Source organism: Natator depressus, chromosome 23 (assembly GCF_965152275.1).
Source record: "Natator depressus isolate rNatDep1 chromosome 23, rNatDep2.hap1, whole genome shotgun sequence".
NCBI classification, from domain to species: Eukaryota; Metazoa; Chordata; order Testudines; family Cheloniidae; genus Natator; species Natator depressus.
In genome coordinates, this window is record NC_134256.1 from 18,589,545 (window position 1) to 18,650,492 (window position 60,948).

The following is a 60,948-nucleotide window of genomic DNA, read 5'->3' on the forward strand; positions in this document are numbered from 1 at the left end:
CAGGAGTCCTGCCCTGCCCCCGGCAGTCACAGGAGGTTTCCACTGGCTGGTGGCCCGAGCGGTTATAAATAGAGCGGCAGAGCCAGGGCTTTGGAATTAATCTGCTTCCTCCGCCCAGGGCGCTGAGAACCGGGCAACAGGGATCAGGAGATTAACGAGGCCGGTGGGTGTATAACGGTCTGCGGGTAATTACCAGTCCCCTGGGCCAGGCTGTCCCCACCCTTGGGCCGGATGGGAGCTGGCGCCCCCTAGAGGGGACAAGCCCCATGCCCCATTCCCTGCTCCCTTGAGCCAGCCAGTCCTCACTCTGGGGCTGGATCAGGGCCAGCGCCCCCTAGAGGGAGTATCACTGACTCGGCTCCTGTTTGCGATTCCCAGAGGCGTCCGTGGGACCCGGTGGTGATGGAGTGCTATGGCACTGATCTGCCTGAGGGACTGGGCACCGGCTGGGCAGAGGAGCCCGGGCAGCTCCCTGGCCGGGCACCTGGCACCATCGAGCGCATGGTGCCATGCTCGGACCCAGAGGACGGCCCCGACGGGCCAGCGCCAACCCCGCTGACAGACAACGGGGCGGGCGCCCGGGTGCCCTTCCACTGCTCCGAGTGCGACAAGAGCTTCCGGTACCGCTCGGACCTGCGGCGCCACTTTGCCCGGCACACGGAGCTCAAACCCTTCCAGTGCCCGCACTGCAGCAAGAGCTTCAAGCATTCCTTCAACCTGGTCAACCACATCCGCAGCCACACCGGCGAACGCCCCTACCGCTGCACCGTCTGCCCCAAGGGCTTCCGCGACTCCACCGGCCTGCTCCACCACCAGGTGGTGCACACGGGCGAGAAACCGTACTGCTGCCACGTCTGCGAGCTCCGCTTCTCCTCCCGCAGCAGTCTGGGCCGCCACCTCAAGCGCCAGCACCGCCCACCCCCCGGAGGGGGCGCCCCCGAGCCGCCCAGCACCACCCGCTGCCTGGAGCGCCTGTGCGGCCAGGGGCGGGCGGCCCCCTATGGCTGCGGGGCCTGTGGGCGTCGCTTCCGGCTGGCGCCCGAGCTGGGGAAGCACTGGCTGGCTCACACCGACATCAAACCCTTCAAGTGCCCCGACTGCGAGCGGGACTTTAATGCCCCCTCCCTGCTGGAGCGCCACAAACTCACCCATGCCAAGGACCGGCCGCTGCTCTTGCCATGCCAAGGCTGTGCGGGCAAGGTGGTGCCGGGGCAGCAGGAGCTGCAGGGGCCGGGCTGCCCAGCCTGCAAGCCCCAGGACACCCGCCCCCTGGACAGCCTGTACCAGTGCGAGTGTGGCACTTTCTTTGCCAACGCTGGCGCCCTGGCCGCCCACCTGGCGGCCCACACGGGTGAGGCCTCCTTTGCCTGCGGCATCTGTGGCATGAGCTTTGGGGCCCTGCCGCCCCTGGAGGCCCACCAACTGAGCCACGCCATGCTGCTGCCCCCGGAGGGCGCCCCCCAGCCGGTGGCGGCAGGGCCTGTGCCACCAACAGGCGGGGAGCTGGAGCGCCACCTGCTGCCGCGGCTGGAGCTGCGGGCTTTCCCCGCCCGGCCTGGCAAGAAGCTCTACAAGTGCACGGAGTGCGAGAAGTTCTTCCGCAGCCCGCGGGACCTGGACCGGCACGTGCTGGTGCACACGGGCGAGAAACCCTACCAGTGCACCGAGTGTGGCAAGTTCTTCCGGCACGAGTGCTACCTGAAACGGCACCGGCTGCTCCACAGCGGGGAGCGCCCCTTCCAGTGCAGCGTCTGCCACAAGGGTTTCATCACCTTCAGCAACCTCTCCCGCCACCTCAAACTGCACCGCGGTATTGACTAGCCGGGTGGGACCCTTGGCAGCCCCAGCCGGCCTGCGCGTCCTGCCTCCCACCTCCGGCTCTCCCTGCTGGCTTGGCCACGGGCCGGTGTGTTCTGCTCGTGTGCCCTCTTGGTGCTGGGCTCTGCACACCGGTTTGTTTTTGTAGGGTCTCTGGCATGTGTCGGTTTATTATTTAGGGTCACTCATGAGCGCTGGGCTGCACAGATCGGTCTGTTATTGCAGGGTCTCTCAGCACGTGCCAGTTTGTTTTTGTAGGGTCTAATTACAAATGGCAATCTATTGCTGTAGACAGGTTTCAGAGTAGCAGCCGTGTTAGTCTGTATTCGCAAAAAGAAAAGGAGGACTTGTGGCACCTTAGAGACTAACCAATTTATTTGAGCATAAGCTTTCGTGAGCTACAGCTCACTTCATCGGATGCATACTGTGGAAAGTACAGTGGGGAGATTTATATCCATAGAGAACATGAAACAATGGGTGTTACCATACACACTGTAACGAGAGTGATCACTTAAGGTGAGCTATTACCAGCAGGAGGGGGGGAACCTTTTGTAGTGATAATCAAGGTGGGCCATTTCCAGCAGTTGACAAGAACGGCTGAGGAACAATGGGGCGTGGAGGGGGGGAATAAACATGGGGAAATAGTTTACTTTGTGTAATGACCCATCTACTGCCAGTCTCTATTCAAGACTAAGTTAATTGTATCCAGTTTGCAAACATGGGGAAGTAAACTATTTCCCCATGTTTATTCCCCCCTTCCACCCCCCACTGCTCCTCAGAAGTTCTTGTCAACTGCTGGAAATGGCCCACCTTGATTATCACTACAAAAGGTTCCCCCCCCTCCTGCTGGTAATAGCTCACCTTAAGTGATCACTCTCATTACAGTTTTCAGAGTAACAGCCATGTTAGTCTGTATTCGCAAAAAGAAAAGGAGTACTTGTGGCACCTTAGAGACTAACCAATTTATTTGAGCATGAGCTTTCGTGAGCGACAGCTCACTTCATCGGATGCATACTGTGGAAAATACAGAAGATGTTTGTTTTTATACACACAAATCATGAAAAAATGGGTGTTTATCATTACAAAAGTTTTTCTCTCCCCCCACCCCACTCTCCTGCTGGTAATAGCTTATGTAAAGTGATCACTCTCCTTACAATAAGAAAAGGAGTACTTGTGGCACCTTAGAGACTAACCAATTTATTTGAGCATAAGCTTTCGTGAGCTACAGCTGACTTCATCGGATGCATACTGTGGAAAGTGTAGAAGATCTTTTTATACACACAAAGCATGTGTGTATAAAAAGATCTTCTACACTTTCCACAGTATGCATCCGATGAAGTGAGCTGTAGCTCACGAAAGCTTATGCTCAAATAAATTGTTTAGTCTCTAAGGTGCCAAAAGTACTCCTTTTCTTTTTGCGAATACAGACTAACACGGCTGTTACTCTGAAACCTCTCCTTACAATGTGTATGATAATCAAGGTGGGCCATTTCCAGCACAAATCCAGGTTTCCCCCCCCTTGCATACCCCCCCCTCAAACAAACCCACTCTCCTGTTGATAATAGCTTATCTAAAGTGATCACTCTCCTTACAGTGTGAATGATAATCAAGGTGGGCCATTTCCAGCACAAATCCAGGGTTTAACAAGAATGTCTGGGGGGGGCGGGTTAGGAAAACAAGGGGAAATAGGTTACCTTGCATAATGACTTAGCCACTCCCAGTCTCTATTCAAGCCTAAGTTAATTGTATCCAATTTGCAAATGAATTCCAATTCAGCAGTCTCTCGCTGGAGTCTGGATTTGAAGTTTTTCTGTTGTAATATTGCAACTTTCATGTCTGTAATCGCGTGACCATACAGTGTGTATGGTAACACCCATTGTTTCATGTTCTCTATGGATATAAATCTCCCCACTGTATTTTCCACTGAATGCATCCGATGAAGTGAGCTGTAGCTCATGAAAGCTTATGCGCAGATAAATTTGTTAGTCTCTAAGGTGCCACAAGTCCTCCTTTTCTTATTGCTGTAGAGTTACTCATGAGCGCAAGCCAGTTTGTTACTGCAGGATCACTCATTAGTGCTGGGTTGTACACAGTGGTTTGTTATTTTAGGGTCTCATTGTACACGCTGGTTTGTTGTTGTAGGGTCTCACTACATATGCTGGCTCGTCATTGTCCGGTCCCTCATAAGCTTGGCACTGCGCAGAGAATTGCTGTTAGAGGGCGCTGGGACTGTGCGGGCCAGTCTGTTATTGCGGGGTCTTTTGAAAGTGCTCAGCCAGCTGTGCGCCCTAGGCTAGTTATCAGGGGGTTGGCTTCAGCCCTGCCCTCGCCTCCAAGGGACAGAAGACCCAGCCGTCACTTAGACTGAATATACCTAGGGATTCTGCACTGAGACTACTGACTCCCCCGGCCTGCACTGCCTGGCATCCCCACTAGGGGTCTCTAGGCCCAGAGGGACCCTGGCACTGCCCCAGCCTGCGCCTCCCGGCATCCCCACTAGGGGTCTCTGTACATCCAGGGCCATAGGGTCTCCTGGACACTATCCCTTCCTGCATTGCTCTGCTCAGGGTTTTGTCCCGTGTGCCCCCATCTTTCCCCTGTGACCCCCTGTCAGGGACCATCTCTCATCAGTTCACACCAGCTGGGGGTCTGGCCCCATGGACTCAGTGGAGCTATGGCCATTGACCACAGCTGGGGGTCTGGCCCCATTGACTCAATGGAGCTACGTCCAATTTATTCCAGTTTATGAATCTATCGTCTAGGGAGAGCAGAATATTGGGGAATTTTAGGGCCGTGGCTGAAGGCTGCCCCAGAGACTAGGCTGGGCCTTTACAATACAGACTCAGACCCAGTTGGACCAGAAGGAACCTCCAGATTCTTCCCTGCACCGCAGTCCGTGCGACACTGACCCAGGCAGCCTGAGCTGCCACGCTGCCATCCAGCCTGTGTGGAGGCATCGGCTTGGATCCCACCTCTAATCCCAAATCCTGAGTGATGGCCAAGATCCCTTCACATGCATGCACATCCTGGTCCACGCTGGCGACTGGAGAACCAGCAAGCCTGTGAGCTTGGCTCTAGCCCTGCTCGTCTCTTCTAAGCCTTGAGCGCAGATGCGCTAGTAATTGAAATGGTACCAGAAACCACTGCAGGATGTGGGGGTGTCACTCGGGTACCCCTCCCCCAACCTTCCACACGCCCTCTCACCCAGCTACATCCTCGAAAAGATGCTTCTCTCCCATTGCACGCTGGTGTGTTATTGTAGGGTCTCTCGGTTGTGTGCTCCACACCCTTCGGTTATTGTAGGGTCTCTAAGAAATTCCCAAGGTCACGCTTGTTATTATAGATTGTATCAGGAGTGCTGGGGCTGCACACACCCCTTTGTTATTGTAGGGGCTCTCAAAAACACATGGTTACCCACACTGGTTTGCAGTTGTGAGATCTCTGCTGGACACTAGGCTGCAGCCGCTAGGGCTTGTTATTGTAGGGTCTCCTCAACACTGGGCTACACACATCAGCTTGTTATTGTGGGGTCTCCCAGGAATGGAGATCTGTGGACGCTTTCCTCAGCTGCAGAAGGAACACGGCGCTGGTTTTGAGGGGAGGGGAGACAGACGCCGGAGCCAGAGGTGGGAAGAGAGTGAATCTCAGATTTTGGATTGACTGGGCCTCCCCTATCCCGTGGCTGAACAGGGAATCCCTGCATGTGATATCCTGCCGTGGCGCCAACTCTAATTCCCAAGAGCCAGATCCCCATTTTAAAGAATCTTTTTTTGGTTTAAAATAGTTTAGCGTTGTTTTATTCTCTCCCTTTGTTTGTAAAAAATCCCCCGGACTTCCCTGCTGAGAAGCTCGACGCTGAAAAACCAGGAAATAAAAAAACCTTTTTCCCCCTCCTGACCAAGTCCTGGCTTTTATTTCTTCCGGACGCCAAAAACTGGGTGGGAGGGTGTGGGGGACACGTACAGGCCCCCAGATTGGGCAGGACTCCCTGGGACGTCTGCTCCTTGTTCTTCGGGTCAGCAAATCCAGTCAGCTCACCCCTTGTCAGATCACACCCTTCAGAAACTGAGCAAAACCCATCTTCAAACCAGAGAGGCTGTTTGCCCCCTGCTTCTCCCATGGGAAGGCTGCTCCAGAACCTCACTCAGTTCCTGGTTAAAAACTGCCTTTGAAATTTACCCACAGCCCATTTGCTTTGGGCCTACGCTGTCCTGCAGCTTCGCATGCTCTTCTCCCTGCCCGGTGGCGAAGTCCAGCAGTTTAGGCTAAACACGCCGAGCTCTTTCAGTCTCTGCTGCTAAGATCAGCTCTCCTGTCACCCAATCAGTGTGTGGGTTTTCCGAACAAACCCAACTTCAGTTGGAACAGCAGCTCCTCAGCTGAAATCGCAGCGGTTAAATACAACATTTGATATACGTTTTTTTTTTACCCTTGATTATGATCGAGTTGTGGGTCCACCAGCCATCTTGTTGGTTAGCTTACCGAAAAGAAGATCGAGTGGTGATTTGGTTACGGTTACTTTCTGAGAGGAAAAAATACTCGTGTAACGGGGTGGTGTGTGCCCTTTAAAGGGATCTGGGGCTCAGCCAACCCCTGTTCCATGGCATGGCTGAAGAAATTTTGATTCCTTACCCCTTTTGGACCTGAGCTGCTGGTCAAAGTTCAGGGCGTAGGGCACATTCCTGTGGAAGTAGAAATTGATGGAGTTTGCTGCCATCTTGTTTATTTACAAAGTCCTGCTTCTCTGAACCCAGGGAGGACCACGAACAAGAGTGGTTTCTAAGCGTGCTGCCCCATGCCAACAGAGCCCACAGCGCGCTCTCTAGCTTTTCCCACGTCCTGCGCCGTGCTCAAGGGCAGCTGCTTGGCTGTCTCGCTTTTCCGCCTCCAAAGCCTCTCTGTTGTCAGGGTCCGTGGCCACGTCTACGCTACAGGCTTTGGCCAACGCTCCCGGTCCAGCAGCGTACAGCCAATGGTTGCATACTGCTCGGGCGCTCGGCTGCTGGCGTCAGTGCTGAGGGTATGCACCAGGAGCCCAAGCCTAGTGCAATGCACCGTGGAGAGGTGGCACGGGGGTGCCGCACGCTGCCATCTGGCTCAGTGTTTCTTGGGAACATTTTGCAGCGGGATTGACCTGCCCAGAGATCTCAACTTTCTCCGTCTCACAGTAACAATATAGGCAAGGGTCTAGGACAGGGGGAAAGGAAGCAGTGTCAAAAGGAGGCCGGGGGGGGCCCTGATCTCAGCCCAGAAAACCCCAAAGACACCCCATTAGGAGGGCTAGAACTGAGGGGCTAAAGAAGAGTTTTGAGCTCTGTAAAAGACCCAGTAAATGAGGATCTTGTTCTCAGTTCTCAAGCCAGGGAGGAAATTATTGCAAGAACCAGAGAGAGCTGGGGGAGTGTTTTGGGGAAGAACACATAAGTTATTGGTCTCAGAAGCCAACTGGGTGATATTTAATGCTTTGTGCTATACAGGAGGTGTGACGGATGGTCCCTTCTTGCTTTAAACTATGAATCTCTTATCTGCCTTCATCTGTCTATACATATTCCTGTTCTGCGTTTGGAAAGAAGCTGGATGACAAATTCACATGTGACAGTGCTAGGGAAATGTTTGCTATTCCCTCAGTAACTAGGATGTTAAATGACAACTAGTAAAGTCAACCCATTTGCAATTAGCAGGCCCAGACAACTTGCACCCAAGAGTGTGCAAAGAATTGGCCAAGGTGCTCTCTGAACCATTAACAAACCTGCGGAAGTCCCTGAGGACTGGGAACAAGCAAATGTTGTGCCAATGTTTGACATGGAGTGAATGGAATGAACCGGGTACTTGTAGGCTGGTTAGCTTGATATTGATCCTGGGCAAAATCATGGGGAGGCCAATATGGGACATGGTCAGCAGAGAGACGCTAAGAGCCTAGCTCGTGTAGAGCACTTTCCAATCAGCAGATCTCAAAGCGCTTAACCAAGGAGGTCAGCGTTATCATCTCCATTTTACAGATGGGGAAACTGAGGCAGAGTGAGGGGGATCGTGACCTGGCCAAGGTCACCCAGCCAGCCAGTGGCAGAGCCGAGATCTGCTGAGTCCCAATCCAGCGTCTCGTCTGCTAGGCCACATTGCCTGCCCTAATTGATGTCAGCCACAGTGGGTTTAGGGAAGTCGTGAATCCAGTTCCCCGAGAAGCGGTAGCGCTGTCTACATGGGGGTTGACATGCCCCAGCCACAAGTGTTAAACGAGGTTTGGTAGCCAGAGCCCTCAGCCCTGGCCAACACCCCGTTCAAAATCCTTTTACCCTTTGATTGAAAGCACCAGGAACGAAGAAGAGACAGATTGAAATGTCAAGCGTTAAACGAGGCTTCCATCTGCACAACCTCCTTCGTTCCTTGTGGCCAGACAGAGCCTGGAGAAGGAGAAGCCGCCTCGTCTGACTGTGGTAACAGCCTTTTGCGGGGAAAGAGAAGTGAGCTCAGCTGGGCTTGCTAAAGTCCAACCCTGTTTCATCCCAGGCGGGGTTGGGGGTTCAGCTGGAACTGGTGGAGACGTCGGCTGGATTTCTCTCTCTCTGGCCTGGTTCAGTCGGGACAGCTCTCAGGATCAAGCCGAAGAAGGTCTGGGGTCCCAGGAGTCCGGGGGGGTTGAGTGGGGTCAGCCATAATGGTGAAGCTTGCTCCAGTTGCCAATTTTTCTTCCCCATCCCCAATTTCTTTCTATAAGGACCCCAAATGGGAGTGATGGCTGGAACAGCCCATCCCCATAGTATTTTGTCCACCGGTTAGGCCTTGTTCCTGACACACCACTGATTTCTCATCCCACACTTCCGTTTGCCAAGCATGATGTTAACACAGTCCCTGAGTTATAGCAGGTGGCCTTTTGGTTTGAACTAATTCTGTCTTTCCCTTCCCTTTCCTACCTTTCCCCATCTGCCTTCGTTAGTAGAGGTTATTGTGGCATCTAGTGAACCGTCGCAGACTCTTCACAGCTGAGCTCTCAATGAGGGGAAATCTGTAGGCCCAGGTATTCCAAAATAATACAGGTTTGGTTGGAAAAGTAGCAGTGCGGATGTAATACACTTAGGCAGCTGTCCGGTTTAATACTATCTGCCGCGCTGCTTAACAACCAGTGAGCGCGGTCTGAAATCAACACCAAATGGGTTAAAAACTGGTTAACTGATAGATCTCAAAGAAGACGAGCTCTGAGAGCTCGAAAGCTCGTCTCTCTCGCCAACAGAAGTTGGTCCAATGCAAGATCGGAACTCACCCACCTTCTCTCGTCAATATCCTGGGACCCAGCCAGCTTGAACAACGCTGCCCGGGTTGGACAGGGTTCAGAAATGAGCTTCAAGAAGGACTGAAGGTCTGGGAAACCTGCCTTCGAAAGAATGACTTACAGAGCGCAATCTATTTAGATTCAAAGGTACTAAGGACCGAGGGACTGGTCCGACGGCTGGTAGAATGAGCCTGGGTGGAATTTGATTTTTATTTTTTTTATAATTTTGGTGGAAAGCATCACTGTCTATTTTGAAGCCGTTTTTATTTTATTTTTACTGATTTCTACATGTTCACAGTTGCAGGAACTTATGGGGGCGGGTCAGGCTCTAATTACTTAATGCCAGACGACGTTGAGAGTCGTCACGTTAAAACTTTAGAACCGTTAAAACACAAATGGTCAACTGCACCTGTGAAAATATACAAACCAAACAGCCTTAAATCAAGCCGTGTATTTAGGGCCCTGCCAAATTCATGGCCACGAAACACGCGTCATGGACCATGCAATCTGGTCTCTGTCCTGTGAAATCTGGTCTTTTGTGTGCTTTTACCCTGTACTGTACAGATTTCATGGGGGAAACCAGTGTTTCTCAAATTGGGGGTCCTGACCCACATGGGAGTTGCAGGGGGGTCACAAGGTTATTGTAGGGGGTCGCAGGATTGCCACCCTTACTTCTGTGCTGCCTTCAGAGCTGGGCAGCTGGAGAGCAGCGGCTGGTGGCCGGAGAGCGGCGGTTGTTGGCTGGGTACCCAGCTCTGAGGCGCCCCCGCCAGCAGCGGTGCAGAAGTAGGGGTGGTGATACCCCCCCCATAACCTTTGACCTCCCCCCCTCCTTTTTGGGTCTGGACCCCTGCAGTTCCAACACCGTGACATTTCAGATTTAAAGAGCTGTAATCATGAAATTTACGATTTTTGAAATCCTATGACCGTGACTTTGGCCAAAGTGGACGGTGAATTTGTCGGGGCCCAACACATTTTGCCTCCTTTGCTTGGCTGTACAGTTTGATCATTATGGATGAAAAGCTTTTGTCAGCGGTTTGTGCGTGGGCGGTGACATTGACCTTTATCCGGATGGCAGTTACCCAAATACTTCCAAGCCAAGGTCTGACGCAGGCTGGGAGACAGCCCTGAATGACCTCCAGCTAGTTTCTCCATGAGGCGATGGGATCACAGGCTCCATGGGGGAAGAGATTTCTGGGTGTAGGTGGCTTTCACTGAGCAGCAAAAGACAGAGTGGCCGGGTGGCAAAGGGAGATACATTCAGGCTAGAAATAAGGTGCAGAATATTAACAGGGCGGAGACTGAATCACTGAACCAACTGAGCTCGGGACCGGGTGGCTTCATTGTCAATAGGATCAGGAAGCTGTTAGTAACTGAAACGTTTCTAGGGCTTAATTCACGGGGACAGATTTTGCAGTTGGATTTAAATTCCCCAGGCTGCCTTTGGAAACCAGCTACTGTTCATTAGGTGGTTTGTAGTGGCGCATAGAGGATCAAGCTGAGATTGGGACCCGTCGCGCCAGGCGCTGCCCAGACACAAAATCACAGAGCCCAAGGGCCCTTTTTCAACACAATGTCTTCAAGCCCCCTGCCTTTCGTATTTCTCTTGCAAGTTACCAGACCCCCACTTCCCTCCCAGAGCTGGGGACAGACCCAGGTGTCCTGGTTCCCAGCCCCCCCTGCTCTACCCACTAGCCCCCACTCCCCTCCCAGAGCTGGGGATAGAACCCAGGCGTCCTGGTCTCTGGCTGCTGGCTCTGCATTGGCACTAGAGTGTGCGAGCACCAGTGTGCGTTTCTGAGGGGGACGAGATTGGCTGCGACACAGACACTCATCGCCCCCCTGCGCCCGCCCCCCCCCCCCCTGCACGGAGCCTGCAGCTGGCAGCAGAGGTAACAGCCGGGCGAGCCCTAGCGGGGTGGGGGCCTGGCCCGGGGATGCTGCATGGGGGGGGAGGGACTGGAAGTGCAGCCCCCCCCCCCTCCCCGCATGGGAGGGGCAGCCGGTTTGCAGAGAGCTTGGGGTGGGGGGCAGGTTAACCCTTAGAGAGGTGGGTAGGGAGTGAGCCGGGTACTAGTGACACTGACGGGGCGGGGCTAGGGGCCAGTCTGCCCCCCCCATTCCCGATGCAGGGCGGCGCTAGGGGGCGCTGGGCTGCCGGGCGGGGGCAGGGGGACAGCGGGGGCGCTGTGCTGTGGGGAGCTGGGGGGGGGGGGTCAGTGCAGGGGGTCAGTAGGGGGCAGCTGCGGGGGGTGATTCAGGGGGTCAGCAGGGGGCACCGTGCTGCGGGTGTCAGTGCAGGGGGTCAGCAGGGGCGCTGTGCTGTGGGTGTCAGTGCAGGGGGTCAGCAGGGGTGCTGTGCTGTGGGGAGCTGGGTGGGGAGGTCAGCGAGGGCGCTGTGCTGTGGGTGTCAGTGCAGGGGGTCAGCGGGGGCGCTGTGCTGTGGGGAGCTGGGTGGGGGGGTCAGTGGGGGCACTGTGCTGTGGGTGTCAGTGCAGGGGGTCAGCGGGGGCGCTGTGCTGTGGGGAGCTGGGTGGGGAGGTCAGCAAGGGCGCTGTGCTGTGGGTGTCAGTGCAGGGGGTCAGCGGGGGCGCTGTGCTGTGGGGAGCTGGGTGGGGAGGTCAGCGAGGGCGCTGTGCTGTGGGAGTCAGTGCAAGGGGTCAGTAGGGGGCGCTGGGCTGCGGAGGGTGATTCGGGGGTCACCAGGGGGCACCGTGCTGCAGGGGGCAGTGCAAGGGGTCAGTAGGCCGCACTGGGCTGCGGAGGGTGATTCGGGGGTCACCAGGGGGCACCATGCTGCGGGGGGCAGTGCAAGGGGTCAGTAGGGGGTGCTCCCTGGCGTCAGTGCCAGCCCCGATGCCCCAGCAGTGCCAGGTTGGGGGACATTTCCCATCATTCCCGTTCCCTGCCTGACCCACCCCCCATGTTTTCCTTCCCATCCAGGGCTCCCCACAATGGAGACTGAGCTGCCCGAGTCCTCTCCCACCCCTGACTCCCCCCAGGAGGAGCTGCCCGGCAGGCCCCCACGCCGGCTGCCCCACCAGTGCGGCTCGTGCCAGCGCCGCTTCGCCCAGGCCCACGGCCTCCGGCAGCACCGGTGCCGTCCCCGCGACCCGCCTGCCCAGAGCCCGGCCGGCGGCGAATCCCACCGGTGCCGCGCTGGCGCCAAGCATGGGCACCAGTGCCGGGTGTGCGGGAAGCAGTTCAAATTCCCCTATTACCTGGCGCGGCACGGCCTGACCCACTGCGGGCAGAGGCCGTTCCAGTGCCCGGTGTGCCGCAAGGCCTTCCGCCGCCCGGCCCACCTGGCCCGCCACCAGCGCACCCACGCCCGCCAGCGCCTCCCGGAGCTGGCCGTGCGCCCGCAGGCCGGGCCCCCGGGCGAGGCAGCCGAGGAGAAGCAGGTGCTGCTGCAGGAGGACTGGACGTTGCTCTGCCTGGCCTGCCAGGAGGCCTTCGCGACCAAGGGCGAGCTGAAGGCGCACAAGTGCTTCAAGACCCGGGGCCAGGCCGGGCCGGGCGGCGCCCAGCGGCACCAGTGCAGCGTGTGCCACAAATTCTTCGCCCGGCCCTGGTCCCTGTCGCGCCACCGCCGGGTGCACACGGGCGAGAAGCCCTTTGCCTGCCCCGACTGCGGCATGGCCTTCCGCCTCTCCTCCTACCTCAAGCAGCACAGCCGGAGCCACGGCCCCGGGGCGGGGCTGCCCTTCGCCTGCCCGCTCTGCCGCCAGCGCTTCCGCAAGGCGGGCGAGCTGGCCAGCCACCGGCGGGCGCACGGGGCAGCCGCCCCAGGGCCGGAGCAGCCCCCCAAGGGCTCCGAGTGCAGCGTCTGCGGGAAAGCCTTCAAGAGCAAGTACGACCTGGCCACCCACTTCCTGATCCACACGGGCGAGCTGCCCTACTCCTGCGGCCAGTGTGGCAAACGCTTCCGGCGCCTCTCCCACCTCAAGCAGCACCAGGTCACCCACACGGGCGCCCGGCCCTTCCAGTGCGTGCTCTGCCAGAAGGAGTTCAAGCGGCTGGCCGACCTGGCCCGCCACCGGCAGGTCCACCAGGGGGACAAGCCCCACCAGTGCGGAGTCTGCCACAAGTTCTTCTCCCGCGCCTACAGCCTCCTGCGGCACCAGCGCGGGCACCGGCCCGAGCCCCTGGCCAGCACCCTCCCCGCGGCCTTCCTCAGCAGCTCCTGCTTCGACAGCCAGGACCACTCGGCCTTCTGCCCCCCGGAGGAGGAGGAGGAGGAGGAGGAAGGGGGCGGGGCCGGCGGCTCTGGGGAGGGCTCATGACAAGCCCAAGAGGCTGGATTTGGGGGGGTCAGAGGGGGGAATTCCCTGGGGCCTGGTGGGGGGGACCCCTGGATCAGAGTTGCAGGGAAGGGGTCCAAGGCCCCCCACCAACCTCCTGAACCAGTCCTTGAAATATACACCTGGGAGTTTGGGGGGAGGGGGTGCATGGAGATATATTGGGGGGTGGGGCAGCAGAGGAGAGGGCTGGGGGGGTCAAAGGGAACAGACCCTGTGAGAGGGTGAGACGAGGAGGAGGGGCAGTGGGGGGGGCTCGTGAATAGCGGCCCAGGGAAGGGTGAACTGAGGAGCAGTCCAGCCTGCACTGGAGGTGGAAGGACAAAGTGGGGAATGGCACCCGGGGCCCCTTCCTTCTAGGGGGCGCTGGCCCCAGGGCAGGGACACCCTGGCCTTGGGTGGGGGCGGGACAGGGCATGAGGCCCGTCCCCTCTAGGGTTAGATGCTGGGCTAGATGGGCCTATGGGTCTGATGCGGCGGGGGGGGAAATCACACCATGTTCTGGGATGAGGGAAAGGGGTACCCCTAGATGGGTCATGCCATGTTCTGGGATGGGGGGGAAGGGGTGTCCCTAGATGGGTCATGCCATGTTCTGGGACAGGGGGAAGGGGTTTCCCTAGCTGGATCATGCCATTTTTTTGGGGGGGGGGGATGTCAGGATGTAGAACTGTGGGTCTAAGAGCCCCACCCGTCCCTGCCCCACTGCCTGACCCTGCTGTGATCTCTGAGGGATGGGAAATTGGTTCCCATTGAGACGGGGGAGGGGTGCTCTGCATCTCAGCTCCCAGGGGTATTGGGGTGCCAGGACCTCCCAGCATGCAGCTGGCTTCCTGCAGGGACCCTGGGGTTCACACTGGACTCAGAGCCGCTGGGTTTCTGCGGTCGGGACCCTCTGGGTCAGGGTGGCGCAGTCTGTGGGGGGGTGGGTGTCAGACAGGGGCACTGTATGGCCCGGGGGGGGGTTGCTGGCGGGGGGGATACAGTCGTGCCCCCTGTGCACGGATGGAGACGTGCTAGGACTGGCTGTTGACAGTTCTGTCCAGCGACCCGCGACAATAAAAGTGATGGGGCCACGACTCGGGTTCTGCTTTCAGCTGCTGGAGTGGGGGGAGTGAAAGCCAGCCTGGGCATGGTGCTAGGTGCCAGGCAGAAGGAACAGGGCGTTTCTAGGCCTCACGCTGCAAAGAAAAGTCTGGAAATGTGACTGGAGGGAGACAGACCCTGCCTGAGCGTGCTGAGAGCCTGAGCCCATCGCCGAGAGAGGGCCGGACCTGCCCTGAGTGTGACCAAGCGAGGGGTCCTCAGATAACCAGTCCCATGCCCCACCCCCGAGGGGCTGCAAGGCGTCCCTGTATACCCACCCCCCACCCCAGAGGGCCCTGGCCCAGCACTGGGTGAGGGATCCCCAGACAACCAACCCCCCTCCCCCCCCGAGTGGCCACATTAGGTACCCAGCGAGAAATGAGTTTTATTGTTCTGTGTTTACTACAGATCTCAGGTTAAGAGGAGGCCAGATCCTGGGGGACCCTTGACACCCCCCCCCACACACACACACACTGAACTAGCCCCCTCCCACTCCCTCTGCACCTTGTGGGGGCTGAATGGGGCTGGGATCCTGCCGGGGGCGGGGGGGAGCTCCATCCTCTCCCAAGAGACCTCCCAGAGGGGCCACTAACATGGCCTCACAGGGTGCAGGGAGTGGGGTCTAGTGGTTAGCGCAGCTGCTGAGATCCACCTGCCCCACAGGGAGCCACTGGGAACACAGAGTCCTGGGCCCATCCTACCCCTCCTGGACACCTGACCCCCAGCACTCAACCTGCACCCCACTGCCCAAGGACACCCCCATCCCTGCCCTTGGGAGTCCTGTTTTCAATTGTTAAACCTGAAACCCAGGAGTCCTGGCTCCCAGCCCTGCTGCTCTAACCAGTGCACCGCACTCCCTCCTTTCTTAGCTGCCGCCCGGTGAGGGGCCTGAGCAGTTGGTGGAGAGTGGGGAGGGCTGGGGGCTCGGCTCGTCCCAGGGGAAGCGCAGATCCAGCCCCTGCATCTGCTCCCGGTAAATCCGGTCGAAATTCTCGCTCTGGGCCTTGGTGAGCTGGTTCTTCCAGTCCCCGGCAATCCCTGTGACAGAGAGAGAGCAGAGAGCATTATGGGAGTGGCCACCACATCACCCCCCAACTACCCCAGCCCTGGGCTCCCCCCCAAGCTCTGCCTGTGCCCCTCACTCCCGACCCACAGCCCCTGCTAGCCCGGCTCTGGGCTCCCCCCAAGCTCCGCCGGTGCCCCTCACTCCCGACCCACAGCCCCCTACTAGCCTGGACCTGGGCTCCCCCCAGCTCTGCTGGTGCCCCTCAATCCCGACCCGCAGCCCCGTCATTCTGAGCTGAGCCAGGGTCTACGTCTCTTCTCGTCCAGGACTCAGCTTATGGGGCCTCGTTCGCCTCCCATAGCCCCCCCGCCCAGCCCCACCTTTCCGCAGGAACGAGCTCTGGGTCTGGTCCAGGAGGAACCCAGGGGCCAGGCTGAAGTTGCACATCTTGTTCTGCTTCATGGCCTGGAAGGAGGCGTTCTCCACCACCCCGTCCAGCGCCCGCGCCTCCAGCGGCTTGCCCAGGAACTGGCAGATCCGCTCCACGCTGCCCCGCAGGTCCTGCGGGCAGGAGGGGAGGGGGTCAGTGTCAAGGCCTCCCTCAGGGGCACACTGGGCTTGGGGAAACTGAGGCAGGGAGGCCTCGGACCGCGCTGGAGAACCTCAGAACGGGGCGGCTCTAACTCAGGGGGACTCCCCACCCTGCCTCGGGCCGGCCCTGGGGGAGACAGAAGCGGGGACGGGAGCCCCTGGCTCAGTTCGGAGATGGGTCCCTGGAGTCCTGGCTGGGATGGAGGAGGCTGGAGATGGACTGGGGGACTCTTGGGCTCTCGGCTCAGCTCTGTCACTGAACCGCTGGGTGACCCTGGACAAGTCACGGGCCTTCTGCTGTGCCTCAGTTTACCCTCTCACCCTCTGTTGATTTACACTTGGAGCTCTCCGAGACAGTGCCTGGCGCGACAGGGCCCCGATCTCGGTGACTCCGTGTCTGGGCGGCACAAGGAAGCAGGACCCCACGTGGGGCAGTGCCTGGGTTTGGTCCCTCACACTCTTGCGGGGGGCGGGGTCCTGTGTCACTACTGCATTTTGTGACCCTTCTGCCGGCATCAGCTCCCAGGTCCCTCCCCCGTCTCCCAGCCCCACCAGGCTCAGTCGGGGGGCATGGCTCAGCCCGCTGCCTGGCCAAGGAGGTGTCTGTCCTGTCGCCTTGCGTCCGGGGCTGGGGGCACCGTGGCTTAGCTAAGGCCCGACCTAGAGCCCCTGATTTCTGCTCCAGGGGGAGCTGACCCACAGGCCCCCCATGTCCATGGTTACAGGGTGGTGGGGAAGGGGGCGACAGCGCCCCCAGCTGGTGGGGTGGGGTAACTGCAGGAGGGGTAACAGTGAGCTCTATCTCCCCCTGCCTGGGCGAGCCCAGCCCCCAACCCTCTGCCCTCAGGGATCCCCCCTCAGATCCTCTCCACCTGGAGCTACTCCAGCCCCAACCCCGTGCCTCCCCCATCTCCCCGCCCCTCTGCTGGGATCCGCGCCTCCCCCCATCCCAGGGCCCCCTCCCCCACCTGCTGCAGCTCCTCGTAGGTGATCCAGAAGAAGTTCTCATGGTCCCGCAGGCCCATCCAGCCCTTGACGTGGTCGAACCAGGAGCCGAAGGGCACTGAAAGTGCAAAGGAGGCGGTCATGGGGGGCATCTCGGGTGGGGGGGGCAGCCTCCCGCCCACCGCATGGCACTCACCGTTTCCCTCCAGGAATTGCTCCAGGAACTGGTCCAGCTGCCCCGGCTCCTTGTAGGGGCGGAAGATCTGGGCGAAGTGGTAGAGGGAGACGAAGACGTCCTTGGGGTTCCGCAATGTGTACAGCACCTGGGGGGGACACGGGGTGAGTGGGGGCGGGACTGGGCCCTTGGGTGCATGCTGGGGGAAGGGCTGGGGCTGGGCCCCGGGATACATGCTGCAGGAGGGGACTGGGCCCCTGGGTGCATGCTGGGAAAGGGGCTGGGGGGCTTGGGTCCCTGGGGTGCATACTGGGGGAGGGGCTGGGCCCCAGGAGTGCATGCTGGAAGAGAGGCTGCGGTGGAGGACTGGGCCCCTGGGGTACATGCTGCAGGAGGGGCTGGGGGACTGGCCCCTGGGTGCATGCTGGGAAAGGTGCTGGGGGAGATCAATGGGCTCAGGCTCTCTGCAAACCTTGGCAGAGTTGTATTTTGGGGGCTTTTCTCCCCACCCACAGGATCTAGAAACTGAATTTTATTTTACCCCAGAGCCAAGACTCTGCCTTACATCCCCCCCACCACCACCCCGCCCCGGCCCCAGAGCCAGCTCCCGCACCTTGGCCTTGGACTGGAAGAAGGACTTGGCGAAGAGCTGGACGGGCAGGTGGGAGCTGATGAGCCGGGGTGCCTGGTTGCTCCGTGCCTTCTGGAGGCCCAAGACAGTCTCATACCAGGGCCCCCGGTCCCAGTTAGGGACCGTGCGGCACCAGCTGGGGTCCCCATTGCTGTGGATGAGGCTTAGGATCTCCAGCATCCAGACGGTCCCTATGGCGACAGCCTGTGGTGAGCGTTGCTATGGACAATGGGGAACCACCCCCTCCCCCCAGTGCTGTGCGGTCCTCAGAATCCCTAGCCCCCACCCAGAGCGAGGAGAGAACCCAGGAGTCCTGGCTCCCAGCCCCCCTGCTCTAACCACTCGACCCCACTCCCAGAGCTCTAGCCCTGGCTCCAGGGCCCCACGGTACCTGATTTCTGGTAGGTGACGTTAAAGACGTCATCATCCCGGACTTGGAATTCGTTCTCCACCTCCCGCAGCCCTTGCTCCGAGTAGATCAGCCTGGGGAAGCTGATCCCCTTGTACTGGAAATATTCCTTGAACATCCTGGGGCTGGCAATGGGGGAGGCATGAGGGTCATTAGACACGGCAGGAGCCCTCAGAGTTACCCCTCATTCCCTGCTCTCTGTGTGTGTTGCCCCCTGCTGGAGGGGCTGGGCCCTGCTCTGTGTGTGCATTTGAGTCATGTCCATGGCGTGCGTCACATGACACCCTCCCCCGCAGTGGTGGCCGGGCCACCCAGCGATTCATGAGGCTGCTCCAGCCTCAGGCCACAAGCCGGGTTGACTCTCCTGTGTAGGGATCCTGGCTGTTACGAATTACACCTTGTAGGACACGCACACAAGTGCTGTGAATTATACCTGGTAGGTCACGCACAGTTCGAATCTAGGCTGAGGCACAGAAATAAAGTCCACAACTGCAGAGTTCCCAAAAGACACTAAGTTTATTACGCTCGAGCGTGGTGTCCCCCTGCTAGCCAGGAGGGGACCCTGAATACAAATTATACAAAGGTTATATACTTTTTAGCAAAGCATGTTGCCTTCCTGCATCGGAAACCTTAGCCAATAAACAAACCCTTGTCTTATCTACCACCTATCCCTGCTTGGTGCATTCCTCATGCTATACCAGTGTGTTAATTACACAGCATGGTTCTAAAGCCATGCATCAGTAACTTTTATTATCAGGATGGGAGGCCTCACATCAAGGCCAAGAGACAGGGAGTAGAGACTGACAAAAACCAGATACTGGGAATCAAGGCAGGCTGGAGACAAGGAGGAGGATTTTCACAGGGATTCAGTATCTAAGGATTACTCCTCCTGGTGTATGATGTGCTGGCATTTAAACAATGGTGGGCCCCAAACCAAAATGGAGTCACATGTGCTAACTTTTCCTTAACATGGCTCTGTTCCCCACGGCCGCCCGTCCCCCCAGGGCTGCCTGCACTGGCTGCCAGACTGGAGCCAATGCTCAGCGCCAGGCCCCGTGCCAGCGGATTCGGATCACAAACCTGGCCTTCACTTTAACACTTTCTTGAGATTTGCCGATTTCCATGTTCACAGCGGTGCAGAACTAGGGTGGCGGAAGAGGGGAGGGGGAAATCAGTCAATTAGTCACTAATTATCCAGTGAGGACAGACACCAAGAGTCCGAGAGTTAACGCTCGCTCCTCCTTAAAACCCGAACGGGCCCCAGCACCCGCAGGAAGAGACCCAGCGAAAGTCTGATTGTGCACGAGCAGCGGTTTCCTGACTCGGCCTCTCACTGAGTTTCCAGGGTTACGGCCATAGTCTGCGGTTGGTTGAGAAATCGACCCTGAGCACTTCAAACCCTACTCCTTCCCGCCCTACCTGGGATACCTGCGGATGGGCCCACACTGGGCGGGGTCTGAGAAATTGGCGAATGGGGCTGAAATCAGCAAGAAGGCCTTCGCAACAGACCAGCGCAGAGAACGGCGCTGGGAAGGGAAAAATCAGTGGCCCAGTGGGGTGGGAATAGCTGGCTAGGCAGGGGTGCCGCAAAACAGCACATGGAGGGGTGTCTAGTGGATCACAAACCGGATCACTTGTGCCCTGTGCACAGGAGGGTCGAGTGTGAGCCACAGGAGGGGCTTGCTTGTCCGGGTAGGGGGGAAGCTCCATTCTGGGGTGCTGCACTTTCAGAGAGATTTGGCCACATTTGGAAAGAGTCTAGAGGAGAGGAGCCAAATGAGTGGGAGGATTAGAAAACCCAGCCAATGGGGAAAAGGTGGAAGAACCGGGCCTGGTCCAGCCAGAGACGAGCTGGCTGAGGGGGCCTGATAGCGGCCTAGAGAGGCGTACCAGGCTGGTCTAAGGAGGCTGGGGATCGATCGCTGAGTTTCTGGTGACGGAGATCCCGGTGAGCGATCAGGGGAAATGTTCGAATGGGGAGGAGAATTCAACTATGGACCCGGCTCCCCAGAACAGCTGTGGGCTCCCCGTCCATGGGCATTTGCAAGACCACATCGGACAAACCCTTGCCAGGGACGATCTAGGTGGATTTGGTCCTGCCTCGGCGCAGGGGGCTGGGCCGGACGCCCCCTCAAGGCCCCTTCCAGCCTCACGTGGCCGGGTGTCGATGGCTTTTCAATTTGCAGCAGCCATAATCTAGGACATTCCCACGCCTCTCGCTGTGGTGCCCCGAGCTCTTCCTGTCTGCCGTCCCCAACATGAAGACTGTCATGAATTGCTTGTTCCCTCCGCCTCGCCCAGGGGTGGAGTGGCTTGTTCTTGTAGGACTGATGTGGAACACGCAGGTCGCTCTGTGTTGATGTGAAACTCACCTGGAGGCGGGGAGGCTGGAAGGTTGGGGCTTGGGGGACCCAGCCCCAGATGAAGCCCTGTCCTGCCAATGTCTTGTCTTTAGTATAGATGTGGTGTCTTTAGTATAGAGCGTCCCACCTGGGCCTGGCGTGCAGCTACAGATTCTTTTAGAGCCGCTCTGACCTGGCCAGGGAGACAAGGGCAAAGCGCCCGAACTTGACCCACGGTTCTGTGTGAAGTCGAGGGGAGGAGGACGGCCTTAGTTGCTTGTCGGGGAGACGTACGAACCTCGGATGTGCAGGAGGTTTCCGATAGAGAAAGGTCACAAATCCATGGCTAAACATCACCGTAGCCACCTGGGAATAAAGGACTCTGGCCGTGCTTCCAGGCCGGGGGACTCTCTCGTGGGAAGCCGGGACCCTGCAGAAACCTGGGAGGACGTGGCGGGTATACGGCTGAACGTGAGCTCCCTGTGCGAGCCTGGGGCATGTCAACAGGGGAATCTTAAGATGGAGCAGAGGCTGTTTGACCTCTAGATTTGGTGCGACCGCTGCTGGGAGCCTGTGTCTAGCTCTGGTGTGCGCCGTTCAGGAAGGACAGCGATCAATCAGAGAGGGGCCAGAGAAGAGCCAGGAGAATGGTTCAAGAGTGAGAAAACCCACCTGAGAGTGAGCGACTCTGGGACTCAGTCTATTTAGCTTGATGAGGAGGCTCGGGGTGACTTGATCCCAGTCTATCCATGGAGAACAATGATTTCATAACGGGCTCTTCAGTCTAGTAAAAGAAGGTTAAACACCATCTGATGGTGGGAAGTCGAAGCAAGACGCATTCAGCCTGGAAACGAGGACTACGTTTGGAACAGTCAGAGTAACAAACCAGGGGGACAATTCACCCATTTTTAAATGAAGATCGGCTGGTTTTGTAACAGATCTGCTCAGTTATTGCGGGGCCGTTCTCTGGCCAGTGCTAGACAGGAGGGCAGACTAGGGTCCCCTCTGGCTTTAGAATTGATGAACCTACACATGGGGCAAAACATGGATTTTTTTTATTCTGTTTTAGAGTTTTTGGCAAATCAGACATTTTCGTGTTGGGCCAGTGGCAAGCAGGGTTTTAAATACACTTTTGCCTTTTAAAAGATCAAATAAAAAGGGTGGAAGTTCCTAGCGGCAGAGCAGCATGAATCCCCTGCCCCTAAAAATCAAACCATTGGATTTTTCGCAAATCGCTTTTCCCCCAACCCAAAAAAATGCGTCAAAATCACCACAAGTTCGTGCAAGGTCTTGGTCACCCAACGCCTGGAGCCACCCCCAGCAACTGAAAACTTACGTCTGGAAAGTTTTGCCCAGCTGCTGTTTCATGCCCAGGTCTGTGGCAAGGCTGGAATCCAGCCACGGAGGGACAGTGGGATGAATAACTGACGATGGCTCATCCTCTTCCACCGCCCAACGCTACTGACTGATGCATAATGTTGCTGCCCAATTCAGCTGGTGCAGTCCGTCAATGTCCGATCGCTTGGAGGAGAAATGGCTGGTAGGAGTCCTGTGTGATCTGGGGTGACCAAGAATGGATGCAAAGGCCTAGTTCCCTCAATGCACTAGGATCAAGCAGCAGCAGGGCGGTTCCTTGTTCAGAAATCCAGGCCTGCATTTAGACAGTCCTGTGCCCCAAACAGCTTTGTCTCACTGATTTCTTCCAAGGCCACTGTGTCTCTGGCTAAGCCACCCCCATGATGTGTAAACAGATGGGGTCAGGAACGTTATCCTCATGTTGAAGAGGAGGCCTAGAGCGATCAATGTGACTTGGAGCTGCCTAGGTGCAGAGGCAGGAGTAGAAACCAAATGTCCTCTACCCTAGTTCCAGCATCCTGGGAAAACCCCTCTTCATCTCCCTGGGTAAACCCCTCTTCATCTCCCTGGGTTAGCTTTTTGTTGTTTTTGCACAGGCCTTGCCTTTTGGCTCCATGCCTTGGGTGGTGGCTTCTGTCATTTCCCACTCTCATTACATACCATCAGCTTAATTGCTCCTTCTAGGTAACCCAACAGATTACACCTTTCAGCTTTATCATGATTCATGGTAACCATCAAGGCCCTCCCTCATAACATCGTATGTGCACGTGTGCATGTATTTTAATGTTGCAATATAAACAGACAGATGTTCTGAACGATTATCAGTATTATTGTAGCGTTGGAGATCGGGCAGAGCTCCCTGGTCCCAGCTTGTGAAAAGTCTTATGCAATTTGAATGCAACTGCAGCTATCAAAGTAAACAAGCTGAGTCTATTTACTGCTGTTCTAGCCCCGGGGGTAATTGAAAACGTGGTGTCCCCAGTGAGCTGTGTCTGAGAGACGGGGAAACGCCAGGAGAAATCACGGTGCCTGGGTTCGTTTCTTCGCCTCCGATTGTTCACGTTATTCTTATGCATCTTAGAGGCTCTTGTCAGTACCCTAATGGAGGGTGGGACCCCACGGCTGCCCAGGGGCCGAGAGCGAGGCCACATTTGGCCAAGCGCTGCCCACACGCAGGGAAACCGTGCTGCCCTGTGCAGCTCGCAGGCTGAAAGATTGTAAAGATGGGGAAACTGAGGCCCCATGAGATCAGGGACGTGGCCAGAGTCACGCAGCTGGCCACAAGCAGAGCCAGGAGCCACGTGTCCTCAGCTGCAGCCTGAGCCTGATGTGTGGGGCGGCCCCCAGGGGAACCCCTCCACCCCCACACCCCTTCCATCCTCCCTCCTCTACCCAACCCCCCCACTTCTCTACCAGCCCCACAGAAACCCCTCCACTCCTCTACCCAGCCCCACGGAAACCCCTCCACCCCACCCCCCACTCCCCTTCCAAGCCCCATGGGAACCCCTCCACCACACCCCCTACTCCTCTACCCAGCCCCACGGGAACCTCTCCACCACACCGCCACTCCTCTACCCAGCCCCACGGAAACCCCTCCACCCAACCCTCCCACTCCTCCACCCAACCCCCCCACTCCTCTACCCAGCCCCACGGAAACCCCTCCACCCAACCCCCCCACTCCTCTACCCAGCCCCACGGAAACCCCTCCACCCAACCCCCCCACTCCTCTACCCAGCCCCACGGAAACCCCTCCACCCAACCCCCCTACTCCTCTACCCAGGCCCACGGGAACCCCTCCATCACACCCCCTACTCCTCTACCGAGCCCCACGGGAACCACTCCACCACACCCTCCACTCCTCTACCCAGCCCCACGGGAACCCCTCCACCCAACCCCCCCCACTCCTCTACCCAGCCCCACAGGAAGCCCTCCAACTCCACACCCCCTCCACCCTCCCATTCCTCTACCCACCCCATGGGAACCTCTCCAACCCCACACCCTCTCCACCCTCCCACACAACTTCTTTCCATCCCCACCCGTGTACATTTTGTCATCCCCCGGCCGCACTCCCCCTGGTTGGCTCTGCCCTGCCGCTGCTAGCTGGCACCGGGGCTGCCCCAGGCAAGGGGCCCGTGGGCAAAGGAAGAACCAGAGACGAGCTGCTCGGAGCAAAGGAGGGAGCCAGCACAGAGCTGTCGGGGGCCCCCGCAGGCCAGGCCCCCAGCCCTCCATCCCCAGCTGGGCTGTGTGTGCAGGGAGAACCCCCCGCAGAGGGAGCCCCCTCTCTTACCTGCCCTAGGGCGGGAGGCAGCACCTGGCTGGCTCAGCAGCTGTCGCAGTGATGCGGGGATCCCCTGGGTCTAAGCCATCGCGCCAGCGCCCTGAGCCCTGGGGCTGGGAACCGCCTACACAGCAACTGCGGGAGGCTGGCTCAGAGCACCCCATGGCACATGAATGAGAAACACCCTCCACCATGGGACAGAGCCACCCACCTCTGGGCTGGATCCGGAGTCACCCCTCACTGCACTGGGGGCAGAGAGGGCCAGGTTCTGATCTCAGCTCCCCGGGATCAATCCAGAGTCACCCCTGATCTCAGCTCCCCCGGGGTCAATCCGGCGTCACCCCTGATCTCAGCTCCCCCTGGTCAATCCAGAGTCACCCCTGATCTCAGCTCCCCCGGGGTCAATCCGGAGTCACCCCTGACTGCACTGGGGGCAGGGAGGGCCGGGTTCTGATCTTGGCTCCCCAGTATCAATCCAGAGTCACCCCTGATCTCAGCTCCCCCTGGGTAAATCCGGAGTCACCCCTGATCTCAGCTTCCCCGGGGTCAATCTGGAGTCACCCCTGATCTCAGCTCCCCCGGGGTCAATCCGGAGTCACCCCTGACTGCACTGGGGGTAGGGAGGGCCGGCTTCTGATCTCAGCTCCCTGGGGTCAATCTCACTCCCCATAAAGATCCAAACGAGCGATGCTGCTGAGCTCCAAGCCCGTCTCAAGATCGCTGGCTTTGCTAACAATTCCTGCCCTCCCGTGCCCATCACCTGCTGCCAGGCCTGGCCGCCTGGCCCAGAGCCAGGAAACCTGGGAGGAAAACACACCTCCTTAACGAGCTTGCTCAGCTGCTGGCAGCCCTGTGATTAGAGCAATAAGTGGGCGAGCAGCATCTCCCACCGGGATGCCTGGGTTCCCATTTGGAAGAGAAGCTGCCACCAGCGCACCTGTTAGAGCCAAATCCGTGGCGTTGCTAATTGGCAGGGTTTGGGGTGTTCTGCATAGAGCCCCGAGCGGCTGCAGTTCTGGGAAAACTCAGGAGAAAGTCGGCTCCCGTTGAACCCGCCGGGACTTTTGTGGGGCCTGGCGCCAAATTCTGGCCACAAAGGCACAAAAAGCTAAAGGTGGTGTAAACGGCGTGAGTGGATCAGAGAGAGTCATTGACACAGCTGTCTGGATAACTCCCAGCCTCCCTGCTCTAACCATCAGACCCCACTCCCCTCCCACAGCTGGGAAGAGAACCCAGGAGTCCTGGCTCCCAGCCCCCTGCCAGGCAATGTCAGGATACTCCCTGCACAGAGGCTAATGACAAAGCCCCAGACACTGCAAGCAGCTCCCGATTCCCTGGCAGATGCCTGGCCTCTGCCCCACATGGGCCTGAGCTCCGCAGGGCGTGAATCGCCCAGGGCAGTATTCCTGACAGCTGTAGGGGCAGAGCTGGGGAGGGGTCGGCAGCCAGGACGCCTGGGTTCCAGCCCCGTGTCTCAAAGGGGAGTGGTGTCTAGTGGTTAGAGCAGGCGAGTGAGAGCTGGGAGCCAGGACTCCTGGGTTCTCTCCTGACTGGGAGGGGAGTGGGGGCTAGTGCTTAGAGCGGGGGGAGGGGCAGCGAGCCAGGGCTCCCCAGCTCTCCAGGTTCTCTCCCCAGCTCTGGCAGGCGAAAAGCCCTGCCCCCTTTGTCCCATCTCTCTCCCCTCCCTGCGGTAAGATCCAGCTTCTGGCGGAAGCCAAGCTCCACCCCGGGCTTCACACATGGCCGCCGCCATCTTTGTCCCTGGCAGATGCGCCCGCCCCCGGCTGTGCCCGAATAGGGCAGGCTCAGATCAGCCGCCATCTTCGATCCAGAGCGAGGCTGAGGGGCCAGAATGTTGCAGCCCAGCCCCCATCCGGCGCTGCAGGTACCAGCCTTGGCGGTGCCCCTCACTCCCGACCTGCAGCCCCCCCCCCGGCTCTGCTGGTGCCCCTCACTCCTGACCCGCAGCCCCCACCCCGGCTCTGCTGGCGCCCCCCACTCCCGACCCGCAGCCCCCCCGGTGCCCCCCACTCCCGACCCACAGCTCACCCGGCTGGTGCCCCTCACTCCCGACCTGCAGCCCCCCCCGGCGACCCCACTCCCGACCCCCCCGACCCGCAGCCCCCCCCCCGGCTCCGTTGGCGCCCTTCAGTCCTGACCCGCAGCCCCCCTGGCGCCCCTCACTCCCGACCCGCAGCCCCCCCTCCAGCGACCCCACTCCCGACCCGCAGCCCCCCCCGGCGCCCCTCACTCCCGACCCGCAGCCCCCCGGCCGGTGCCCCTCACTCCCGACCCACAGTCGCCTCTCCACACTGGGCAGGAAAATGGACCTGGGAGTGGAACCCAGGAGTCCTGGTCTGTCTCGCCCCTGAGCGTCTCATCGTGATTGTACCCTCCCGACGCCCCCTGGCGGAGAGGCCGGGGCGCATTATCCCCTCCTACAGAGAGGGAACCAGAGGCACTGAAACCCAGCGGATGCTCCTTTTCCAAGGCCTGTTCCAGGGCAGGCAACAGAAGTTGGGTTCCTCAGGCCCTGGACCAGAGCCCACTAACACCCACCCGGAGCCCCTGAAGAATTGGCTCCGTGAGCTGGCAGCAGTAGTAGGTTGTTATCCTGCTCCAGCTGGGATGGCTGCAACGGGAAGGTGGGGAGAGGTAGGAGGGATTGTGGGTAAATTCAGGGCTGGAGGAATGGGGAATAGCAGCGCCCTCAGCCGGGGACAGGGATCTCTGGTCTATTGAATCACAGAAGATCAGGGTTGTAAGAGGCCTCAGGAGGTTCTAGTCCAACCCCCTGCTCAAAGCACCACCAACCCCAACTAAATCATCCCAGCCAGGGCTTTGTCAAGCCGGGCCTTAAAAACCTCGAAGGAAGGAGATTCCACCACCTCCCTCGGAAACCCATTCCAGTGCTTCACCACCCTCCTAGTGAAATAGGTTTCCCTAATATCCAACCTAAACCTCCCCCACTGCAACCTGAGACCATCGCTCCTTGTTCTGTCATCTGCCACCACTGAGAACAGCCGAGCTCCATCCTCTTTGGAGCCCCCCCGTCAGGGAATTGAAGGCTGCAAGCAAATCCCCCCTCGCTCTTCTCTGCTGCAGACTAAATAACCCCAGTTCCCTCAGCCTCTCCTCATAAGTCGTATGCCCCAGACCCCCGATCATTTTTGTTGCCCTCCACTGGACTCTCTCCAATTTGTCCACATCCCTTCTGTAGTGGGGGGCCCAAAACTGGACGTGGCCTCACCAATGCCGAATAGGGGGAATAATCACATCCCTCGATCTGCTGGCAATGCTCCTACTAATACAGCCCAATATGCCGTTGGCCTTCTTGGCAACAAGGGCATGCTGCTGACTCAGATCCAGCTTCTCGTCCACTATAACCCCTAGGTCCTTTTCTGTAGAACGGCTGCCAAGCCATTCGGTCCCTAGTCTGTAGCGGTGGATGGGATTCTTCTGTCCTAAGTGTAGGACTCTGCACTTGTCCTCGCTGAACCTCATCAGATTTCTTTTGGCCCAATCCTCTAATTTGTCTAGGTCCCTCTGTATCCTATCCCTGCCCTCCAGCGTATCTACCTCTCCCCTCAGTGTTACCCGCGAACTTGCTGAGGGTGCAATTCATCCCATCATCCAGATCATTAATAAAGATGTTGAACAAAACCGGCCGCAAAACTGACCCCCTGGGGCACTCTGCTTGATACCAGCTGCCAACTAGACATCGAGCCTTTGATTACTACCCGTTGAGCCCGACGATCCAGCCAGGTTTCTATCCACCTTATCGTCCATTCATCCAGCCCATACTTCTTTAACTTGCTGGCAAGAATACTGTGGGAGACCGTGTCAAAAGCTTTGTTAAAGTCAAGATGTATCACATCCACCACTTTCCCCATATCCACAGAGCCAGTTATCTCAGCATAGAAGGCAATCAGGTTGGTCAGGCATGACTTGCCCTTGGTGAATCTATCCCCCATTGCCCCCAATTTCTCCAGGAGTATCATGAACCCAGCCACGTTGTCCCCGGGGTTCTTTCAACCCAAAGTTCTTGGTAACTTTTCCTCTGTGCAAGGTGGTGTCAGGGGAGACGCGGCCGATCGATGGCTGGCACAAACAGGACAACGCAAGAGGGCTTTCACTTAAAGCTAAACTTTACTTAGTCTCAGGCACTTACACAACAGGTTAGTGAAACACCCTCAACCCTCGATAATTACCGAAGCTGAGTGTGGCCCTCGAGTGGCGCTGTGACAGGCTTCCGCCGGCCAAACTTCTGTCTGGACCCTGAGATGCGTCCAGAGGGAGTGTCCCTGAAGAAACTCCCCCGAACAAACTTTCCCCCCTTATTTACACCTTAGTAATACGATGACATGTCACTTAAAGAACACTTGCTAAGCGAGCAATTTTTAAAGGTCAGGCAAGAGGTTTCCTTCTGATCCTTAATTTAACCAAACGTGGTTTTAGCGTGAACGTGCCTCGATGCCCTGATAGATCCATTCCTATTTATCTAAAATACACGTATCAGCGATTTCCACGTTCGTAGCAGGACCCCGGAACCCGCTCCCCTCCTGTCTTCGTTAAGCGAAGGCCGCTGCGTGGCCGCTCTATGGGCGGCTGACGAGGCTGCTGTTAGCAGCAAATAGTGATTCAGGCACTTTACTGGTTTGCCAAGATCTCCCCGTACAGCCTCTCCGGCGCCCACTACGGGCCGGAACACGAAGTGCGGGATGAGGCGCCCGGCAGAGCTCAGCGAGGCGCCCGGAGGAACCTGCTGGAGCCCCAAAGAAGGAGAATCCGTCCGGGCTGCCGGCTGCCAGGAGAGACACCTGAGGACAAAGGTACCATCCTGCAGAGGGGCAGGACTCCTGGGTTCTCTCCCTGGCTCTGGGAGAGGAGTGGGGTCTGGTGGTTAGAGCAGGGAGCTGGGAGCCAGGCCTCCTGCGTTCTCTCCCCCAGTGACCCCACGCCCTGTCCCTGCAGTGGAAGCCCCGTCTGGCATTGGGGACCTGGTTCTGGCAGCCAAGCTGATGGAGATGGCGGGGGCGTCCCCCTGCTATGCCCAGCACCGGGGCGGGACCCAGCCGGCCGTGCAGCACGACCATGGGGCCTACGGCATCCCACAGGAGCCGGCCGCACTGGGCCGCATGGTGCGGGAGCTGCAGGAGATGGTGCATTGGCAGAGCCAGCTGCTGCAGAGCTCACAGGAGGCCCTGGCTGCCAGCCAGGAGCGCTGCCAGGAGCTGCAGGTGAGGGGTGAGGCACTAGGGGGCACTGTGCTGCAAGGAGGGGGCATGGGGATCATTGCGGGGAGCACCCTTCCCATACCCCATCCCAGAGTCAGCTGCATCCCAGTGCTGGGCGACAGGTCCCCGTATACCCAGCCCCACCCCAGAGTCAGCTGCATCCCAGCACTGGGCAAGGGGTCCCCCAAATCCAGCCCCTGTGCCCCACCCCAGAGTCAGCTGCATCCCAGTGCTGGGCCCCTGGATACCCAGTCCCTGTGCCCCACCCAAGATGGGCTGCGTCCCAGTGCCGTGTCCCCGGATACCCAGCCCCACCCCAGAGTCAGCCGCATCCCAGCGCTGGGCGAGGGGTTCCTGGATACCCAGCCCCACCCCAGAGTCAGCTGCATCCCAGCACTGGGCAAGGGGTCCCCCAGCCCCTGTGCCCCACCCCAGAGTCAGCCGCATCCCAGCGCTGGGCGAGGGGTTCCCGGATACCCAGCCCCACCCCAGAGTCAGCCGCATCCCAGCGCTGGGCGAGGGGTTCCCGGATACCCAGCCCCACCCCAGAGTCAGCCGCATCCCAGCGCTGGGCGAGGGGTTCCCGGATACCCAGCCCCACCCCAGAGTCAGCCGCATCTCCGGCTCTGCGTGCCGCAGGAGAGGTCGGAGAGCGAGTGCTGGGCGCTGGCGTCGGAGCTGGGCCAGCGGATCGCGGCACTGGAGGCGGAGAACCGGAACCTGCGGTGCGAGCGGGACCAGCTGGAGAGCCGGACGCGGGGGCTGCGGGAGGAGCTGGAGCGGAGCCGCAGCTCGATGCTGCACGTCGGCCAGAAGCTGAAGGAGCAGGGGGGCCGGGCCGGGCCGGGCCGGTTCTGCCTGGCCAGCGTCCGGGACGACGGCAAGTGGCTGCGGTTCTACACTGGCTTCGGCAGCGCCCAGCGCCTGGCCGCGTTCCTGGCCTTCCTGACTGAGGGGGAGCCGCGGCGGGGGGCCGAAGCGGGCCCCCCAAGCGCCCTGAGCCCCGAGGACCAGCTCTTCCTGGTGCTGGTGCGGCTGCGGCTGGGGCTGCTCCTGCAGGATCTGGCCTTTCGCTTCCAGCTCTCCGAGGCCACTGCCTCCCGCTACTGGCTCAGCTGGACCCAGCTCATGGAGACCCGGCTGGCCCAGGTGAGCCCCCCTGCGGGGCCAGCACCCCCAGAGGGAAAAGGCCCCGTACCTCATTCCCGGCCCCCAAGCTACTCAGTCCCTGCCCTGGGACCGGATGGGAGCTGGCGCCCCCTAGAGGGGAGCAGGGGAATAGTGGAGGGACTGGTCCACCCCTCGCATGGGGAGGAGGCGTGGCTTGGAGGGGTGGCCCCCCCCCCAAGGGGCAGGGGTTGCCTGGAGGGATAGGTAGGCCCCCCAAATGGGGGGGAAGTGTGGTCCCCCCACCTGGGAAGGGGCTGTGGCCTGGAGGGGCTGCTCCCCACACATGAGAATGGGGGTGGCGCGGAGGGCCCCCCGCCCCCCAGGGCAGGGCCTGACACTCCCATCCCCCTCTCCCCAGGTGCCGGTGCGGTGCAGCCCGCGCTACGTGGAGCGCTTCGAGCCGCAGCGGGCGTCCCGGGTCGGGGGCATCCCGCTGGTGGTGCTGGACTGCGCCCAGCTCTGCTTCGAGGGCCGGGGCCGGCAGCTCTATGCCCTGCAGGGCTGTGCCCTGGCCGCCCCCAGTGGCTTCCTGGCCTTCTGCTGCAGTGCTGCCCTGCCGGGCGCAGAGGGGGGGGCAGGGCCAGGGCTGCCCCCCTTCCTGCGGGACGGCCCCGTGGCCCTCAGCGCCCAGCAGGGGGAGGCCTGCCTGCAGGTGCTCAGCCTGGCCAGCCTGGCTGACAAGGCCCTGCGCTTCCGCTTCCTGCATGGGGTCCAGCCCCCCACCATGGAGAGCCAGGTGGGGCGGGCCTGGGCCATCTGCTGCTACCTGGCCTGCCTGCTACATGAGCCCATGGGGCTGGCATAGGTGAGGGAGGTGGGGCTTTGGGGATTCCCCCCTTCCCCAGTGGCTGGCAGGTGTAGGGCTGGGATAGGGGCCTGGATTCTCCCCCCCACCCCAGTGGCTGGTGGGGAGATCTGGGGGTGCAGCACCTGAGGAGGCTCATTGGGGGTGGGCAGGGAGTCCTGCTCACAGCTGTAGCTGATCTGTGTGGCAGCCTGGATAGAGCATTTGGCCCCACAGCGCCCCCTCCTGGGGGTGCCTCTGCACAGGAAGGGGGCTATGGTTGGGGGAGGGACGAATCCTGCTCCTAGGAGGAAGGAGACTGGTCACATTTGGCCTCTGCGGTCTTGAGCCCTGGGAGGGGCCAAGCCCCCCATTGATTCCAGCCCCTGAAGGCAGGACGATGGGATGGTAACTGGGTGCTGGAAGCAGCTGGAGCTGTATCATTCCCCCTTCCACACAGGTGAGGGTAAACTGAGGCACAGAAAGACCATGCTCCACCAAGGACAGAACCCAGGAGTCCTGGCTCCCAGCCCACCCCCAACCACTAGTCCACACTCCCCTCCCAGTCAGGGGGAGGGGGGCTTGGGGAGAATGAGAAACTGGGAGCCAGGACTGCTGTGTTCTAGCATCACCTTTTCTGCCTCAGTTTCCGGCTTTTTCTTCTCCCCCTTCTGCCCAGCTGCTCCTGGCCCCAGGCTCTAGCCGTTTTGGGGGGGTGGGGGGTACCTGGGAAGAGGAGGCAATTCCCCACCTTTGCCAAACTGTGGGGGAGGCCTGCAGGTTCACAGCCCTATTGTTCTCAATGCGGGTGGGTTCCTGGATTATTTGTAATCCCCCCCCTTTTTGGTTGGAAATAAACCTTTTGTTCCTGGTAACAGCTGTGAGGAGAGATCCGTGAGCAGGGCACCCTCCAAAACCCGTCTGGGGCATGGACAGAGGGTATTGCAACCCAAGGTGAGCCCTCCCCCTCTCCCTGTGGGCATAGCCCTGCCCCACAGCCACAGGCTGCCGTGGAGAAAGCCCTGGGCCCCTCACTCTGGGATTGTTGGTTTAGCGGGGGGGAGGGACTCCTGGGAGTGGGCTCTAGGGGATGAGAGCAGGGGTGGGACAGGCTTTCCATGGCCTGTCCCCAGCTCTTCCCTGGGATGGGAGGTTGGCTGAAGGGGCAGGGCACTGGCCACTCCCAGCATAAGTGACCCAACTGCTGGGCTCCCCTCTGCCCCACTGACTCAGGGAGACCCTATTCAGCGGGGGAGGGGGAGCACACTACTGCTCCATGTGGATAATGGGGCCCACTCTACACAGCCCCAAGGAGGAGCCAGGTCAGGGGGCAGCCCTTGGAGGGAGCCTGAGCCCCACTGGAAGGGCAGGTGCCCCCAAAACCTACCCCTGCCCCCATCACAGCTGCTGTCTGTGGGAGAGGGACAGGAGCTAAGACAGACCCCATTACAACCTGGGGCGGCTCAGGGGCTACATATCCAGGGACCCCTCGCCTGGTGCTGAGATGCAGCCCCTGTGGGGTGGGGCGTGGGGACCGAGTATTTGGGGGCCCCTCGCCCTGCACTGGGACGTGGCCCCTCTGGGTAGTCGGGGGGAAGGGCATCGCCCCGGAAGTGAACAGAGCAGACTCCAGCCCATGGTTCTGACCCCTTTATTGGACACAGGCAGCTGCAGGCCGGCGCAGTTAGTTCTTGTAGCCCCGGCTGGCGCGGCGGCCCCGGGCCCGCTCGAACTTCCGCCCCTTGGAGCGCACGTAGGGCCTGCGGGGAGGGGAGAGAGGGGTTAGCGGGATGCCCACGGGTGCTGCCCCCCCAACCCAGCTTCCTCCCATGCCAGGGATTCCCCCCCTCTGCTCAGGCCCAGTTCACAGGCTGACCCCCACCTGCTCTCCAGGGGCGGAAGGCCCAGGGAGCACCCCACAGCGAGGTGCCCGCAGGAGCTGGGCACTTGGCCGGTGACGGCTCCAGGGGCAGGTTGTTTTGAGACACGACCCAACACATTAGTGGGGCTGGTCACAGGGCTCTAGTGTCTCTGGGAGTCCTGGCCCCCAACCACCAGACCCCCACCCCACATAGCCAGGGAGAGAACCCAGGAGGCCTGACCCCCACAAGACACAGGGGATACCCCTCTGGGGATACCCCTCTATTACCTGAACTTCTCCCCACCCAGGGCTCATGCTCAGCCTAGCTGGGCCAGGCACCCCCAGGGCAGGGGCTCAGTGGAGTGGGAGGGGGTTTGCACTCACTTGGTGTGACTGTGGGGGGTGCCGGGGGCCTTGCCAAAGTGCCGGTACACCTCGCGTCCCTTCCTGGGCCCTGGGGGGAGACAGTGTTACATCAACAGTGACAACCTCGCATAGGGGTGCAGACACCCACCCCCCTCCCCAGCTCAGAGACAGCGCAGGGAGGGCTTCTCCAGGCACCAGCCCACAGGGGCAGCCTGGGCCCTTTGCAGAGCTCCAGGGCCAGCAACTCCATGTGCCAGGTGGTCAGGGCCCTGTTCTGTGCCAGGATCCCCCACACAGCTGTGCCCGAGGCTGGGCAGGGTATATCTCGACTTTAGTGAGGCTTTTGATACTGTCTCGCAGACCTTCTCATCAACAAACTAGGGAAATCCAACCTAGATGGAGCTACTGTGAGGTGGGGGCCTAACTGGTTGGAAAACCCTCCCCAGAGAGTAGTTATCAGTGGTTCAGTCAGGCTGGAAGGGCCTAACGAGTGGGGTCCTGCAGGGATCAGTTCTGGGTCCGGTTCTGTTCAGTTACCTTCATCAAGAATTTAGATAATAGCCTAGAGGGGAAACTTCTAAAGTTTGTGGACAATACCAAGCTGCTTTGGAGGATAGGATTAAAATTCAAAATGATCTGGACAAACGGGAGAAATGGTCTGAAGTAAACAGGATGAAATTCAATCAGGACAAATGCAAAGCGCTCCACTTAGGAAGGACCGATCAGTGGCACACATACAGAATGGGAAAGGACGGCCTCGGAAGGAGTACCGCGGAAAGGGATCTGGGGGTCAGAGTGGATCACAAGCTAAATATGAGTCAACACTAACGCTGTTGCAAAAACAGCGAACGTCTTTCTGGGCTGTATGAGCAGGAGTGTTGTGAGCAAGACATGAGAAGTGATTCTTCTGCTCTGCTCCGCGCTGATTAGGTCTCAGCTGGAGCATGGTGTCCAGTTCTGGGCACCACATTCCAGGCAAGATGTGGAGAAACTGGAGAAAGTCCGGAGAAGAGCAACAAAAATAAAGGTCTAGAAAACATGAGCTGCGAGGGAAGACTGAAGAAATTGGGTTTAGTCTGGAGAAGAGAAGACAGAGGGGACGTGATAACAGTTTTCAAGTTCATAAAAGGTGGTTACAAGGAAGAGGGAGAGAAATTGTTCTCGTTAACCTCGGAGGACAGGACCAGAAGCAATGGGCTTAAACTGAAGCAAGGGCGGTTTAGGTTGGACAGTAGGGAAAACTTCCTGTCAGTGGTTAAGCACCGGAATAAGTTGCCCAGGGAGGTTGTGGAATCTCCATCACTAGGGATTTTTAAGAGCAGGTCGGACAAACCCCTGCCAGGGATGGTCTAGATAATCCTTAGTCCTGCCATGCATGTAGGGGACTGGACTAGACACCCTCTCGAGGTCCCTTCCAGTTCTATAATTCTGTGTAGAGCCCTTCGGCTGGGGTGGCCAGCTCTGGGGTGGGGCGTGGGTGCTGGTCATAGAGGGACCTCTCCCCCAGTGCTGGGACGCGGCCCCATTGGGGTGGGACACGAGTGCTGGGTATACAGGGACCCCTCGCCCAGTGCTGGGACACAGCCCCCCTGGGGTGGGGCAGGTCAATTTCAACAGCACTAACTGTGCTGGCCCCAATGCCCCACCTTGTTCAAACTGGCTGCCTGAGGACAGCGCCCCCTGCTGAGCCCCATCCCTGCAGCCCAGCTGGCCCCAGCTGCCTGTTGCAGGTTGTGTGGGGCAGGGCCAGCGCCCGGCCCAGCAGAGGGCGTGGGAGGACTCACCTGAGAGCAGCACAGTGCCCTGGCCCTTGGGGGCTGCCATGGCCAGCTGGTCAAAGGTCATGATCTGACCCCCCGCCTTCAGGATGCGACTGCGGGCTCCTTGGGTCACCCGCAGGGCACAGACCTGCCAGGAGAGATGGGTCAGTGACAGTCCCGGTGCTGCCCCCCCCCCCTCCCCTCCCCTCCAGAGCCAGGAGAGAACCCAGGAGTCCTGGCTCCCAACCCGTTGGGGTGGGGACCCCGCAGCACCCGGCTTCACCTTCAGCTTAGGGATGTTGTGGATGCGGATGTCATCGGTGATGGTTCCCACCACCACGGCCGTCTTGTTATCCCGCCCTGGGAGCTTCATCTTGCGGATCTGGGGGAGGAAGGGGACAGAGGATCACCCCGACTCTAGGCAGCGCAGCACCCCTGGGACCTGGCCCTCCCAGAACACGCTGTCAGTATCTCCAGGGTACAGGGACGCAGGCAGGAGGAGAACCCAGGAGTCCAGATGTCAAGTCAAATGGAACAGCACAGGGGTCGGGCAGAGCTGGGGTGTGGCCCCAGGGCTGGGATGAGGGGCACGGGGAGAGCCCAGGGCTGGGCGAGCAGGTGGCTGTGGGGCACAGGTAGGGCTGGTCTAGGGGGGCTGTGGGTAGGGTTGAGGGGCGCAGGTAGGGCCAGGCGAGCAGGGGGCCGTCGGTCCCTCCGTCCCCACTTACCATGCGGGAGAGGGCGAGCGGCGGGCGGTTGGTGCGGCTCATGAAGAGGCGTTTCAGGACGACCTTGTTGAAGCGGGAGCTGGTGCGGCGCGCCAGGAAGCGGTACAGCTGGGGGGACACGGCCATCAGGGGGAGCCCTTGCTGCCCCCCCCCCATGGGCACCATGGGGAAACTGAGGCAGTGACAGGCTCTCCTGGCTGTGCTTACACAGGTCACATTAGACAGCGGCAGAGCCAGTCCCAGAACCCAGGTGTCCTGCCTCCCAGGACTCCTCACTCCCAGCCCCCTCCCCTGCAGAACTGGGGATAGAACCCAGGAGTCCTCGCTCCCAGCTCCTCCCCCCACTAGCCCCCACTCCCCTCCCTGAGCTGTGGAGAGAACCCAGGCGTCCTGGCCCCCTGCAGACCCCCAGGGGGGCGTTACCTTGACCAGCAGGCGCAGGTAGATATCCTGACTCTTGGGCTCCGTGCGGCGAACCTTGCGGTCCTTGTTGTGTCGGATATCGACACCCTGGGGGGGACAGACGCTGTCAGGGCCCCCGCCTCGGTGTCCTCCCCGCCGGACGCCCCAAGCTATGGGTCTGAGGCGTGCCCCGACTCTCCCACACACCCAGTACCCCGTAAGTCACCCCATCCCCTGCTGCCGCTACCCCAACGGCCACTGCTCCCAGGCAAATTAGAAACCCCCCGCACCCAGGGTGCGCACAGCAGCCCCCCCATGGCCTGTCTCCCCAAGCTCCTCATGCCCCCCCCCCCCAATCCCCAGGTCCTCCCTTCCTCACCCTGTCCCTTACGGGGTTACACTCAAACAGCCCACCCACCTGTGCCACCCCCTTCTCAGACCACATACCCCACAGTACCCCCCACACGGGGTGGCCCTGACACCAGCGTGCCCTCACCATTACATGTCACCCCTGCCCTCGACCTCTGGGTGCCCTCTGTATCCTCCCCCACTGGGTGCCCTGCTCCCACACTGGGTGCCCCCCGGGCTGGGGGCTCCCCCCCACACCCAGTAACCCCCATGCCTTCTGCTCCACGGGTCCCCCAACCCCCACTTGGTGCCCCATGTCCCTCACCTCCCCTTACAGGGCGCCTCCCTTCCCAGCCTCTGCACAGGGTGCCCCCCACTCCTGCTAGGTGCCCCGCAGACCCTCCTCCACCCCCCTACTGGGAGCCCCCCACCCATGCTGGGTGCCCCACATACCCTTCTCCACCCCCCAATCATAGAACAGAATATCAGGCTTGGAAGGGACCTCGGGAGGTGTCTAGTCCAACCCCCTGCTCAGAGCAGGACCAAGCCCCAATTTTTGCCCCAGATCCCTAAATAGCCCCCTCAAGGATTGAACTCACAAGCCTGGGTTTAGCAGGCCAATGCTCAAACCACTGAGCTATCCCCCCCCACTGAGTGCCCCCCGTCTCCCTCCCCGCACAGGGTACCCCCCCATCTCACATGGCCCCCCCCAGCTGCCCCCGGCCAGGAGCCCCCCCAGCTCTCTGCCCCCCGGCATGTGCGCAGGGAGGCCCCGCCGACGGAGGCCCCCCCGTCCATTCAGGGCGATCCGGAGCCCCGCCTCGGCCCCCCGCAGCCCTAGGCCCGGGCTCGGCGCCCCCCTCCCGGCGGATGGCACCGGATTCCCCCGCGCCCCCCGGTCTTACCATGACGGCGTCAGTGGCGGCTCGGCCCGGGAAGGAAGAAGGCGGGGCCGCGCGGGGGCTGATGGGAGCGGGCGCTCCACTCTATGGCAGCGCGGCGGCAGGCAAGCCTCGCTGCGGCCAGACGTGCGACGCTCCGGCCGGCAGGCTCGATGGTGCTGGAGGACTCCGAGCTATGAGAGAGCAGCTGATAAGAGTTTATGGAGCCCAGCCCGCAAGTCGGGTCGGGTGGGGTAGGGTGAGGGAGGAGGAGTTCTCACAGAGATGGGGGCTAGACTAGGCAGGGGAAACTGGAGCAGAACAGAATTGGCTACTGGAGTTAACTGGAGCACAATATAACATGGTCACTGGACTGGAATAGAGCAGAATGGATCTGAATTTGGTGACTGGACAGACTAGACTAGCCGGACTAGACTAGTTTGGACACTAGGCTAGACCAGAGTGACTGCGTCTCAGATCCACGGGGAATTCTGATGTGTTGCAATTTCGTTTCCTCCCTCAAGTGGAAATCTCACCTGTTTGGGCGAAATAATTCGTCCTCCCAAGTTGCTTCCTTTCGGCCTCATGGACACCTTTAAACCTTTCTATTGTGTTGCCTTATCACGGAGAGCAACAAAGTCCAAAGGAAGCGGCCGAAAGGAAACCTTTGGCCCATATTGAAAGGAAACGTTTGCTGCTGAAGACATTGACACGTGCCTGCGTTTTGATGTTACCAGATCAGCATTTTCCAATGGAAACCTTCTTCCGTCCGTTCATTTTCAAGTCTCTCTAGTTGCCATTAATACGCAGTTACTTGTACATTTGAATCTGGGGGGCTAGGAAGAGGGGAGGAATTGGTTACCACACAGGTGGGACAAAAAATCTATCTACCAATATGGGAAGAATACAGACTAACACAGCTGCTACTCTGAAACCTAGAAGAAGAGTGTGTGTCTCATTATTAAAAATAATAAATAGAGCCTGATTGAAGCATTTAAGTATTAGCAAATGCAAATAATCAATAAGAATAGAATTATTATTAATTTGTTATTTATAATAAACTTAAACCGCTGTGGGTGCTTAGATTGTGAGCTCTTGGGCGGCACTCTATTAACACCTGGTAGAAATAATAATGTACAATGCCTCGTGCAAGAGGGTCCTAGGTGTTACCATAATACCCCTAATAAATAATGTACAGCGCCTAGCACAATGGGAGCCCCGCTCTGCATTTCCCCTACTAAATATGGCCGCCTTATGCGTTAGCTGTTATGAAGGGTGAAGCAATTTCCTTTGCCCACATTCAAGATGGCCGTCGTGCCCGTCTGATTTCTATGGGAGGGCTGGGAATAAAGGCAGGGCCTAGTTCCCAGAACAAAGATGGCAGCCCCACTCCGTCCGTTCACACAGAGAGGGACGCTATCTCCCTTGCCCACACTCAAAATGGCCGTCACATCCCATTGAATCGCAGGGAGGAGGGTGGAGCGAGTTCTTTCCGCCCACAACAAAGATGGCCGTCACAAGAGCTTTCGGAGGGAAGGCGAAACCTGCGGGGCTGGTGCTGCCCACCACAAAGGTGGCCGCCGCCTGGCCCGGGGGTGGGGGTCGAACGCCCTGATTGGTGGGACGGGAAGGGGACAGTTCTGTGATTGGCTGGATCCAGCCCCTCCCTCCATTTATGGGGCCGGCTAGCGCCTGCTGGAAGCACTTCCTGGAGAGAGGGAGGGAGGCAGGGTCTGGGGGCATAGAGGGAAGGAGGGCGAGGGCGAGGGCAAGGGCACGGGCAAGGGCAAGCACCTGCTGACGGGGGCAGGGGGATGGTGGCAGGTGGCAGCCTTGCCGGGGGGCCCATTTCCCAGCCCCCCTGCCCTATGGTGCGGGGCCAGGCTGCTCCCTGCCTGCGTCCCTAGCTGGGGGGGGGGGTCCGAGCAGGGTCTGGATCAGTTCCAACCCCCCTATTTCCCCAGGCCCCATTCCTGGGCGGGGGTGGCAAGAAACTTTTGAAGTGTCTTTGAAAATCCCAGTGACTCCTAGCTTCCTCCTGCCTAGCCGGGCCCCCCACCCCCAGGTGAACGCAGACATCGGGGAGGGGGGAGAGGGCTGGACCCAACTCAGCTCCCCCCTCCCCGCTTGGCCCCTGGGGAGGGGAAAGGCTAAAGCCGGCTTCTGGATCCCTGCGGGCCCTTCCCCCTGCTGAGCCGCTTAGTCAGGCTGGCTCTCATTCCTTGGCTGCTTGAGATTCCCCAAGATTCCTGCCCCGGGGTGCTCCCCTCGGGGATGGGGCGTCACAGGGCGTGAAGATCCCGCTGGAGTCCAGGTGGGCCAGAGGCAGCAGAACAGACTGGGGTTTGGGTCTGGAAATTTCTCCTGGTGGGTTAGTTGTTCCCTGGCCTGGTGCCAATCCACCCCACCCATATCCTAGTGGCTGTTTGGTCTGGGTTTGGGCGGGACGGGGTGGGGTAGGGACCTAGGGGAGAGTTGATGGTGCTGGAAGGACCCACCTGAGGTGCAGCTTAGGCCGGGTGGGCCACGACACCGCCGGGAAGATGAACCTCGCCCTGGGCCCGTATGGTGAGGGCGCGGAGACGCTGCTGCACGGGGAGTTTGGGGCTTACCCCTCCAAGGGCTCCCGCTATGCCCTCAGCCTGACCCAGATGGCGCTGCACATCCAGCGGCTGGTGCCCAAGCCAGAGACGGACCAGCGCACCGTGGTGCCCCTGGCCGAGGTGGTGGGCTGCCACACGCTGCGCAGTCGGGCGCCGACTGACCGGGCGGCATACTTCTCGGTCTATGCCTACCCGCTGAAGAAGAGGAAGGTGGCAGTGGGGTTGGGGCGCGGGCGGCAGAGGGCGGCACGGACCTTCCAGGTGGATGGGACCGACGACTACGAGAAGAATCAAGCAGTGGCGGAGAAATGGGCGGCTGCCATCAAGTGCCTGGTGCTGGGCATCCCCGTCTCCAGCGAAACAGGTAAGGCTGCCCCTATGCTGTCTGCCCTGCTTCCCTCCCAGAGCTGGGGTGAGAACCCAGGCGTCCTGGCTCCCAGTCCCCACCCCTGTTGCCCTAACCCACTAGACAGCACTCCCAGAGCTAGAAATAGAACCGAGGAGTCCTGGCTCCCAGCCCCCCTGCTCTAACCACTACACCCCACTCCCGTCCCAGAGCTGGGGAGAGAACCCAGGTGTCCCGGAACCCGAGACTAAGCTCTCTCCAGTTTGACCCGCCGTAACAATAACAAAACAGATGCTGTTGCGGAGACCCAGAGATGGTTCCGTCCGGGGCCCAGAGATGGGACGTCAGCCCCCCCTTAGGTGTTTTACTGCCCCAGCCCTGAATGTGTGCCCGGGACAGGAGGCTGCAGCCAGCGATGGCTCCGTGATCTCAGCTGCTGGAGATCCCTGAAACCAGACCCAGCGAAGAGGGGCCCCCTGCCCTGCCAGCCCCTTCTGGCTTTGCCTGTGGAACAGCCCGTGGGGGGGGGGGTGTTACAGGCACCAGGATGGGGGCCCGGACGTCTGGGTTCTCTCCCTGGCCCTGGGAGGGAAGGGAGGGTCTGGTGGTTAGAGCGGGGAGAGGCGGGGAGCTGGGCAGCAGGATGCCTGGGTTCTCTCCCCGGCCCTGGGAGAGGGGTCCAGCCCCTAGAGTATGGGGCAGCTGGGAGACAGGCTATTTGGATTGTGTGTTCCCGCAGGTGGGGCTGGGGACCCAGTGCTTGGGGCCCGGATTGTGACGCCTAGGTTCAGGGATCTAAGGCTGGGCGCGGCCCTGTCCTTTCCTTGTCCTGGGCCGGGATCCAGGGGCAGGGCCAGGCTGGGCTTATTTGTCTCCGGCAAACTGGCCAAAGGTCAATGGATTGTCTTGAAGGTGGGGCTGTCGGATTCTTTGTTCTCCACCCCCTGCAGGCTCCCTTTGGGGCCCCAATTTCTTCCCCACCCCCCTTTGGTCTAACCCCTACCACATCAGGGGCCCTCAAGAAGCCTCCCGAACCCCGGGGGTCAGGATCCCTCCTGCGGGGGCTCAGGGTTGCCTTGGGCAGTGGCTCCCCACCTCTCTGCACCTGCTGAGGGATTGGGGAGTCCTGAAGGCAGATCTGGGCTGGGGTGGGGCAGATGCCATGGATGGGGGCTTGCTGGCATGGCGGTTGGCTCCAGGGGGTGCCTAGGGACGGAATGGGGGGGCTGGGGCATGGGTGTGCCTGGAGTGTGCATGGGTGCAGCGGAGGGGGGGAGGTGTGTGAGTGGGGCTGGTTGGTTGTGGGGCATGCGGGCATTGGGTGTATGTGGGGATATCAGCGCTGCCTCTCTGGGCCAGGGACCTTGCAGAACCTGCCCCACCATCAGCCCTGGGTGTAAAGTGCAGCCGTCTCCGTCCGGGGAACTTTTGACTTGGAGTGAGGAGCATCCACCTGCTTCCAACCACTAGATCACACTCCCCTCCCAGAGCCAGGGAGAGAACCCAGGAGTCCTGGCTCCCAGCCCCCAGTTGGCAGATGCTAGGAAATAGATGAGTGTTTGCATGCTCCAGCATTCCTTCTGCAGTATGTGTGGTGGTGGTTCTGGGTTAATCTTTCCTCCCTGCACATCCTCTGGGCTTCATTATCTACTTCCCTCACCCTGCCGGGCCCTGTGGTAAGGGAAGGGGTGCCCTGGCTGCATGGAATAGGGCTGGGCACTCTCCCTTGGTAGTCTGTGCTGGCCCCAGCTATGCAGCCTGGAGTGGGGTCGGGGGCTCAGTAGAGGGCACTCTTCCTGTGCCCCATGCCAGAGGGGCTGCATCTCCGTGCCAGGCGAGGGTCCATGTATAACCAGCCCGTGTCCCACCCCAGAGGGGTCGCATCCCAGGGCTGCGCAATGGGTCCCTGTATAATGAGCTGCCACATTCCACCCTCCTGCCACTGTCACGCTGGCTCGGAAGCTCAGGGCAGATCAGTCTAAGTGTCTCTGAATCGTCCTGGGTTTCTCATTACATGACCCGACCGTGTTGCAGCTCGGCTGCCTGGCTGGCCGTTCGCCGCACCGCCTGGCTGTGGTCGGCCTGACGTCCTTCAGCGATTGGTGCCTCGCTTTGTGTCCACCACCTGTGGGGGTTTGCTCTGTGGCTCGTTCCTCCCGATGAACGCACTGGAGACATGTCGATCGCGTGTGGTCGGGGCGCTCGACAGCTGGAGTTCGCCATCCTTTTTCTCCGTTGCGAACGTGATCGCCCGGTTCTAGACTTGGCGGCTCTCTGACTGAGTGACATCTGGCCTAGAAGTGTCCATAGGTTCTTTGAGCCTTTGTGTCTGACTTGGCGACTCCCTTCGTAGATTCTTTTCCAAAGCCGGATCCGGAGCTCTGAGTTGTCGTGCCATCCGGAGCTGTGCAGGACTGGGGCCGGGAGCCACTATCGGTGTTGATCTGTAACTCAGAAGAGCGAAGGATGGGTCTTCCCTGCTGTGGGATTTTTCTTGGCTCTCTGATTTCCTCAGCCTCTCCATTTGCTTGCAAGTAAGGTGGGCTACTGGTGATGTGATCAAAATGACTGAAATCCCGCTGCGGTGAATTGTGGCCTGTTGTTTTCTACCGGATCTCCTTTCCAACATCTAATATCAAATCCTCCAAGTTCTTCCTGTTGTGGCTGCGACCGAGAAGGTCGTTGGTCTTTGATCCCGTGCGCTCTGAACGCAAAGCTGTCGTCTCCGTAAGTCGGTTCTGCAATGAGCTGGCCCGGGCTGCCCTCCAGGGCAAGTCACGGCTGCGTGAGGTGACTTAGGCTCTGGTTGGGGTCAAAGGCGATTGTAAGTCTTGCCACGAATGTTCAGTTTTGCTCTCCAGGCAGGCTCTTTGGCATCACACGTGATCAATCCCAGAACGATGTCTCATCTGGATCGTCTATAATACGAGTCCCCGCTCAGACCACGTGGGTGCGGCAAACTGCTGCAAAATGTCCATATTTTATGCATTTATTAAAGCATGTGCCTTGGGCTGGAAGTGTGTCGTCTCTTGGGATATGAATTTTCCGCAACTTGTGGGTTTAGGCTGTCAGGCTTTGGCGTTTGGAGTTTGACCCTTTCGCCTGGAAGATTTCTTTCCTTGCCTCCAAGGTTTCATGGCAACGATTTGTCCTGCCATGTCCAAACAGCTGCTAAGCTGGTTTCTGGTTTTTCAGGTTTGGCCAGCTACCCTCCCCATCCCTGGGGTTTGCTGTTTGAACAAAGTTAAGTCTGGCTTTAATTGTAACTGCCATGCACCCAACGCCCAGTCTGGCTCTGGTGTTTTCATGTTGCCAGCCTATGCATTCAGAGCTCTTCTGAAGCCGGCAGCCTTTCCCCCTGCCCCTTGAGCTCTCTGCTGGACACCTGCTGTTCCATAAGGCCCGGTTCTCCGCGGCATAAAGTAGGCACCAAAAATCGGCAGCACCCTTGTCTTGTCAGCCTAGCAAGAGGCTTCAGGGAAGTCAAAGCATGTACTGATTGGCTCGGAACGAAAGGAGCGCCCTGCAGATTGTCCCTCTCCTTGGGGAGCTTTGCCAATGGGTGGGCTAGCGAAGCTGAGAGATTCGGGGGCTTTGAGGCGAGACCGGGTGATTGGAGCCTGTGTGTGTGTGCGTGTGTGTGTGTGTGTGTGTTTTTTTTTTTTTAAACGCTTCCTGGCTGCAGCATTTATTACTTTGGTGTTTCCATGTCCCCCCTCTGGCTCGCTCTTGGCAGCCCGGCGCGTGTACCCTGTGTACAGGAAGCAGCGGGGCTGCTAGCACGGCAGGCGTCCGTATCAGATCTGGACGGAGTACAGGGCTTCCCTTGCCCGGCTGGATCTTCTGTCAGCCTTTAATGTGCTGCCAGGGGGGAGGTTAGTTCCGGCGAGGTGTGTGATGCCCGTGGGCATCTGGTGGCTCAGCAGTTCAGCATTCCATTACCAGCCCTGTAATCCCAGCCCCCGCGCCCCACCCCAGAGGCAGCCGCATCTCAGCGCCGGGTGAGGACTCCCCGTATGAGAGTTTCCTATGCTGGGTTCAGACGCTCAATAAACCCTCTTGTTACGCTGGCTGAGAGTCGCTCCAGGCTAGGAAACAGGGGGGCATTATTCCCTCTGGGAGTGGAGGCCCCGGGGGTCAGACAGGAGTGCTAAGGCTCGGAGAGGTGCAGTTCCAGGAGGTGGAGGGGCCTAACCCCTGAGAGAGTGGACCCCCGAGAAGGGCTGTCGCACTGAAGGGGGTTCCCCTCAGGGACTGCACAGGGCCACGAGTGGGCATGACCTGGGAGTCCGTAAGACATACCCAGCTCCCGCGCCCCACCCCAGAGGCAGCCGCATCGCAGTGCCAGGCAGGGTTCCCCTGACCTGCTGTCCCTGCTCTCTCCTTTCAGAGATCGCTCCCAGCCTCCTGCCGCGCCCGCGCCGGCTGCTTCTGCTGCTGAACCCATTCGGGGGCAGGGGCTTGGCCCTCCAGTGGTGCCAGACCCACGTGCTGCCCATGATCACGGAGGCGGACATCAGCTTTAACTTGATCCAGACAGGTGAGGGGGGACCGGGGGCGGGAGAGAGAAGGGCCTGCAGCCTGGGGGGGCAAGGGCAACGAGTTGGGGAAGGGCCTGCGGTCTGGGGGGAAGGGGAGACGAGTTGGGGTGGGGGGAGGGGAAGGGAAGGGCCTGTGGCCTGGGGGGGAGGGGAAGGGCTGGGGGGGGAGGGGAGACGGTATGGGGGCAGGGAGATGGTATGGGGGTGGGGCAATGGGATGGGGGGGAGGGAGGAGGGCGAAGGGCCTGGGGGGGAGGGGGCAGGGAGACGGGTTGGCGGGGGAGGGCTGCATGTCTGGTGCCCCGTCTCTCCCCTGCTCCCAGAGAGGCCTAACCACGCCCGGGAGCTGGTGAAGGGCATCAACCTGGCAGAATGGGATGGGATCGTCGCCATCTCGGGGGATGGGCTCCTATATGAGGTAACACCCCCCTCCCCCAACGGCCTCAACATCCCTGGCACCCTCCCCTCCCGCAGATCTGACCCCACTCCCCTCCCAGAGCCAAGGAGAGAACCCAGGAGTCCTGGCTCCCAGGACCCTGCTCTAACTATTAGACCAGGGGTGGGCAAACTTTTTGGCCTGAGGGCCACATTGGGGTGCGAAACTGTATGGAGGGCCGGGTAGGGAAGGCCGGGACTCCAGAAATGGCCTGGCCCCCACCCCCTATCCGCCCCCTCCCATTCCTGCCCCTTGACCGCCCCCTTCTGGGACCTCCACCCCCTATCCAACCCCCCCTTGCTCCCCATCCCCTGACTGTCCCCCAGGACCCCCTGCTCCTTATCCAGACCCCCAGCCCTGGCCCCCTTACCATGTCGCTCAGAGCAGCATGTCTGGGAGCTGCGCCTCCTGGCTGGAGCCAAATGCACTACCCTGCATGAGCGCGCAGCCCAGCCGTTCAGAGCACTGCCCGCACGGGAGGCGGCACAGCAGGGGAGGGGCTGGGGGCGAGCCTCCTGGGCCAGGAGCTCAGGGGCTGGGCAGGACGGTCCTGCGGGCCAGATGTTGCCCGCAGGCCGTAGTTTGCCCACCTCTGTACTAGACCCTGCTCCCCTCCCAGAGCCAGGGGGAGAACCCAGGACTCCTGGCTCCCAGCCTGCCTGCTCTCACCACTAGCCTCCACAGCAGTTCACCTCTGTGCCGGGCAGGTTCTCAACGGGCTGATGGAGCGCCATGACTGGGAGGAGGCGATCAAGATGCCGGTTGGGATTTTACCGAGTGGTTCAGGGAACGCCTTAGCCGGAGCCATCAACTGTAACGCAGGGTAAGGGCAGTGCTAGTGGGGGGGCCGGGGACTGGGAGCCAGGATGCCTGGGTTCTCTCCCTGGCTCTGGGTTGGGAGGGGGGGGGTCTAGTGGTCGGGGGGTGAGAGCCAGGACTCCTGGGTTCTATACCCAGGTCAGGAAAGGGAGTGGGGGCCGGGGTGTGTGTATGTGGGTGGGATGGGGGGGTGCATGGGGAGCAGATGCGGGTTGTGGAGAGTGGGGGGGAGACTCCTATCCCGCACTTCCTGCCCAACCTACTCTCGCCATGGGGGCTGGGGGTGAGCGGCTCCCTCCTCTAGCAAGGGGCGGTGCGGGGGGTGCTTTGCTGGAGGACTGCACCCCATGGCCAGGTGGCTCACCCCCAACCCTGCCCCCCAGCAGGCTGGAGCAGGTGCTGGGCCTGGAGCTGCTGCTGAACTGCACCCTGCTGCTGTGCCATGCAGCCGTGGCCCCACTGGACCTGGTGGCCATCACCATGGCCTCGGGCGCCCGCTGCTTCTCCTGCCTCAGCGTGGCCTGGGGCTTCGTCTCGGACGTGGACATCGAGAGCGAGAAGTACCGGCACATGGGTGCCGCCCGGTTCACGCTGGGCACCCTGGTGCGCCTGGCCTCCATGCACACCTACCGCGGGCGCCTCTCCTACCTGCCTGCCACCGATGCCACCGCCCACCGGCCTATCTCCCGCAGCATCACCGTGGCCCCCAACGGCCGCCTGCCCCTGCAGCGCCTGCCCCTGCATCGCGCCCTGTCCGACATGGGGTTGTGCGAGGAGCGCCACGCCTTCCGGGGGACCGAGCCAGCCCCCGTGCCCTGCCCCTCGCCTGGCTCCCCGCCCCCCTCCTCCGCCTCCGTCCTGCCCCCGCCCAGCTTCTCCTTCGAGCCCGGGCCAGGAGAGCTGCTGGCCGGCGGGGCAGGCGAGGCCCGGGTGGGCGGCCCCCCAGATGAGCTGCTGGTGCCGCTGGGGCAGCCGGTGCCCGGCTCCTGGATGACAGTGGAGGACAACTTTGTGCTGGTGCTGGCCATTTACCAGAGTCACCTGGGGGCTGACCTCTTCACCGCCCCCTTTGCCCGCTTCGACGACGGGCTCATCCACCTCTGCTTCATCAAAGCCGGCATCTCCCGCGCCGCCCTGATCCGCCTCTTCCTGGCCATGGAGAAGGGCAGCCACTTTGAGCAGGAGTGTCCCCACCTCGTCCATGTGCCCGTCCGGGCCTTCCGCCTGGAGCCCCTCACCCGCAAGGGCATCCTGACTGTGGACGGCGAGCGGGTGGAGTATGGCCCCATCCAGGGCCAGGTGCACCAGGGCCTCGCCAGACTCATCACCGGCGTCAATCGCCTCAAGATCGCCAGCGGCTAATGCCCCCGGCTGGGCGTGGAGAGAGGGGCCCCAGCCTCCTCTCGGGCTGGCTTGTTTCAGGAGGTAGCAGGAGATGGCTGGCGGGGGGTGCTGCCTTCCCTCCTGTGGCCAGGGGGCGCAGCGGGGGCCAAGCTGTGTTGCCCCTGCCTGGCTCCTGTCTAAAGCTGCCTATTTATTCCTTTGATCCCGGCATCACCCACTGAATGAATGTAACGCAGAGGCGTGACCCTCCCCCCCCCCCCCCCGTGGCAGGGGCAGGGGTGTTTCCCACTGTGTGGGGTCACAGGAGAGAAAGGAAGGGGGATGGGAGGTGCTGAGCATGGTCCTTTTTCACTCCCATCCCATCATGTAGCCAGAGGGCGCTAAGGAGTCAGAACCGGGGCGCGTTCCCACCGCCTGCCACTGGGGGGAGGCGGTGCCTGTGGGGGAGAGCCATGGGGCTGGTGCTTCCAGCCACCAAGGGGGAGTGGGATGGGCTGGCAGGTGTCTGAGCGTGTGCAGTACCCCATGTCTCCCCCTAGGGGCTGGAGGTGGGACTGCAGGGAAGACACTCCCATTACACCCAGGGCAGTGGGGGGAAGTGGCTTTGCAGACCAGTTGCTGCAAAACCAGGATAGAACCCAGGAGTTGTGGCTCCCAGCCCCCCCCCCCCCTGCCGCCCCGGCTCTGACCACTAGACCCCACTCCCCTACCTGAGCAGTAGTTAAAACTTTGGGATGGGAGTGGGGTCTCCTGGGTTTGTGGGGGGGGGGGGGGGAGGGAGAGTCAAGACTCCTGGGTTCTTTCCCTGATGCTGGGAGGGGAGTGAAGTCTAGTGGGTGAGGGCAGCGGTGGGCCAGGCGCACTGGAGCCCAGCAGGGCCCTGCCAAGACGCAGCCCGGAGATTTCTTTGCACTAAAACCTCTGTGTTCTGTGAATGGGGACGGCCAGGCCTCCTGTGCCGCTGGGGGGGGAGCCCAATGTCTGTCTGTCTGTCCTGTGTGTCCTTCTAACAGCTCCTCCCCCCCCCCCCCACTTTGATGTGAGCAGGAAACTAGAATGAGCTGAAAGTGATCAGATCCCTGGGCCCATCTACCCTGGTATCCCCCCTGCCCTGTCCCTCCTGGGCCAGATCAGCCTTGTGGGCCTATCTACCTGAGTATCTGACCCCCTGTTTATCTGCCCCGTGCCCATGGGCCCATCTACCCCAGTATCTGACCTTTTTTCCTATCAGCTCCATTAACTCATTTACCGTGCTGTCCAGCAATGCAGTGGTGTGTGTGTGGGGGGCAGCTCTGACTCCCCCCTGGGTGCCTTGCTAAGGGGGGGGCAGCTGGTGTCAGGCCCTCTGTTAATCCCGTGTGCACCGCGGCTGCCCTCGCTGTTCCCACGTCTTGTCCCTATGTTAAAGTGATTTAGACCTATGCAATAAAGCAAGAGCATGAGGCCTCTGGGCCGTGCCCTTCATTCAGCCACTGGGCCGGGCCAGCAGGGGGCTGTGGATTGGGAGTGAGGGGCACCGGCAGAGCTGGGGGGAGCCCAGGGCCAGGCTAGGAGGGGGCTGCGGGTCAGGAGTGAGGGGTGGGAGCAGGGGAGAGCCCAGGGTTGGGCTAGCTGGGGCTGTGGGTCAGGAATGAGGAGCACTGGGCAGGGGGGAGCCCAGTGCTCTGGATCCCCCATTAGTTAAAGGGGGGAGGACCCTTGTGAGTTGCAAAGCTGGAGGTGAAATGAAGGCGCAGTGCTGGCTTTGACCACAAGGGGGCAGCACACCACAAGTGTCAGGTGAAAATAAACAAGGCCCCATCACCTACTAGGGAATGGGGCCTTTCCCCTCCAGGGGCCGCTGGCCCTAGGGCGGGGACTGGCTGGCTCGGGAATGGGGCCCAGGGCCTTTCCCCTCTAGGGGGCATGGGGCCTGGCTGGCTTGGGGGTGGGGAACGGGGTCCAGGGTCTTCCCCTCTAGGGGGCGCTGGCCTCTGTGGGGGGGCTCTGACCCGGCCCCCGAGCCAGCTGGGGTGCCTGCGTGCTGCCGTGACATGTGCAACTGTGCTGATATATATTAGGGCCTGCGGTAATAAAACTTGCTGGTGACCCATGCCCACGAGGCAGGGGTGGGGCATTAAACCCAGGGGCTGACCCTCCCCCAACATAGCCCTGCATCATACACCCTCCCCCCACAGAGCAGGGTGCAGCCCCCTGCCCCCGCAGGGGTGCACCCTCCCACCCCCTATTCAAAAAACACTCCCACCCCCAAGCTCTCTGTTCATCGCTTTCTCGGCTCTTTTATTGCCCTGGTACAATCGGCACCAGCTGGCGGCCGCGGCCGACTGCCCTTCTGCGTTCCTCCTCGAGCATTCGGCAAGGGAAAAAATAAACCATCCAGAACCTCCCCCCGACCAGGTGTTGAAACGGAGCCCTGCATCTCAGACCCCCCCCCTTATATATTTTTTTTCTTTCTGTATGAAATAAGTTTCCTTCCCCTCCATAAAAATATAAAACAGCGTCGTGCGCCGGCCTGGGATCGCTGTGGCCGGCCGGCTGCCCCCCCCACGCAGATCCCACGCTGGTCTGGAATAGTTCTCCCCCCCCGAAAAGGTCTCTCTTCTGCTGAGCTGCAGTAGCTGTGTCTGTCTGTCTGTCTCCCCCTCTCCCCGGAAAAATAGATCCACGTGCCGCTTTGGAAGTGCCGCCTCTGGCTGGCCGTCTAGCCCTGCTCTGAAAGTGGAGCTCTCCCACGGGCGGCACTGGCTGGGCCGGGTGGCGGTCTTCTCCCCCAAATGGCCTAGCGTCCGTGGGGGCTCCGTCGCGCTGCCTCACCCGCTCCCCGAGAAAAGCAGCCCGCGGGCGAGGATCTGGCGCGCCGGTAAATGACCAGGGTCCGTGGGGCAGCGCCTGGGGCCCCGGCTTCATAAAAACACCCGGAAAGACAGAAACCCCCTGGAAAATGCTAGCCGGCGAGAGGGAGCGGAAGGGGCTGGGGTGGAGACCGGGCAGGAGCCACGAGGCGCACGGCCCAGACAGGCCGGCCGCGCTTAACAAAATATAGAGCGAATCGTTAGAATAATAATAACAACAGTTAAGAAGAACTCTCCCCTCCCCCCACCCTGCCCTGAGCCCCTGTGCAAACCCGTGGAGTGTTCCAGGGGGGACGCGCCGTGCGTCCCCCCTGCCAGCAACACCGGTGCCTCAAAAGTGCTCAGAGTGCAAAGGGTTAAAGGATCAGGGCTGGGAGCCAGGACTCCTGGGTTCCATCCCTGGCTCTGGGCAGGGAGTGGGGTTTGGTGGTTAGCTCAGGAGCCAGGGCTCCTGGGTTCGATCCCCAGGATCGGTGGGGGCTGGAGCTCCGGTAGTTGGAACAGTGGAGAGCTGGGAGTCAGGACTCCTGGGTTCTATCCCTGCCCTGAGAGGTCAGAGGTTCCCCCCTGCCCCCCCACCACTTAACCCCACTCCCCTCCCACAGTTGGGGAGAGAACCCAGGAGTCCCGGGATTCCAACCCCCCAGCGAAGTTACTGGCCTTGCTTGCTCTGAAATCTGACTGTTGAGAAGCAGTTTGAAGCAAGAAGGGAGAGCGGGGGTGGGGGGCACTAGGGTGAAGGACCCCAGGCCCCAGAGGACTGTCCCAGCCCCAGCCCACCCCCCTACTCAGTCCCTGGCTGTGACTGATAGAAGCCACAGGTTCCTATTACTACTCGCCGCCACCAGGTGATGCACAAGAGCTGGCAAAGTAACAGCCCTTGGTCTCTTTTCCAGCGGGGGAAGGTGTGTGTAAAGAGTTGGGAGTCAGGACTCCTCGGTTCTACCCTCAGCTCTGGGAGGCCAGAGCCCCCTCCTCTAACCACTGGCCCCCGCTCCCCTCCCAGAGCCAGTGATAGAACCCAGGAGTCCTGGCTGCCAACCCCCCCACTCTAACCCACTAGACCCCACTCCCCTCCCAGAGTGGGGGATAGAACCCAGGAGTCCTGGCTCCCAGCCCCCCTCATCAGATAACCCTGCCACCGACTGGCTCTGTACCTCCCACCCACCTCTTCCATTCGGTGGGGCGGGGCGCGTGTGTGCGCATGCCCGCCCAAACCCCTGCTTCATCCTGCTGCAGGGCTGGGGGGGGGGGGCGGGGGCACGTCACCAGTTCAGACCCCCCCCCGACTCCGGCCCGCTCCCCGGGAAAGAGTCAGCCGGGCTCCCCACTTCCGCCCGGGAATGGGGAGCGGGGTCCGGTTCCGAGCCAATGTCTCTCCTTGCTCCTGGTCCTGGACAGTCACCTCCATCCGCTGGAGCTGGCTGGAGCCCAAACGCCCCCGCACGGGGAGAGCCCAGGAGCGGGGGAAGGGGGAAAGAGGGCGCCCCCTTGCTGCGGGGAAGCAGCCCCCCCCGCCGTCCGCGGGGGGGCCGGGGTGTGTGGCGGTGCAGGCGGCCGGCGTCCTACAAGGTGCCGTGCTGAGACTCGTACTTGGTGAGGATGGTGCGGTAGCGGGAGAGCTCCTGGCGGATGCTGGCCACCTCCTGCCGCAGGACGGCGTTCTCCTTCTCCAGGAAGGCGGCCCGCACCGTGATCTGGTTCTCCTTGAGGCGCCGGGCGTCCCGCGAGCGCTTGGCCGCCTCATTGTTCTTGTAGCGCCGGTTCCAGTACTTCTCATCCTGCGGGGGGCGACCGTGGGGCAGAGGGAGCGAAAACGAATGAGAAAGAGACTCGAAAACAGCCGGCGCCCCCGAGAGGGGACAGGCCCCATGTCCCATTCCCTGCCCCCCTGAGCCAGCCAGACCTCACCCTGGGGGCAGATGGGAGCCGGCGCCCCCGAGAGGGGACAGGCCCCGTGTCCCATTCCCTGCCCCCCTGAGCCAGCCAGTCCCTGCCCTGGGGCCGGATGGGAGCCGGCGCCCCCTAGAGGGGAAAGACCCCGCGCCCCGTTCCCTGCCCCCCTGAGCCAGCCAGTCCCTGCCCTGGGGCTGGATGGGAGCCGGCGCCCCCTAGAGGGGAAAGACCCCGCGCCCCATTCTCTGCCCCCCTGAGCCAGCCAGACCCCACCCTGGGGCCAGATGGGAGCCGGCGCCCCCTAGAGGGGACAGGCCCCGTGTCCCATTCCCTGCCCCCCTGAGCCATCCAGACCCCGCCCTGGGGGCAGATGGGAGCCGGCGCCCCCTAGAGGGGACAGGCCCCCTGCCCCACGAGCCCCCCCGAGCTGGGACTCACCTTTTGCTCGTCCGGCACTTGGATTTTCCGTGCCTTTTTCATGATCGGCTGCGGTTTGAGCTCCTCATCCGAGAACCGGTGCTTCCGGGGGTCGAAGGTCTCATGCCCCGGGACGCTGGAGAGTGCCAGATCCGCGGGGTCAGGGTCAAAGTTCATCAGCACCTCCACTGCCTCGGGGTCCACCGGGCTGGGCGTGTTCCGGGAGGCGGGGGTCACCGGACCTGGGGACGGGATGGGACGGGGCCGGACAGGAAAAGGTCAGAGCAAGGGGCATTCCCACTTCACACCATCAGATGGCAGCGCCAAGCCATCCAGCTGTCCTCCCCCACCCACCCCCAGCACAGCACCACCCTGGTGTAATGGGGCCAGCGCTGACAGCCAGGGGAGAGCGCCCCCTGCTGAGCCCCCCCCAGCAGCTGGCATTTCCTAGGCGGGTGCCTCATGCAAGCCCTGACCTGCTGTGACCCTGCTTAGCAGGAGCTCTGCAGGGATCAGGCGTGGGGCAGCTGTGCGGGCACCGCCACCCTTCGGGGAGCTGTGGTGCCAGGAGGGGATTAGAGGCGGGTTTACGGCCAGCAGGACCTTGCTGCTCGCGGGGATCAGCCAGGTACTGGGCAGCCTGGCTGGGAGACATCCCAGCACCACCCGGGACCCATAAACACCTGCCGGGGCAGTTCCCCTGGGAGGAAATTGCCGCACGCACGGTGCGGGGAAGGGACTTGGACAAAGTCACAAAACAGGAAATAGAACCCAGGAGTCCTGGCTCCCAGACCCGGTCCCTGTATCTGTGTGTGCTTGTGTGTGGGGGGAGGGGCCTGGTATTCCTTTCCAAATCGGGGGGGGGGGGGGGTGTTTGTGCACAGCAGGTGTAGGGTGCATACGGGGTGGGGGCTGCAGGCAGGGTGCAGGCTGGGAAGCGGGGGAAGGAAAGCAGGCAGGAGGCAGGGTGCCAGGTGGGGGGGCAGGGAGATGCAGGGAGTGGGTGCAGGACAGGGTGTGGGGGTCAGGGATGAAGGTGGGAGCAGGGGGCAGAGAGGCGGTTGCTGGGCAGAGGGTGGGACTCTGGGCAGGGGAGCACAGAGCACGGGGTCACAGTGGTTTGGAGGGCAGAGGGACGGGGGCAGGAAGCATGTGGCAGGGGAGTTGCGGGGCTGGGGGGGACAGGGAGCAAGGGGGCGGGGTTGCAGGACCAGGGAGGGGTCCTGAAGTGAGCAAGGAGGGTTGCACGGCAGGAGGTTGGAGGTGGGGCGGTGCAAGGTCGGGGGGGGCAGGGCTCGGGGGCAGGAGTGCAGGGCACGGGGAGCAGGTTGCAGCGTGGGCAGGGGGGAGGCTGCAGGGCCAGAGCAGCAGGGAGTGAGTGGGGGGGGGGAGGAGAAGGGGATTGCAGGTGGGGGCAGGGAGCGAGTGGGGGCGTTGCAAGACTGGGGTGGTCGCAGAGCGGGGGGGGGGGGCGCCGCGCGGGGGGAGGAAATTGCAGGGCCGGGGGGAGCAGGGAGCGAGCGCCGGGAGGAGGCTGGAGGGAGGGGGAAGCAGGGAGCGAGGGGGGGCAGGTTGCAAGGCTGGGGGAGGGGCAGGGCAGGGGGGTAGAGCGCGAGCAGGGCCGCGGGGGGGGAAGGTTGCAGGGCAGGGAGCGAGCAGGGCGGGGGGACGTTGCAGGCAAGGGGGGGAGGGAGCGCGCGGGAGGCGGGGGGCAGGCCGGGGGGGGGCGCGGGGCGCCGCGCGGGGGGGGAGGTTGCAGGTCGGGGGGGGCACGGGGGCTGGCAAGCTTGCAGGCCCGGCGAGGGGGGGGGCGCAGGGCGCCGCGCGGGGGAATCCCGTGTCTAATCCGCGGTCTCGTGTCCCCGCACGAACCCCCCCGCCCCGCGTCACGTTCCGCAGCCTCCGCCCCCGCGTGTGAGGGGCCGGGCGGGCGCACGTGGGCCGGAGTGTGAAGGGGGGGCGAGAGGGGGGATCCAGCTGGGGGGGCCCAGAGGAGAACACGGCGGGGTGGGAGGGGCCGGCGGCATCCAGAGTCCAAGGGGGGGGTAACCCCCTGGTGGCGGGATTCCCTGTTATGGGGGGGGGGTTGGGGGATCACTCAGTGGTGGGGGGATTCCCCGTTATGGGGGGGGGTTGGGGTATAACTCAGTGGTGGGGGGATTCCCCGTTATGGGTAGGGGGGCTGGGGATTCCCTGGTATGGGAGCAATTCCCTGGCATGGGGCCACGTGCACGCTCCCTGGGAGGCTTGTGGGGCTGTAAGTGGGGCAGACCCAGGGGTCTGCCCCCTCCACGTGTCAGGGACAGAGAGGCCCTGACTCAGCAGAGACCCCACGCCCGGACACAGCCCCCCTAGGCTGCTGGGCCCCCTAGCTCCCCTGGGCACTGCCCCCCGCAGCTCCACCTCCCTGCTGCCCCCCCCCCCGTGCTCCCTGCCACCCTCCCAGCCCTGCTCCCTACTAGTGCCCCCCCGCCACTGCCCCCCGGCTACCTGCAGGGGCACAGCACTGGTCCCCGTCGCTGCTGCCCGGGCACTCGGCGGGCGAGGAGCAGGTGGAGGAGGTGCAGGAGGCCGGGCGGCTGAGGTCGACGGCGATGCCACTGGAGGGCGAGCTGGTGGCCTGGCTGGCCGGGGAGAAGGGCGGCTGGGCCGGGCTGGGGGGGAGCCCGTTCTCCAGCAGGAACTCGTCCAGGTCCACGTACTCGATCTCGCTGTAGGGCAGGGTGCGCTCCCACAGCAGGGAGCCCAGGTAGGCACACTGTCCCGCCCGTGCGCCCCCCAGCTCTTCCTCCATCTTCCGCTCCTTCTCCTTGGCCAGGCCTGGAGGGGGAGAGAGGGGGGTCAGGACGCCTGGGTTCCATCCCTGGCTCTGGTTGAGGAGTGGGGGCTAGTGGTTAGAGCTTGGGGCGGGGGGGGATCCAGGACTCCTGGGCTCTCTCCCTGGCTCTGAGAGGGGAGTGGGGTCTAGTGGTGAGAGCTAGGGGGTGGAGTGAAGGGGGGCTGGGAGTGTGCCCCTGCTGGCAGAGATGAGTCCTGCACTTTGTGTGTCTGCCGAAGGCCCTGCTGTGAGAGTCCACAGGGTGTTCAATTCTGTGTGAGTGGTGTGTGAGTGTGGGAGCTGCGGGATTTCGCGGGCGCGTTCCCAAGCGACCGAGTGTCGGCTCCCAGTGGCAGCCGGCCTGTGCTCACGTGGGGCGCTGGAAGTGCAATCCTGCACAGCTCGCTGGCTGCACGCACGGGGGAGAGCACAAGCAGGCACACGTGTGGGGGGTGGGCTGGGGGTGTGAGCGGTAGGCACGGTGTGGCACCACACCCAGGAATGCGGGAGCAAGCGGCCGGGCGTGGCGAGGATGCCCTAGCGAGCGCGGGGGAGCACCAGGGAACGGAGTCCGCGAGTGTGGGCCTGTCGTTGGGCCTGCATGAGTGAGTGTGTGCACACGGGGGTGGGGGTGCGTGCCCCAGGAAGTGCACAAGTGCGTGGATTTGCGAGCACAAACAGGGGCAGGGGGCACGAGTCCCCAGCTGGGCGTGTTCGCCAGAGACCCAGGAGGAGAAACTGACTGGAGCCCAGCCGGGCCCCCCGCCCTGAGCATGGCAGAGCCCCCCAGAGCACCGAGACCCTGCGGGCGGGGGGGTGTATTGAACTCAAGGAGCGAGATATCATGGTGAAGAGAGAGAAAGCCGAGTGAGACTGAGATAGAAAGAGTGGGGATGGGGGGACAGATGGGTGGGGTGGATGGACAGTCAGAGCCTACACGGCGCCAGCCAGACACTGCCCCGTCCCCAGGCCCCAGCTGCTCCCCAGCCTCAGCCGCAGCCGGGCTGGCTCCCCGCACGTGCCGCCCGCCCGCTCCCTGCACACGTGAGGCCTGGCTCACCTCGGGTGACCCCGGCTCGGCTCACTGCAGCGTGCGCAGCTCAGGCTCTCCCCCCGCCCCCCCGTGCGTGGCCCAGCGGCTGCGGGTTCCAGCCTGGTGGGGGGAGCAGCCTGGCCCCCAGGGGAGGAGAGCCCCCTTCTTCTCCTGCCTCCCACACACAGCACTGCTGCACCAGCGCCTCAAAGTCACCCAGGGAGAGCCAGGGAAAGAACCCAGGAGTCCTGGCTCCTAGCCCCCCGGCTCTAACCACTAGACCCCACTCCCCTCCCAGAGCCAGGGAGAGAACCCCAGAGTCCTGGTTTCTCATGGTCAGCTGACTGCATCACAAGTCCTCCTGTGATCCCCGACTCCCCTGTCCCCCCAAAACACCTGGGGTTCAGTGTGTCTGGCTTTAGCCTCTGGCTTCAAAAGCAACCTCCGCCCCCCCCAACACCTGGTGTCAAGGCAGGAAGGGATCAGGGAGCAAAGCATTCTGGGATGCCCCAAGAAGAGTGGGGAGCAGTGCAAAGGATTCTGGGATGCCCCAAGGAGACTGAGGAATAGCGCAAAGGGTTCTGGGAAGAAACGAGCGGGGAATGGAGCAAAGGCTGCTGGGACGCCCTGTGAAGACAGCGCTGACAAGCGGCTATGGGCCGGGTGGGCACCCCACATCTCCCAGCCCCGCCCAGCCTTGACTCCAGGCTGCCCCTCCCCCTGCCTGCTGGCTGGCACGGGGCTGGAGCAGGTGGAGCAGGCGGGATGCCCGGGCAACACCCCATTCCTGGGGCCTGACTCCCCGGCCCATGTGTGGAGGAAGCCAGGTGACAGCCCCGGGTCACGCCCTACGCTGAGTTTCTCCCATGCCCAGCGGGGCAGCGCCCCGAGAGCAGGGCTGAGTCACTGCGCAAGGGGCCCCCTCCCCTGGCACATGTGGGGGGAGGGGCTGCTCATCCCTGGGGTGGGCGCTTCCCCCGCACAAGCCTGCTAGTGCCCCTCAATCTCGGCCCGCAGCCCCCACATCCCCACTCCTGCAGGTGCCCCTCACTCCCGACCCGCAGCCCCTGCTAGCCCAGCCCTGGGCTCCCCCCTCCTGCTCTGCCAATGCCCCTCACTCCTGACCTGGAGCAACTTGGGGCCTTCTTCAGGGAGTATGTGCCAGGGGGGCTGAGTTCGGGATGGGATGGGAGGGGACTACCCCGTGGCTAGCGAGATCCTTGTCAGAGCTTCCCCACTGGGGGGTGCCCCGGCTTGACCCCGGAGGCCACAGCCTGGCCTGATGTGGGACTCGCCCATCTGTCAAAACCGAACCCACCCCCTGCCCTGGGTCCACATGGGCGCAGGCGCTTGGCAGCTTTTTACCAACATTTCCTTAGGCAAAAAATAAAAAAAATAAAAAACATCCCTCAGTGCACGTTTCTCTGCCTCCTGTCACATCCCGTGTCCTGGCTGTGTGCTGGCTGTGGGGATTTAGAGCTCTGTGTGTGTGTGTGTGTGTGTCACGCAATTAGACAGTGAACCTGCACAGACCCTGCCCCCCAGACCTTCCCCAGCGCCTCAGGACTTTTCTGAACTTCCCAGTGGGAGCAGATGGGGCTGGTGGAAGACCAGGGCCATTCCTGCAAACACACGAACACAAATATACAGGAGGACGCACACACATGCTCTGCCTCAGTCCGGGCCTGTCACAAACACACAGATACACACACTCGGGTTCTGTCCGTCTGTCTCTCTCTCTCACAAAACCACACCAGTACACACACACTCTGCCTCTATCAGTCTGTCTCTCTCTCTCACACACACACACACACACACTCTGCTTGTCTTACAACCACACATTAATACACACACACACGGCTTCTGTCTGTCCATCTCTTTCACACAGAAAAACACACACAAATACACACTAACAGACCCACATTGCCTCTGTCTGTCCTTCTCTCTCACACAAATATGCATGCTCTCTGTCTGTCACAAACACACATTAATATACACACACACTTGCTCCACTTCTGTCTGTCTGTCTTGTACACAAAACCACACAAATACACACACACACACACTCTGCCTCTGTCTCTCTCCCACTCACAAGTCAGTGCTCCTGGTGGCCCAGGAGTCCATGCCTGGGCCCAGCTGCAGCCAGGGCTGCTGCCCAGCGGGGTCCCCATGGCCAGGCCGGCCCAGAAGAATTTGGGGTCTGGGCACCTCGTGTTCGCTGGGACCCCTCCCATTTCACTGCATTTACACAGACCTTTTGCGGGCCCCCTGAGCTTGGTTCCCGGTACAATTCCTCACACTTTTCCCTCCCTCTCAGCTGCCCCTTTCCAGCCCAGAGTGCAAATCCTGCCCCAGATGACAGCCGGCTGGGGGAGAGGGTGGGCACCACTGGACAGACAGATAAGGGCTGAAAGCAGCCAAGGGACGTGCTAGGCGGGCTGCCGAGGGGGACCAAGGGCCCTTTCCGGGGTGTATTTCCATATCAATATGACCGTGCTGGGCAGTTTGCCGACAGGGAGGGCAGGACGGATGGGAGGGCAGACTGCCAAGATTAGATAGGGGGGCTAGGGGACGCGATGGATGGCGCGGTTCATGGCTGGAGAGATGACAAGGTTTGCATGGGGATGGACAGATGGATGGACAAACGGGTGGATGGATGGGTCGATGGTGGGGTTCCTATGAGAATGATGGATGGATGACAACTGAATGGATGGATGGGGGGTTCCTATGGAGATGGACAGATGGATGGACAAACGGGTGGATGGATGGATGGATGGATGGGGGGTTCCTATGTGGATAGATGGGTGGGTGGCTGGTAGGGTTCCTATGGGGAGGGATGGATGGATGGATGGATGGGTTCCTATGGGGATCGATGGATGGATGGATTGTAGGGTTCCTATGGGGATGGACAGATGGATGAATGGATGGCAGGGTTCCTATGGGGACGGATGGATGGATGAATGGACAGCTGGATGGATGGTGGGGTTCCTATGGGGAAGGGGGGACAGACAGATGGCGGGGTGCACATAGGGCTGGCTGGCTGGCTGGCCGGTGGCATTGGGATGGCGATCACCAGCCCGACGGACCCGCGCAGGACCGGACAGACGCACGGCCGCCAGGGCACTTACAGGTGGTCAGGTCCTTGGGCCTGCGCTCCGGGCTCTTGATGGGCCCCTGCAGGAGGCTCTTCAGGCTGACCATGCCGGCCCCGGGCACCCCCAGCGGCGGGGAGGAGAGCAAAGGGTTCGGCAGCCGCTCCGTGGCGCCCAGCTGGGCCGCTGGCCTGGCCATGGCCCGTCAGGGATCCCCGCTGTGCCCACAGGAGCTGGGGATCCCAAGGGCGAGGAGAGCTTCCCGGCTGATCCCTCGCAGCTGAAAGGATCTGGTCTGGCAACACGCTCCAGCAGATCCCTGCGGTGGAGACCCTGAAAAAAAAATCCCAGCTCCCCAAAACAGCCGGCTCCCCTCTTAGCCAGGCAGCTCCCCGGCACCCACTTCTCTGCCGCAGCAAAAAAACTTCTCACGCCTGCCAGTGTCACAGTGGCCCGGGGGGCGGGGGGTCCGCAGGGCAGGAGCCAGAGATTCCTTCCTCCCCCCAGCACCCCGGCCGCTCCTGGTGGGGGCACCCCCAAGGTTTTGGGGTGCAGCGTTGCTGGGAAGTTTGGCCCCCCCGATCTCAGCTCAGCGGCCCCCCGATCTCCGCCAGCGCCTCGCAGCTGTCGGTCGCTGCTGGGTGGTTTTTTTTTTTTTAATCTCTTTTTTTGCCCGACTCCCCGCTTTGGGAAAACGGGGCGGGGCTTGCAGAAGTGGGCGGGGCCTGAACCCGAGCTGCCTCCGGCCGAGCCAATCGGCGGGCTGGGAATGTTTGCCAAGGCCCAGACTCGTGCGCCCGGCCCGGTCATGTGTCCGGGCCATGGGGGGGGGAGGCGATGGGCGGGGGGAGGGGGAGCACTGACCTAGATTTGGCCAATAGGAAGCCGGAGGGTGGGAGGAGCCTGACCCACTTTTAGCCAATCGGGGAGATGGCAGGGGGAGAGGCCTGGGGGGCTGGCAGCACATGGGGCGGCACGTGTCGGCGGGGGGGGGGGGAGGAAGGCAGAG

General features: G+C 61.2%; 7 protein-coding genes across 9 annotated transcripts in view; 4 read left to right on the forward strand and 3 right to left on the reverse strand.

The window, feature by feature from the left end:
- Positions 1 to 2,256, forward strand: part of FIZ1 (FLT3 interacting zinc finger 1) — a 2,614-nt gene extending 358 nt beyond the window's left edge. The window contains exon 2 of the mRNA XM_074937278.1: positions 379 to 2,256. Within this exon, the coding sequence (XP_074793379.1) occupies positions 403 to 1,821 (1,419 nt within the window). The 5' untranslated portion in view covers positions 379 to 402 and the 3' untranslated portion in view covers positions 1,822 to 2,256. The remainder of the gene's footprint in view (positions 1 to 378) is intronic.
- A 9,783-nt stretch (positions 2,257 to 12,039) lies between these two features.
- On the forward strand, positions 12,040 to 13,373 carry ZNF579 (zinc finger protein 579). Its single transcript, XM_074938028.1, has one exon. It carries the CDS (start codon positions 12,040 to 12,042, stop codon positions 13,369 to 13,371), a length of 1,332 nt encoding a protein of 443 aa, XP_074794129.1. The 3' UTR covers positions 13,372 to 13,373.
- Positions 13,374 to 15,037: 1,664 nt separating this feature from the next.
- Positions 15,038 to 26,510, reverse strand: LOC141976218 (sulfotransferase 2B1-like). Of its 2 annotated transcripts, none has more exons than XM_074937050.1 (7): positions 26,503 to 26,510; positions 18,209 to 18,351; positions 17,800 to 18,008; positions 17,208 to 17,334; positions 17,035 to 17,129; positions 15,856 to 16,036; positions 15,038 to 15,507 (listed from the first exon to the last, which is right to left on the reverse strand). In XM_074937050.1, the coding sequence occupies exons 2-7, from the start codon at positions 18,342 to 18,344 to the stop codon at positions 15,335 to 15,337; spliced, it is 921 nt and encodes a 306-aa protein (XP_074793151.1). In that variant the 5' UTR covers positions 18,345 to 18,351; positions 26,503 to 26,510; the 3' UTR covers positions 15,038 to 15,334. The 2 variants fall into 2 exon arrangements, with proteins under 2 accessions (XP_074793151.1, XP_074793150.1); XM_074937049.1 differs by lacking the exon at positions 26,503 to 26,510 and adding an exon at positions 19,307 to 19,463.
- Positions 25,992 to 31,417, forward strand: LOC141976863 (uncharacterized). The gene is made up of 5 exons (XM_074938029.1): positions 25,992 to 26,090; positions 28,872 to 29,037; positions 29,180 to 29,445; positions 30,082 to 30,591; positions 30,971 to 31,417. Exons 1-5 carry the CDS (start codon positions 26,058 to 26,060, stop codon positions 31,415 to 31,417), a joined length of 1,422 nt encoding a protein of 473 aa, XP_074794130.1. The 5' UTR covers positions 25,992 to 26,057.
- Positions 31,418 to 33,033: 1,616 nt separating this feature from the next.
- RPL18 (ribosomal protein L18) lies at positions 33,034 to 37,909 on the reverse strand. Its single transcript, XM_074937185.1, has 7 exons — positions 37,767 to 37,909; positions 36,535 to 36,621; positions 36,112 to 36,219; positions 35,667 to 35,765; positions 35,408 to 35,531; positions 33,642 to 33,711; positions 33,034 to 33,156 (listed from the first exon to the last, which is right to left on the reverse strand). Exons 1-7 carry the CDS (start codon positions 37,767 to 37,769, stop codon positions 33,081 to 33,083), a joined length of 567 nt encoding a protein of 188 aa, XP_074793286.1. The 5' UTR covers positions 37,770 to 37,909; the 3' UTR covers positions 33,034 to 33,080.
- Positions 37,910 to 39,661: 1,752 nt separating this feature from the next.
- Positions 39,662 to 48,461, forward strand: SPHK2 (sphingosine kinase 2). Of its 2 annotated transcripts, none has more exons than XM_074937183.1 (5): positions 39,662 to 40,709; positions 45,082 to 45,231; positions 45,556 to 45,650; positions 46,376 to 46,491; positions 46,871 to 48,461. In XM_074937183.1, the coding sequence occupies exons 1-5, from the start codon at positions 40,286 to 40,288 to the stop codon at positions 47,847 to 47,849; spliced, it is 1,764 nt and encodes a 587-aa protein (XP_074793284.1). In that variant the 5' UTR covers positions 39,662 to 40,285; the 3' UTR covers positions 47,850 to 48,461. The 2 variants fall into 2 exon arrangements, with proteins under 2 accessions (XP_074793284.1, XP_074793285.1); XM_074937184.1 differs by having other exon boundaries at positions 39,665 to 40,709; positions 46,874 to 48,460.
- A 3,576-nt stretch (positions 48,462 to 52,037) lies between these two features.
- On the reverse strand, positions 52,038 to 60,694 carry DBP (D-box binding PAR bZIP transcription factor). Its single transcript, XM_074937186.1, has 4 exons — positions 59,976 to 60,694; positions 55,487 to 55,816; positions 53,018 to 53,238; positions 52,038 to 52,464 (listed from the first exon to the last, which is right to left on the reverse strand). Exons 1-4 carry the CDS (start codon positions 60,136 to 60,138, stop codon positions 52,249 to 52,251), a joined length of 930 nt encoding a protein of 309 aa, XP_074793287.1. The 5' UTR covers positions 60,139 to 60,694; the 3' UTR covers positions 52,038 to 52,248.
- Between the last annotated feature and the right edge of the window lie 254 nt (positions 60,695 to 60,948).

What these genes read in the sequence shown, in the direction of transcription:
- SPHK2 (XM_074937183.1), top strand. Translation starts at nt 40,286, where the DNA reads ATGAACCTCGCCCTGGGCCCGTATGGTGAGGGCGCGGAGACGCTGCTG. An exon ending in GGGATGGGCTCCTATATGAG is followed by an intron (nt 45,651 to 46,375) that starts GTAACACCCCCC and finishes TGTGCCGGGCAG; the next exon opens with GTTCTCAACGGGCTGATGGA. An exon ending in GCCATCAACTGTAACGCAGG is followed by an intron (nt 46,492 to 46,870) that starts GTAAGGGCAGTG and finishes CCTGCCCCCCAG; the next exon opens with CAGGCTGGAGCAGGTGCTGG.
- LOC141976863 (XM_074938029.1), top strand. Translation starts at nt 26,058, where the DNA reads ATGTTGCAGCCCAGCCCCCATCCGGCGCTGCAG. An exon ending in GCCCCCATCCGGCGCTGCAG is followed by an intron (nt 26,091 to 28,871) that starts GTACCAGCCTTG and finishes TGGTTTGCCAAG; the next exon opens with ATCTCCCCGTACAGCCTCTC. An exon ending in AGCGCTGCCAGGAGCTGCAG is followed by an intron (nt 29,446 to 30,081) that starts GTGAGGGGTGAG and finishes TGCGTGCCGCAG; the next exon opens with GAGAGGTCGGAGAGCGAGTG.
- RPL18 (XM_074937185.1), bottom strand. An exon ending in CGCTCGCCCTCTCCCGCATG is followed by an intron (nt 35,766 to 36,111) that starts GTAAGTGGGGAC and finishes TTCCTCCCCCAG; the next exon opens with ATCCGCAAGATGAAGCTCCC. An exon ending in ACCCCCCACAGTCACACCAA is followed by an intron (nt 33,157 to 33,641) that starts GTGAGTGCAAAC and finishes CCCTCCCCGCAG; the next exon opens with GCCCTACGTGCGCTCCAAGG.
- LOC141976218 (XM_074937049.1), bottom strand. Translation starts at nt 19,350, where the DNA reads ATGGAAATCGGCAAATCTCAAGAAAGTGTTAAAGTGAAGGCCAG. An exon ending in TCTTCCAGTCCAAGGCCAAG is followed by an intron (nt 17,335 to 17,799) that starts GTGCGGGAGCTG and finishes TGTCCCCCCCAG; the next exon opens with GTGCTGTACACATTGCGGAA. An exon ending in GAGCTCGTTCCTGCGGAAAG is followed by an intron (nt 15,508 to 15,855) that starts GTGGGGCTGGGC and finishes TCTCTGTCACAG; the next exon opens with GGATTGCCGGGGACTGGAAG.
- ZNF579 (XM_074938028.1), top strand. Translation starts at nt 12,040, where the DNA reads ATGGAGACTGAGCTGCCCGAGTCCTCTCCCACCCCTGACTCCCCCCAG.
- DBP (XM_074937186.1), bottom strand. Translation starts at nt 60,138, where the DNA reads ATGGCCAGGCCAGCGGCCCAGCTGGGCGCCACGGAGCGGCTGCCGAAC. An exon ending in GCCCAAGGACCTGACCACCT is followed by an intron (nt 55,817 to 59,975) that starts GTAAGTGCCCTG and finishes CTCCCCCTCCAG; the next exon opens with GCCTGGCCAAGGAGAAGGAG. An exon ending in CCAGTGCTGTGCCCCTGCAG is followed by an intron (nt 53,239 to 55,486) that starts GTAGCCGGGGGG and finishes TCCCGTCCCCAG; the next exon opens with GTCCGGTGACCCCCGCCTCC.